This window comes from Paramormyrops kingsleyae, chromosome 21 (genome assembly GCF_048594095.1).
Source record: "Paramormyrops kingsleyae isolate MSU_618 chromosome 21, PKINGS_0.4, whole genome shotgun sequence".
Classification (NCBI taxonomy): Eukaryota; Metazoa; Chordata; class Actinopteri; order Osteoglossiformes; family Mormyridae; genus Paramormyrops; species Paramormyrops kingsleyae.
This window is the reverse complement of record NC_132817.1, coordinates 17,912,691-17,983,732: the sequence shown is the minus strand read 5'-3', so window position 1 is coordinate 17,983,732 and position 71,042 is coordinate 17,912,691. Positions and strand designations below refer to the sequence as shown.

At 42.9% G+C, this 71,042-nt stretch overlaps 4 protein-coding genes across 12 annotated transcripts; 1 reads left to right on the top strand and 3 right to left on the bottom strand.

Annotated features, from left to right (window-relative positions):
* Nucleotides 1-35,074: 35,074 nt before the first annotated feature.
* Nucleotides 35,075-43,479, bottom strand: LOC111853563 (major facilitator superfamily domain-containing protein 8-like). Its single transcript, XM_023830573.2, has 12 exons — nt 43,404-43,479; nt 41,960-42,145; nt 41,124-41,186; nt 40,906-41,025; nt 40,709-40,788; nt 39,976-40,173; nt 39,858-39,868; nt 38,727-38,871; nt 37,371-37,584; nt 36,852-36,974; nt 36,140-36,270; nt 35,075-35,327 (listed from the first exon to the last, which is right to left on the bottom strand). The coding sequence occupies exons 1-12, from the start codon at nt 43,477-43,479 to the stop codon at nt 35,118-35,120; spliced, it is 1,557 nt and encodes a 518-aa protein (XP_023686341.2). The 3' UTR covers nt 35,075-35,117.
* A 1,380-nt stretch (nt 43,480-44,859) lies between these two features.
* On the bottom strand, nt 44,860-48,101 carry polr2h (RNA polymerase II, I and III subunit H). Its single transcript, XM_023830574.2, has 6 exons — nt 47,918-48,101; nt 47,438-47,577; nt 47,137-47,220; nt 45,384-45,477; nt 45,216-45,299; nt 44,860-45,126 (listed from the first exon to the last, which is right to left on the bottom strand). Exons 2-6 carry the CDS (start codon nt 47,508-47,510, stop codon nt 45,009-45,011), a joined length of 453 nt encoding a protein of 150 aa, XP_023686342.1. The 5' UTR covers nt 47,511-47,577; nt 47,918-48,101; the 3' UTR covers nt 44,860-45,008.
* A 10-nt stretch (nt 48,102-48,111) lies between these two features.
* LOC111853567 (calcium-activated potassium channel subunit beta-3-like) lies at nt 48,112-52,102 on the top strand. 6 transcript variants are annotated; one of them, XM_072704548.1, is made up of 5 exons: nt 48,112-48,356; nt 48,996-49,733; nt 50,239-50,421; nt 51,022-51,196; nt 51,462-52,102. In XM_072704548.1, the coding sequence occupies exons 2-5, from the start codon at nt 49,648-49,650 to the stop codon at nt 51,834-51,836; spliced, it is 819 nt and encodes a 272-aa protein (XP_072560649.1). In that variant the 5' UTR covers nt 48,112-48,356; nt 48,996-49,647; the 3' UTR covers nt 51,837-52,102. The 6 variants fall into 6 exon arrangements, with proteins under 6 accessions (XP_072560649.1, XP_072560648.1, XP_023686352.2 ...); XM_072704547.1 differs by having other exon boundaries at nt 48,723-49,733; XM_023830584.2 differs by having other exon boundaries at nt 48,112-49,146; nt 49,614-49,733.
* Nucleotides 52,097-68,565, bottom strand: LOC111853566 (phosphatidylinositol 4,5-bisphosphate 3-kinase catalytic subunit alpha isoform). Of its 4 annotated transcripts, none has more exons than XM_023830577.2 (21): nt 68,236-68,565; nt 66,029-66,427; nt 65,648-65,857; nt 65,244-65,494; nt 63,813-64,058; nt 63,578-63,663; nt 63,118-63,223; nt 62,406-62,558; nt 62,186-62,320; nt 60,732-60,856; nt 60,526-60,607; nt 60,266-60,430; nt 60,049-60,152; nt 59,690-59,861; nt 58,619-58,725; nt 58,031-58,152; nt 57,831-57,909; nt 57,098-57,268; nt 56,761-56,878; nt 56,524-56,675; nt 52,097-56,034 (listed from the first exon to the last, which is right to left on the bottom strand). In XM_023830577.2, the coding sequence occupies exons 2-21, from the start codon at nt 66,378-66,380 to the stop codon at nt 55,764-55,766; spliced, it is 3,207 nt and encodes a 1,068-aa protein (XP_023686345.1). In that variant the 5' UTR covers nt 66,381-66,427; nt 68,236-68,565; the 3' UTR covers nt 52,097-55,763. The 4 variants fall into 4 exon arrangements, with proteins under 4 accessions (XP_023686345.1, XP_023686343.1, XP_023686344.1 ...); XM_023830575.2 differs by lacking the exon at nt 68,236-68,565 and adding an exon at nt 67,070-68,224; XM_023830576.2 differs by lacking the exon at nt 68,236-68,565 and adding an exon at nt 67,860-68,224.
* Between the last annotated feature and the right edge of the window lie 2,477 nt (nt 68,566-71,042).

Below are 71,042 nucleotides of genomic sequence, written 5' to 3'. Positions count from 1 at the left end.
CCTTCAGACCCTGCTACGGGTCATCTCGTTCCTCGGCTAATCTGCCGAACGCCGGCGTTGTTTACGGGGCGGAGAGCAGAGGGTCCCGTCCGGATTTAATTCCTCAGAGCGGTCGGCCCTGATCGTCCACGTACTGGGATATTCCCAGATGTGAGATGGGAGCCGGTTAACAGACAGAGCAGCCGTCCTTTAAGCTCCAAGGCAGGAGCCTTATTAGGATTCCATCCAGAGCTGGAGAACCTTTCACACGGCTACGGTAAAGGTCAATGTTTTTCTAACACGGCGGCCCGACGAGACACAAATGGCAAGTAAGAGCTGGCAGAGGTACTGGCCAGGGGGCAGGAGACAAGGAGACAAGAAGGGACAGACTGGGGTGGTTTATGCAGACATACTTAAAATCCCTGAGCCAAAACCATCAGAGCGGCAATGCAGTTAGTGAGGGGAAGGATAGAGAACAAGGGTGGTCTTTGGCTGTTTGGTTTGTAGTGGACTAAAGACATCTGAGCCTCCTTTCACTGTGTTGACTTTGCATGACCCAAGTAGGTCCACAATAACTTAATGGAAATATGTGTTGCTGCTTATCTGTGCTCCGAGCATGTGGTTTGACTCATTTCAAGGTTCCGCCTTTCATACCCGTTCCTGGGCTCTTCCTAAAAGGCAAGAGGAAGTTCAAATCGAAGCCGTGAGCTGACCTTCCACTTCCCTCCGATTTGTCACCTCGCGGGAAGTTTATCAGGGCGACGGTCTCATTGTAAATAGTGCTGGCTCCCACTGAGTCTTTCAAACATGCCATTACTGCTAATGCTTATACTTGGGGGTGGGGGTGGTGGGGGCTTTTAGTGGGGATCCACAGGACTTTAAAGACATCGGAGCCCTAAATGTTTGCAGGTTACTTAACTACACCAGTGTGTTCCGAAGAGCGACTCGTTACAAAGGACGGTCTGGTGTGAATCAGAACTGATTAACTCTTTAGCACAGCGGTAGCCAATCTTATCCAGAAGGGCCACTGTGTATGCGGGATTTAATTGGATTACTAATCAGTGAATTTATTGGGTGAGGAGTCCTCACACCTGGGTTTGAACAGCTGACCTGAAGGTTATCCCAGAAACCTGCACACACACCGGCCCTTTGCGCCGGTCATAACTAAGGTCAGATGTGCACCTAGATATTCCAGGGCCCTTGACAAAACGTCACCTTGGGCTCCGTGCCCAATCTTACATATGATTTTATATATTCAAGTGTAAAAGTCAAGTGCTGGGCGTCCTGAATCTGCCAGGGTATCCATGCCCCTCCGATGCCCCGGACTGAGGTAACGACTCTGCTTTAACTGAATTAATTTGGACCAGTATGTGTTACAGGATGGGAGGGGTAGCAGTTATCGGTGATGAGAAACCCAGCTCACGGCTGTCTGTCCCTGGGGCTGACTGCTGCACACTCGGGCTGCTGATGGTCGGCCGGGTTTTAGTCAAGCTGTGCCGGCATGCAGGTTGGGGGGATGGGGGGGGGGGGCTTAAGCTGTCTGCACTGGCTCAAGTGGATCTGACAGCCCCCTTAAGGGGGATGGGGGCAGGTCCAGGTGGGGAGCGGAGATGGACAGGTAGGGAGCTGATGGGAGGAACAAGAGAATGTCAAATATGCAGTGCTCTGAATGGTAGCAAAAACTTTATTCTTAAGTGCATATTTTGAAGTGTGTGTACGAATGTGCTTAAGTATTTAAGTTCTTTACGTACTTCATACGTGAGGAAGTGTGCTAACAATCATTTAATTTCATGAAAACTTTTATGTAAGCATAGTAGCTTGATAACTCTGGTTAATGACAATGCCCTTCACACTCCATCCATATACCACTCTCCATGGTATACTCTTTATAGTATATTTCCATATTACACAATGCCCTTCACCACTCTGACACTATACTCTCCTTAGTATACTCTCCATGGTATACTCTTTATAGTATATTTCCATATTACACTCTTTATAGTATACTCTCCATATTATACTCTCCATAGTATATTCTTTATCGTATACTCTCCACAGTATACTCTCCATGGTATACTCTTTATAGTATATTTTCCATATTATACTCTCCGTAGTATATTCTCCATATTATACTCTTTATAGTATACTCTCCATTTTATACTCTTTATAGTATACTCTTTATAGTAGTGTACTCTGGATGTTCTATCATTAGGGTGAAGTGAATATTAGGAGGTTCTAAAATGGAAATACAAAGCTTCATTACAGGCCCTGGAATCTGGTGCTTTGACAGGCGTGAGATATAATTCATCATGCATACCTACCTACAGGTCAGATGCCACTCTGTCTGACCATTATCGCTGGAGCGGTGGACAGACATGCTGTAGACATAGTCGATGCCTTTAAGGGAACGTCGAGCAGGGCTGTCTAGATCTGAAGCTTAATATTTAAAGGCCAAATGCCGATGGAAGACCTGATATGTTGAACATAAAACCAAAACATCCAGAGAGGACCTTAATTGGCTGCACCGTAGCATGACTTTGCTAACGTGGGAAAGTGAAGGGTGTGGTCTTTATTTTATGGTTCTCTGACCCAATATGCTGTCAACCATCCTGAAGCCCCTCTGATATCATGCCAAAAAATGTCTTTTCTCTCATTCTTCACATTCTTGCCTACCTCAGTGCTCCAATTCCCAAACATTAAGATGGATCCTCTCAGATAAGGCTATTCTGTTATGGTGGAACAGGTACTCTGACCTCCACGGCTTTTGTTTTCGAAACCTGTCACTCGTGAGTGAGTCTGCTAGGAGGAAAGGGCAGGGGAAGGCAAGCAGAGACGCCGCGTGGGTGTCCTTACGCGACCCAAACTTTGACGTGACATCCTACAGCTTTGCCGCCTCTTGCTTGAGGTGTATGTGCCTCTCACACAGATTTCCTGTCTAAGCACCTTTTCACGTGTCGTGAGTCGCTGCACATAGAACGGCCAGCCGAATAGAGACCGGCCTGCGTTCTAACCCTAACCCTAACCCTAACCTCATAATACAATTAGATGCACAGCTCAGTAAGACAATCAATCCACCTATGCGAGACATCGGCATGGCGCTTTGCTGCCTATCTATGTGTGACACACTATTCATCCATCCATTCATCCATCCATCCGTCTGTGGTGTCTCCGGGTTGCCCACACCGTGCAAATCTAGATGCCACAGCAGACTGGCATCCTGTGCTGGCTGCCCCCTGCCTCGGGCCCCATGTGGCAGGGAATAGGCCCCAGACTCACTCCCTGTGCTTACAGTATGTAGCACACGCTGGGTAATGAGAGGTTTCTCCAGAGAACGTTCAAACTCATTTATTGGTAGTTACCCTGCAACGTAAAACACAGTTGTTTGACCCATGTGCAGGCAGCTACTTTTTTACCGTTGTCTGTGCTAATTTCCTGTAACTCAGAGATCGCCGTGCCAACTATGTAACTGTGTAGCCGCTGCTACCCCCTCGCGGTGGGGGTGGGTCTCCTTTTAGATGTAACAGGGAAAAGCAGGTGAGTTTCCCGTCCCGCTCTCAAGTGTGCATGTCAACACCTCCTCTCTGTGTGCTGCTTAGCCGCCCAATACACCCAATACACCCAGGGTACTACACTTACGTGGGTTTCCTCCAGGTACTCAACTCTGCATGGACATCTTCTTTTTGCCCATACTGTATATGCTCCAGGCAAACTGCAATCCTGAACTAGAGAGGCAGGCAGACACTGGATGTAAAATATACTGGGAATCGTGTGGTTAAAATATGATGCAAGACGGAGCACAGGATGAAGAGTCTGAGAGGATATATTATAGGAACAGGTCCATTTATCCAGATTAACGTCTTTTGATATTTAAACATGTTTTAAGTTAAATATAATAAAAGTACTTTCGTTCCGTGCTGTTTTTATCATGTTAAACGGAGGTGACAGGAAAAATAAATGAATAGGAGACCTACAGAACAAAAAGGATGCAACAGAACATAATTAAGCCCAGACTAAAAGCATATTGTTATGCTTCCTCTATTATGTTAAATAAACGGAAATGTATTTACGTGTGTTTTGCCACCGCTGTCTGTTACTCATGTCAGGACCACACCTGATTTTAGTAGTTGCCAGTACACTATCCATGTCACCGAAGTAAATAGCTTCTCCGGAGGAAATCTTTCGCTTTTACAGTCCAACGTAACTAAACGGCTCCAGAAACCTTTACTGTCATTGGGGCCAAATCGATCGCACTCTGAATTCAATGGAGGGAGCCGGCTTGGTGAAGCGGAAATCCCCCTTTTCCCTTCAGTAGACGCAGCCACACCTGACCTGATTCCTGCATCGGTCGCCATAATCAGCCATAGGAATTTAATTAAAGTCAGAAATGACTTTTCCTCCATTGCGGCTGGAAATCACTTTCAGAGTCGCATCCAGCAGGAACCCATTTTGTTATTTGTTACTGTACATTTGCCACGCACTGTGCTCAGTTTTGACCCAAAGCGTACCACGTGTGTTTTTAATGACAATAATAATCAACAATAAAACACATACAAATTAGGTTTGCTTGCTATGGCTACAATTAACGGATTTGTGATTGTGTATTGATTTCGCTTCCCGTGAATGTTCCGGCAATGGGGATACAATGCCAGCAAGTGTTTTTAACTTTTGTTTTAATAACTTTCACTCTTCCACTAGTTCTCAGAAACTTATCAAAGGGCTGCGGAGAAAACGTAGACAGAAAACAGCATTGGTGGCACCGAAAAATACCAGCCGATGAGGCGGTGCTTCTTTTTACGGTGCATGGCGTTTCAACATCAGATCTGTCATCGTACGTCTCACAAGCTTCCGTGCAGCTTGGTGAAAATAAAATAAAATAAAAAAATAAAAAAAAAAACACCGTCCATAATCTGGGAGAGAATCACAGGGAGAGTTCGCAAACGACATCACCATAAATAACTCTGTCGCTTTAATGGCAGCCGGGTATAATGGAGCGATGATTTCCGGCCCACAATGGCGCAATTCATTGGCGCACACTAGTCAAGCAGCCGCTAAAGTGCAAAAATTCCTCCCGGGGAAAAAAGGCATCTTTGGAGCTGAATTCTGATTAACGACCCGCTGGAAAACTTCCAGTTCCACTTCTACCCTCAAGTGTTTATTTAAAGATTTTGCAATGGCCCATCCCTTCTTAGCACATCCACGTTTTCAGCCTACGTCTTTGTTTTGACAGGAAAAATCATTTTAATTATTTAATTAGTAAGGAATTCAATAATTGCATTGAATTAAAACCTGATCATGACGTGGGTGTTTAAACTTAGAAACATGATTAGCTACTGAATAAACATAGGTTTATAGCAAATATTGCCTTTATAATGACCTAATAGAATATGACAAGCTATATTAAAATGTTCTGTTTTAATTATAAAAGGAGTTTTAGAGCCCAGAGTTCTTTCCGAGCAATTCTTGTCCTTATTATTTTGCAATCACATGCATGGAAGATTTTAGAGATTGGGTAGTATACAGTCTTGATTTACATATCCTGATATACATTGTGAAAGACAGCATCAACCATTAAGTGGAGGAAACAGGAATGTATGTGTTACCCAGGGACTGTTAGCACACAAAGATAGCAACATGCTCTTCTTTTCCTTGCTCTGGAGATCTCTTTATGGATAAACACAAGGCCATTTGGGGTGTGTATGGGTAAACATATAGGTCAATGCTGTTTATGGACGTTTCTTTCTAAGTTGAATTAATAGGCCCTGATTTGAGCCAGCTGCTACAATGCAGATTTCTTTTACCGAAATAAAATTCTCGTTACAGTCTTTTTTCCGATAAAATTCGAATTGATAATAAAACAACTGTACAAGCAAGCATATGAATAAAAACGTAATGTAGACTAACACTTATTTTGAATGTCATATAGCTTCTGGAAGTATACGAAATTCTGAAAATTTACTTTTAGAGGCACAGGAAACCAGAACGACCCCTCCATTTACTCGCGGAATTTCTGTCAATGAGCCGAAGCAGACGTCGTCGTCGTTTCAGACGGGAAAGACAGAAGCAGACTTCTGTTGGCTACCGGATCGCACTTTGGTCGTGACGGAAGGCGTGAACAGGTATCGATTTAACGCATCCATTTTGTTGCCACTGAACAAGAAGAACTAGAGCCAAACAAAAGAAGATAAATGTCCTTCCTATTTGTTTTCTTATTCTCTAAGGCAGCTGCAAGTCATAAGGGCTAGAAATGACCTTGTCGTGCGAAATGAGATCTATTTTCTTGTCAAGCCCTGAAGTACAAGTCTATATTTTATCAGTTGTTCTGCTCTGATTCTCTCTCTCTCTCTCTATACCAGAATCCCAGATCACTTATTGACACGAGTAGTGTTCTTTCCTCTTTAATGTCTTTTAATCGATGTGGTAAAAATGGAACAAGAAGCATTGTTTTGTTTTGTTTTTGAACATGTGCATTTTACACCCTTGAGTTAATAGCCCATTGGCTATGATTTAAAAGCACTTTAATGGATTGTTTAGTAATCTTGGCTTTGCTTTTATTCGACATGTTAACGAACAAGTAACCATTTCTTTTCACTCTGTGTGATAAAACAATTTCAGCATTAAAACATGGTTTTGTCACTTTGAAATGAAAAATACTATCTTGATTTTATTTATTAGCCAGGGTCAAATATACAGCTTTACTCTACATAGAAATGCACTAAATAATAGAATGTGTGCTTAAAATACATGGTAGTACAAAGGGTTGTTTTACAGAGTCATTTCCTGCACTGGTTTGCATGTTTTCCCCTTGCCTTCAATAGCCTTGTTAATGTCCCCTAATTTGTGCCCTGAGTTTCCTATAATTTGGTTTGGACTGACCAAAACCCTGCCCTGGGTGAGTACTCAAAATCCCCCCCCCCCCCCCCCCCCTCCACCCCATGCAATTTGAAATGTCAGATGCCTGAATCTTTTGGGTCCATCGCATATGTCTTCTTACAGGGAGTGAGGAGCATATGGAGATGAAGGTGATGACAGAGGAAGAGGAGAACGGTGAAGCGGAACGAGAGGTCCGTCACACACCCTGAAGGAGGATGAGAGATGCGGAGGAGAGGAAAGTGTCATGGGAAGAAGTGGACATAGAGGAGGAAGGGAGAGAGGGATGAAGCTGGGGAGAGACGAGTGAAAGAAAGAGGTTCCTGAGAGAGAATGCAGATGAAGACAGCCTTGGACACTCCCAGTCGGAGGCTGGAAGCTGCATCTTTACTAGTTACCTTTTTACTTGTGAATTACCCTTAAAGATAAGCTCAGGGCTCTCATTCCTGTCCCCAAAATGCCCCATTTACACACTGTTACACAACCGTGCCTCTCCAGTACACCCAGTCACACTTTCCCTGGGCTGTGAGTCCCAGTTCCTCAGCTTTAATAAGCATTTTTACGAAGGCGTCCAATCCTGCTCCTTAAGGAGAGGACTCCTGCGTATTTAGAGGGTACGTTTTAATTAGCACCTTGCTGACACGCGGGGCTGCAAGTGAGGCCTCACAGTGTCCGAATAACAACTTCAGTAAAGCAATTAAGAGCTGAGGTTCAGCGATAGCCATCATCCCAGCTCTAGGCCGCGCCATCCTCTCTCAAACCCAGGCCCTGAATCATTTCACGGTTATCTGTAAAGGCAAAACTAGATAGCAAGGTTGCCGTTATAAGACGCATTATGCAAACTATGAGTAGATATTTGTGTTTATGAATTTAATATTGATTGAAAGTGAATGGAGGTAAATTTTTGAAAAATGAGAGACTGAATAAAACTAATCGTCAGCATTCATTCCTGACTGGAAGAATGAGCTCACTAGAAGTTCGCTTTGAAGTGAAATATTCCTCATCCCACATAAATATATAAACGAACGATGCTGGTTTGACTGTCCAGAAGGTCCTATGTGTGATTCCCCCCCCCCCTCTTTTTTGGTCACATCTGTTGAGTAATTTAGTCATGGTTAAACTTAAAATTAGTTATCCGACTTGCCAACCCTAACCCTTTGCAGATTTTTTGAATAATCGTGCAAAGACAAATCAGCTGGATTCCTGTTGACACAACTTTCATTAAATATTAAAGTTACAAGGGTAGTTGATCCATAAATTATCCAGAAATTTGCTTAATTGTTGTGGCCTCAGAGCCGGAGGAACGTGAGGACCAGGAGGAGGTCAAGTGTATCCAACGCAACATAAGTAATTTTCTACTTAAAGCGTTAGCTAATGCCTGGGCTTTAACTTGGCAGTAAAAACTGACGTAATTGAACATCTAAGGCAGTCATTATGCAAATGCCTGTTCAAAATGATTTTATAGCTACTTGTGCTCAGTCCCTTAAATTTGCCTTCATGTTTTCTTGGTGTATATATTAGAAAATCCTCACTGGATATTTAACTGCCCTTGATGTAGACTGTTTTGACTGTACACTATTAATGTGTCTCGTTTAAATCTCAGCTGTCACCAAGCCGGTGTTTTTATATTTCTCTGAAAGAATCTTCTATGTACAGACACATCTGAAGCAATCGCGCTGATACAGTCCATGTTCCTGAAGGTGCAAAGCTGTCCGTGCAAGATATATTCCCCTTTTAGGTATAAAGAGGTTACGTTCTCGGTAATAGACTCATTAAATCTTGCTGATACTTTAAATGCACTATTTGGCTGAGCTTCTAGTGATTTAAAACCGAAGTCAAAGAGTTTGTCTATTTTACGCTGGATATTTTTCAAAGGAAATCAATTTGGTTTGAGAATGAAGCATGTTTTCCCCCACTGGTTACGCGCAGAGTACGCGTGATCCTCTTATCCACTTACTGTCCCATTGCCTTGATAGCTGGGGAGGTCACAAAATAAAATCCCCTACTGAATAAATAAGTCAGTCCCTCGATAAAGTAAACAGTGTCGTCTCTCTAGCTGGTGATGTGAGCTCGCTAGTCTACAGTCAGGTTATTTAGCCACGCCCACCCCCCGACGTTTTCCCGTTTTGGTGTCTTTGGTTCGTCTCTCCCAGGTGCCATTAACATCGCTGGCTGGGCTTGTAGTGCCTGAACTGCTTTAATAAAAGGTAAAGCTTGAAGCTGACATTCACAGCTGGGCTATTGCTAGACAAACAGACGTACCGGATGAAATTATTCACACCCAGTACTTGAACCGAAAGTACTGGGAATCTGTAAACAAGTAATGCACTGGAATCAGAGTACATTTGCCAGACCCTGCAGTACTATCGATTTACCCGGTATTACGATGCCGTTAATCCAATATTAATAATGATAGCAAGTCATAACTTTGTCAAAGTGATGGTATATGCTTTTACAGCTGGCAGTAATACTACTGAATCATCTATGCAATTAAGCCAAACGATGGTAGGGATTCACACTCCATACATCAAATTGCTTAATGTGTCAGCCTGTAAACCCCAGATCCCAGAGCCCTAATCAATTACAAATGAGAATGCGTGCATAACCACACCCCCCCCCCTCCCCAACCAGCCTGCTCAACCACAGGCCCCAATATACCATGCAAGGCGTCTGTCACATTCTCTGCACTGCTACTCGGTGTAACATTCTGTACAGCTACTGTTTATTACTGTCTAAATACGTGTGTTGTGGTATTATTATTAACTTGCAGTTTCTTCAAGGATTAATGAAGCATGTCTATTTTAGTACAACCTGTACTTAATATATATGACGATAAATCTTGAATCTATCTATCTATCTATCTATCTATCTATCTATCTAATCGACATGGATGGTGACCGAGAGGACCCAGCACCAGCTTCCTGCGTTATTTATTTCGTACCCAAAGTCGTAACATTCACCCATGTACTGTATACGCATTTATTTCCCAGTTAGCCTTACATTTACGCTACATCAACTCTATATAATGTGACATAATAATCAATGATAGTAACTGTTGATATGATATAAACTGCTTTATCATGCATTCATGCGTAGTTTTGAATCAACGATCCATTTTCTTTCCACAGTACCATCCATCCATCATCTGCTTACCCTGGTCAGGGTCGGGGAGGGAGGAAGGTGGGGGGTGGTGACGCTCTTTCCCCAGTAGCATAAAAATCCTGACCTTTGTTTCCATGATATCCTGATGTCAGGGACAGGATGCATTAATGTTAGAAATCTCTCTCACCTTATACCTTCAGCTTATACCTGTCAAAAATGTTTGTGTATAAAGCTGTTAAAATTCCTGTTTAATATAGAGCCTAATAACGTGAGGTCTGAGTGGAAAGCAGGAACCATCGATTTATTTGTTTTTCTTACCAGCCAGACCAAGTAATAATTCAATATTTTGTTCATGTGAGAAGTTAAAATAAGAGCCAGTGAGCGTTTCTGTTCAAATTATGATTTTTCGTCGCTGTAAAAAAAGAAGGTTTTTCTCCTTCGTGCTGCTTGAAGCCAAATACTCTACACCATTTTAGCTGAGTATACGCTCCTATACTGTAATTTAATGACTCGACAGCAATTGTATTTTTCAGATGGGTTCGGTAACACGGCACAGACACGTGAAAAGATTACATCAGTCCATGGAAGAGGTGTCTAGGAGTCAGCGCTAAACATGTTACCTCCATGTTACAGGTGTCTCTACAAGGACTTTTACCTTGAATTATTTACCAGGTGCTTCCACCTTAAGAGAAGCGCAGCTGATCCATTATTGAAGGGGATTTTAACCACACTGTGAGGTGGTAAATTATTCAGAGGCAATCTTGGGTCTGGAAAAGGGTTAACGAAGATTTCGCTGGCTCAGACATATAGCGGAAGAAGGTCAGATCAATTCCACTAGGGTGGTGGTTTTGGGGGAGGGTAAAGGCTCTCCAGAGGAACAGATCTAGGAGATGGGTGGCTTTGTCGGATTTGGGACTCCCCGACGCCACGATCTCACTTTTCTCCCCAGGTGGGTTGGCTTCTGAGCGCCTCATTGCTTTTCCCACCAGCCGCCATCTCTACCCATCATCCAGCCCGAAGGGGTCACCATGTGTCTCTGTTTTTCTGTTTATTTTTACGTATTTCCTCCACAGATGCTCACAAGCCTTGCAGCGGACTAAGGCAGTTTGCCATTTTTTTCCCCCTCTCCCTGTAGCTCACCAACAATGCAGACAGAAGTTGTGAGTTCGAATCCCAAGGAGCACACAGAAATTGTATCCTTTCACTCTATACTGTAAGCTGCCTGGGAAAAAGCACTAGATAAATTGATAAAATGAATACACACTGCTGAATGTGAGCTCTATCCCTCCAAACTTCTGTTTAGTCCATTGCACAATTACATCACCTACTTCTTTAACTAGCTACCTAAACCCCAACTGTATAACCATAAATAACATTATTTGTTAGGCAGAACCTAGAAATACTTGTGAAGCTACATCATTATATACAGGGGCGGATTAAGGTGCACAGAGGCCCCTAGGCTACAGTAGTCTGTGGGCCCCCCAACCCCGCCCCCCTCCGCGCCAATGGGGGCCCCCTTGCAGGCAGGCACACGTGGGGCCCCTAGGCTTAAGCCATATCTAGCCTGTGCGTTAATCCGCCCCTGATTATATAGTATATATAACAAAACACAATGAATAGATTAATGATAACCAAAGGACAATTATCAGCGTGACATATTCTGAATAGAATTTTTTATTATGGAAAATAACTCCAATTAGCTCCTTTTTTTATTAAGAATATTCATGAATATTCATGAAGTTCACAGCTTACTTTAAATATCGGACATCTCTATATTTACTGAGTGACAGTTTCTTTAAAAATGTTATCAAAGTTTCATCTTTACGTTTAACAAGCTCTGCTTTACACTCGATCTTTACAGGGAGAGCAAATGGCTTGGATCTGCCAATTTTTTTCTTTTTTTTTTTTAAAGTAGCGTAGTAACGTTTCTCTGTTAAAGACATTTTAAACCACTAGGGCAGATCAATAAATAGAGATGTGTAGTGCGTGTCTTCTTCATGGTTGATAGTTAATACTCTCCCTTTCGGAGAAAAATCGCTAAGGTGGCTGTTTACTTTGGGTCCGCTGTCTCGGATCTGGCAGAATGTCTTACCGCTACGTCACACCGCGGGCGAAACGCACTGTGTCAAATGTTCGTTCTTTCTCTGTTTTTCCTTTCTGCCTTCTTTTTTTTTTTAAAGAAAACCCAAGTTGTAAAGTCATGTCAGTCAGACAGCTGGAGAGAATCAATCCTCCTTGGGATGTTTTTTTTTTTTTTTCCAAATTGCCATATTTTTGGTCCAGGTGATGAATTCAGCCGTCTTCTGGAATACACTCGCTATAAGGACTGAACACATTGCTGTTAATTGGGAGATTTTTTCTGGCTAAAAAAAAATTAAGACCTTGGACATCATTTGAAAGTTACAATATGTTTCATTAATTCAGTTTAAGATAAATACGATCTAGTTTTGGGTTAATGAATTGTTCCAATTATTCTACTTCCTGGGGTCTTTCATTTGCCTACGGTCATGCCTTTTCAGCTATACTGCATGCTGCATGCTTCAATAATTTTATTTCAAGAAGTGCAATAGTTTTTCAACCGATGTAGTTAGATGCAGTGTAGATTGTTTTTAAGTGCAGTCCATTAGTTTAACATGTTTAATGCATTACCTGTCGATAATGGTAGGTTAAACACTTATATACTTGACATTCATATATATTTCATAGAACGTAATTGGACATGTTTTGATTGATACATCCTGTAGATGTTGTAGAGATAAGAAAGGACCTTATGTTTGATGGGTGTTTGGAGCGTGGAATCAGTACAGGGGCGGGCCCCAGCTGAAATTTCTGATTGGCCGCCAGAGTACCCTAGGCCCTGTCACTCACATTTCAAAACATTTCATTGGCTAATGATAAGGTTGGGCCCTTTGTATGAATCATGGCCCCCTCTTATATCTCCCACGGTAAAAACTCTTACAGTCAGCCCTGAAGCAGTGCAACTGTCAGAAGGGAAGCAGTGAAATCACTGCACGTATTTTATAATCAACGTCAGCCTGCAAAGATCTGTGGACCGATGTGTGTGTTCGGACTCACTGTGCCTTACGTCCTTCCTTGAGCTGATCTAGATTTTCATGGGTGGGGCACCTGGGCAATATGGACCAAAAACCATATCTCAATATTTTTAAGAAGAATAGCCATACGCAACATATTCCGGTATTTTCTGCAAAGTGGGATAAATGTTCAGTTTTCAGACAAAACCACATGTTTGATGTCATGAACACTTTTATTAAACAATGTGGTCAAAACTCAGCTTCCTGCCCTGTGTGCAAATGACAACTATGGCAATTCAGTACAGACGTTTTCATTTGCGCAAACAGAAGTCTCAAAATAACGACAAAAATAAATTATGCCTATGTTGCATGGGTCCAATAAAGCGCCTCGACGTAAAACCGTTTCGCTCCACTGTCCACCAACGGACTCTTTTTTTCTTAAGTTTATGACACTGCTCTTAAAACAGAAGGTTAATGTTTATGAACAAAAAAATCTAAATCTAAAACCTATTTCTGAAATGGCTCTAAAAGCCTGGCAGCTATCAAATGTTAGCTTAATAACTGGAATTAAAAGATACGAGCCAAGTAACAGTGATTCTTCACCTCTGTCGACTTCCCCGTGCGACTCTTACTGAGCGATTTGATTTTGGCTGTGAATTCTGGGATTCTGTGCAGCGTTATGACAGGAAGGTCTCTTGTTGTTTACAAGCAGGATGTGATGCTGCCGGTTTCAATTAACGATCTTTAATAGAGCCCAAATTTTAACACACGATAAAAGGTGTATTGAAATACACGATACTGTGTCATACTGTATCTCATTTTGAAAATATATCAGTATAGTGTAAAAATTCGATACACTGCCCAGTCTCAGGCGAGGATAAAAGTTGTTGATGGGTGGATGGCAAAGCGACGGCTATGCAGACGGTCTGCAGCCACGCCCCATTGAGAGATCGGCTTGTTTTAGGATGAACACTTTGGTCCGTAAAGATAAAAGATTTACAGTAAGAAGGGACAAGGAGCCTGGTTCAGGAAGTGACTGAGAAACACTCACTCTGGTTTATCAGTGCTAGACACTGCAAATGTCAGACCTATTTAAAGCACAATAAAGGTGTAATTGATCTACCATGGTTTAATAGTTTTCCCGAAGAAATCTCCACGGCACTGAGATTTTAGTATGAGAGAACAAAGGAAAGAAAGAACAATATCAGAGCCTAACGTATCCACATTAAATGGGGAGTGATTTTAAATTATGAATATATTTTCGGTTTATATGGCTTGAAACCTTTGGCTTCAGCACAGGGCCCCATGTCCATCCAGTGGCGTTTTACACATGGCTGAGGCATTGATAGTGCGTCCTCCTGTCCAAAGGGTAAACCGCGACACTGAGAACTCCATCAGGCCTAGCTACTCGGACTAGCTACTCGGACTAGCTACTCGGAGTCACACAGTGTTATCCGCCAACTTTACTGACACAGCTGTGTAAGACTAGCTAAAAGGAAAAACTGACAATTGGAGAAATTGCAGGGATGTACAACCGGCCAAGCCGAAGTGATGAACAATCCAACAGAAGGTCATAGAAAGTTCTAGTTGGTTTCCTTTATTGTCCTTCCCCCCCCCCCCCCAGCACAGCATATCCATGTCCGTTTTAACCTCAAAGGTCTCGTACAACCACCAGACGGACAACGACATCGCCAAGTGGAACAATCCCCGCATGCCGGGCCACGAGACAGAGCTTATAGACCTTCTGGATCGGGGGCTGGTTTCAGTGGGACCTTTAATGCCACGGCTGAACATGTGCAGCAGATTGGCCGTGGGATTCGCTCCGGGCCCGAGTGTGATCCAACGGGGCTTGTGGGAAGGCGAACACTTCAGCACGGCGCTGGAGCGGAAGCAGACTGGGTTTTTTGTTAATTTCTTTTTTACTATTCTGCCCGCGGAGGCGAAAAAAACCAAAGCCCACCCACCTGATGTCTACAGTAGAGATAATGTGCGAACGAGATTGGAATGTTGAAAGCGGTCTTGGGAAAACAGCGACGCAAGAAGCCACAGGCAGAGAGCACTGTCTTCCAAATGGCCATTTGTATTTCTAACTTCCTTGGAAGGGTGTTCTTGAGAGCTCGGCGCTGGAGATGGATGGGTTTGGCCTGTTTACTGTAAAAACTAGCACTTAAAAAAAAATAAAAAGCGCTCTTCTGTAAACATACTCTAGAGGACAGTTGAAGGCAAGGAGATGAGGCTGAGAATCCAGAGTGTTTTTGAACGCCTGATACTTCCTTGACAGTGCATATTTCACTCTGTTTTCTCACAAATGCTAAACAGGCGGCGGGTGGGGAGACTGGCTGTTTGTTTTTCCCAGCTCGAGTACTTAGTCAATGGTTTGTTTTTCTTCTTTTCTTCCTTCACTTATTGGTTATGAATTCCATTTGGCAGCTTTGCCTCTTCCAAAGGTTCCATGTAAAAAAAAATTTAATAAAATGAAAGTGAATTAATCAATCAGATTAACTCCATACTCAGGTTAATTGGTCTTTCTCTTATGTTATTTTCTCTTTAGGTTGGCCATGACTTTTCTTTCTCACATATTCCACTTTTATAGTTTTTGTATAAGATGTTATAAAAATCTATAGATAGATAGATAGATAGATAGATAGATACTTTTTCAAGGACTCATAGAAAAATACGTATTTCCTATTTCAATGTCATTGTTTTTAATAATGTTAACACTTTAATGCTGTTCCAATTAAAAATCTGTCTATTGCTTTGAGTCAATTTTTTTGTAAATGGTGCTATTGAAGAATTACTGAATTGCATGAAAATTCAATAAAACATGCACTTATGTTGATGAGATTCGAGATTATGTATTTATTTTTACAAAGGTATTCATATTAAAATGTAAAGGTATTAAAAGAATATATCTTCTAAATACGTTTTTGTTTCATTCATTCTCTTTGCCCTGTTGGTGTTTAGTTACAATTTAGGTTGAACGTAAAGAAATCTGAACACCTGGTTTTTACCGTGGTGTTACAGCTGCTGTTTTCTGTCGAGCATGAAGACAATCAGCGTAACCGTCGTAGGTGAAAGCGGAGGTGTGAGGACCTCGGCGAGCTCTCGTCCCGGATACGGCTCTCACGTGAGCGGTTATCCATCCATCAAGCATCGCAGCTGGGCCCTCGCCATGCCGTTGAGTTATTTTTACAGCACCGAGGTTATTTGCAGTCCTGTGACATTAGACCTCGAGGTTACAGAGAACAACTATAAATTATTGATTACATGGAAATTCTTCATTACGGAAAGATTAAAACTGATTGAAATTCACGTGCTGTTCTTGCACAGACATTAGTAGGGAGGTGTCTTATGGGGGTAGAGGAAAAAAAAAATATGATATACAAGATTTATTATTTTGAAGCGCATGTGGGAGATGGACTGAGGTGATCATGTGACCCACGTGAGGAAGATTCCATCTGTAGATTCTTGCCGAAAGGTTTGGACCCCCTGTCACCCTACATAGATAGAAACTCAGAGTGAACGAATCAGTCATGGTTCGTCTTCCTCCCCTTCGCTCGCTTGGGTGGTCAGCTGTTGAGAGTATTCTAAATATTTCAGAAAGACACTTTCCTTAACAGGTTGTTCCCTTTGGTAGAATCAACTGCCTTATTCTATGTTGAATATGTATACTGTCATTGTTTCCAAGCCAAAGATTATTTCGTTCTCCTGCACCAGGGGTGCCCAAATCCAGTCCTGGGGGGCTGGAGCCCTGCACATTTTTGGGTTTCCCCTCATTTAACACACCAGATTCAGCTTGTAATTAACACACAGCTCTTGAGCTGAATCATTTAAGGTGGAGCAGGGAAAGAACTAAGCTATACAGAGCTCTGCCCCCCGCCCCCCCCCCCCCAGGACTGGATTTGGGCACCCCTGTCCTACACATTATGAATAGTCAAGTCTCCCGCTAGCTTTGGCTGGTAATTGGTTACTTCCTGTCATGTGACAATGTCCTTGGCCTTGTCATTACCTGCGTTGTATCTACGCTGCTTTGTGGTATAACTGAATCAGGTATGTGTGGTACACTTAGTTTACAAGAGGTTGCATCATAGCCTTTCCATGTTGGGTACTCTTTGTTAGATCAAGCTGAGGCAGACCTTTAAGCAGATGGTATGTGCCGGTAAACTGGAGATATCATTGACTTTGTAGGGATTATTTACTAAGAACTGCCCAAAAACATAAAGCCTTTCAGAACTTCACAACTGCTCTTCAGCTGGTGAGATCTTCTTCACCAGAACTTGCCCGAAGGGTGCATCAGCCTTGCAGTCCGGCCTTACAGGAATAAGATGGGCAGAATCCACCAAAAGATCGTAGGGGGGGGTGGAATCTGCTGCTTGACGGCCTAGAGGTAAGGAGGAGTAGAAGGGGCACAAGGCCCAGCCAGATGCCTGATTGCTGCCAGACCCTGAATCTCCCCATGACCCACACAGCTGCACATCAGCGGGCTGAGACAGTTGAAGGTCACGCATCCACAGGCAAGAGAGCGACGCGGCTAATGAAAGCGGCCCCTTGGCCGAGAACGCGGATGCTTTGTGTTACGAAATATGCCACATGATAAGCTAGAAAACCTTTCATGTCAAACCTCTTCGTATTAATACTTCATAGCAGCGTTGGCACAAAAAAAAAAAAACGGGGAAAGTTAACCATTTTCCATTTATAACAGCTCTCTAAATTATTTCCAGCAGAGTGCTTTACCAGATGAGTCCGAAATTAAGTTTGCTGCCATGTGTTTATGCATAGCGAAGCCCTCATCTGGATAAGCTGTAAAAAATGCAGGGATGTGTGTCTATTACATAGTGGCAGGGAATGAGTTTCACAGTTAGTTCCCTATTAGTCAGGTCAGTGTGAGTGGGCAAAGTGCCCTTATCATCTTAATGGCCATATCTGTCCATAACTCTTGAGTATCTCTGCATTGCCGCCACAGAATAGGTTAGGTGCCCTTGTGTGCGGAACCGGCTGTCGTATGAATTGCAGATACGGGGAGCTTTGTTTGGAAAGGTGTAATCCCCCCTTTTTGGGGGGAACCGTCTGTGCCCTTTACTCACCTCTGTCAGCCATGCTGATCACCGCCTGGTGGAGTGGTTCAAAGAAAACCACAGCTGACCCCGCCCCCCTCCCCCCCAACCCCAACCCCGCTAGCCACCACAACCACCAGCGCCTGCCTAAAACACAAAACAGACCCTGCCGTTCTCCTCCGGGGGTGGGGGGGGGGGGATCATCATCCAATCAGCCAGCCTTGAAGGGTCAGAGGTCAAAGGTCAGCTTGCCATGCGTCTAAGAGCTGTCCCTTCCATGCCCGAACAGAAGCTGTACAAGGGGTCCAGTGTGTTCATAGGTGAGCTACAGCGCTTCGCTTAGCTGGAATGATATTACATAATGTTTCAGCCACACGTTCTTAGCAATTAAAATTAATGGAGAGTTTTGTCAGTGTGTGGGTTTAGCTTTATTCATCTCAAAAGACCTTGAAAATACCAGAAAGTAGAGTTTAAAGCGTTGTTTTTATTATTTATTTTAGACTAATGCAGTATTTCTAGCAGATATTCAGATCTTTTTTGCCACAGAATAGAATGTTGGTTAAATGCATATATTCTGACACATGAGAAATAATTATTAATATTTTAATTTATAACTACTTTACACCAGAGATGCTCTCTAAGTCCTGGGTTAACTAAAATTAAAACTAGATTATCAAGTTTCTCTAGAATGCCTCTCAATTAAAGATTGTGTTGCTCATGTGTAACCCATCATCTGGTTAAAAGCTTTGCGATGGTTTCTTTTGAAGATTGCGATCATAATTTGAGGTTTTGAGGATTAATTAAAAATGCTGTTTCGTGTGGGCGGACGGTCTCTTTTTTTCTGTCCTGCGAGAGCCAGTCGTGCCGCGCTGGCAGCCCCCGCAGATGGAGGTGCCCGTCTCGCGGCCCGAGCGAGGCGAGAGAGTCTCACCCTGAGGCCCCTATCCAGCTTCCATCTCCTCCGCTTCGCCAGAGAGGGAGCACAGCCAACAGATCAGGGGCAACTGAAAAAGATCCTGTCACATACACATTGCCGTTTAGGAAATGCGGAATCTTCCGGAACATTGGCTGGGGTATTTACAAAAGCTGCCCCATCAGTCTGATAAGTTCTTCCATGACACCATAGCCCAAATCTTTGCAACCTCCCTGCCCACCTCCCACCATTTCCTTTCTACCTACCAAACGGGACTCCATTTGGGTTCCACGCACCAAATCTGCAACCACACCCAATTTATTGGTTTCACTCAAAGCTTAGCACCACGCCATAGATCTGTCTCTGCCTGCACCTTTTCTATTCTTCTCCATACATACAAGGATGGGAAGTAAATACATACCCTTACCTTTCCATTATGTAACATATTGTAATTAATGTCAGTAAATATACATGGATGCAATTTGCCTGTTTTGAGGTTACGTATATTACCACAAGACGCGTTAAACAGCATAAGGCACTGAATTCAAAAATGTCTCCAGTCCACTGAAATTAAACTTGTTTTTAAATTAATGGTATATGATAATTAAAGGTTGTTTTTTAGTATTTTATAATATTTATTTTGGCACCATCTGGTTATGATTAATACTAATAATGAGACATTCGCCGAGATGCTAAATTTAAAGTCCTCACATGGTCGCTGCCAAAAAGGAGAAGCTCGCTCTTTCCAAGTATAGAGAGACAGTGCGGCGGTGTCCGCCTGCACCGACGCTCCGAGGGACACCTGAGGGCGCAGCCGCGTCTTTCGGCGACCCCCGCTGTGTCAGACCCTCCGTCTCCAGCCGGATTTAGCTGCTGCTGATGCAGCCCCATCTCGCCCCACCGCCACCCGTCCCGAACCCCGTCGTCTCGGACAGTTGCGAATTCTTCCAGGCGCCTTGATGTGACAGGTTAACTCTTCTCCCGGCTCATAACCCCGGCGTTATGGCAGATCCCTGAGCGGCTCGGGCAGCAGACGGAGCCCGCCGGTATGATCGCCGGGAGCTGTCGGCGATCGGTGCATCCTACCGCCCCATACCGTGTTTTATACTTTCCGGGCACCGTGCAAAAAAACAACGGCAGTGAAATCAATTTGGAGCCGCAGAAATTAATAGCGTCTCCTCCCTCTTAATCTGGATCCCTCGGCCGGGTAAATAAAACACCGCAGTAGACAACTTCCGTGACAGCAAAGTGTCATAAAGTATTCAGGCACCCCGGCTTTTGCGGTATTGTGCAGCATCAATCCATGAAACGGGCGGTTTCCTTTGGTGGAAAATAAAACAGCGGTTTAATTAGGAGAATCTATCCTGTGTTGTATCAGGACATAATATGTATATGTAGCCTACAGTATGTAAAATTTAAGATGGTATGATGTAATAAAAATTAAATAAATAAAAATTTAAAATGTAGCCTAATGGACTTTGGATAAACTGGTCATATAAGTTTTGTTTTCTCATCTAGCCTACATAACCAGTAACCTAATAGGTTAGATTTGTTACCGTTATGAGTTATTGCACATTGATGCCAAATGTTATGACAGATACAATGAAATGTATTTCTGATGGGAGATTCTTCTGTCCATATATATATGTGTGTGCGTGTGGGTGGGGGGGGGGGTGTATATTTATTAAAAGATCGATCACACCTCTCTAAACCGAGAGGGGGCACTATTTGTTGTTCTCGGCTTTATACTTTCAGCTTCGTACTCAGAATAAAGTGAAAATGTAAAAAAGAGAAAGAAATTTTAAAAATGCTATTTTAAGACTTAAATACCTGAATCCTTTCAGAATGAGAAGTGCGCACCTGAGATGCGGGGATTTTTACATTAATCCATCGTTACTCACTTTCAGTGGTCAGTTCACTTCAGTTAAATACCAGATCATATTAGTAAACTGGCCTTTCTCTTACACAAAAGACTCTATTTATTAATGCATATAATAAATTACGCTTAAAAATGCTACACAGACACCAATCCCAAATAGAAACCACCTGCTTAAAATAATTCTAAAGCAAATCAGCAATGTCCAGAATTGCAACATATCATATAATATGATACTACAATTTCATTACTTTACAATAACTTTAATTAACTAGCTTATCATTAAAAACATACAGATGCTTCACCGCCTGTGAACAGACACCAGTCATCTGAAGTATAACACTTTTTAAAAATGATCTAAACCTTTCAAAGCCAGACAATCTGGCCTTTTTATATAACTGGGACTCCACATTCAGCTGAATAAACAGGCACCTGCTATATGTATGGAGTTTGCACGCGCTCCCTGTTTTTCACTGGTGTCTCATGGGTACAGTGCATTCCTCTTGTATGTCTAAAGCCATGCAGATAGTGTGTGATTGTGCATCTGCATGATGGACAGGCATCCTGCCACCAGCAGCTACCTCACATGCCTCACTACCTAGTACTGCCCACTCATCTTCTCATGGATGGATGGATGGATGAAAAAATAAAAATAATTCTTTAAATTGCTGGCATTTGTTGTTATAATAGGTATTTTGGTATCACTGTGCTTTAAGGGTTAATGAATAATAGAATAGAATAGAATAGAATAGCTATTTTTATTGTCATTCAGAACATACACCGGTTACGGCACATCAGAGCAAAATTACGTTGCATTGACTCACCATCGGCCCAGCAGAGTTTATTAATACAAAAAATCTTAAACTTAAATCATTAGTCAATCGTGATGCATGCTTTATCCCAAGCAGTTACTATATTTGTTACTATATCTGTCAATTCTGTAAACCTTTGTGAACGACTGAAGAAACAAGTAATGAATAACACGTGTGAAATACTGATCATGTTTGTTCATCAATAATGAATCGTGACGCATCTTATCTCAGGTAGCAACTATTTTTGTTCACGATTTGTCCACGATTTGCGCTTCAGTAGTAACTGAGTTATTGCTAAGTATTTGTACCTGGTCAAGTAAAGTGTTACCGATATTTCTTATGAAGTGACAAACTCCAGCTCATAAATTACTGTTTAAAGAACAAAATAATTGTTTGACAAGTTTAATATAATTTCATTATTCTCCCTTTGGGACAGCTGCACCTTGTCGTTCGGCGTTCCCGTGCTCCTCTTCTACCCGAGCCTCAACCCCCTATGGCCCGGTGTACAAAACGCCGGTAAGTGGCTGTGCTTTGTACCGCATCTCAGGTACCCAGGTCAGCACGGGGACCTCCCGTAGCAGAGACCATGTGCGTCAGTGAGGACCCGGGAGAGGACAGACGCTGGCTGGCCGAGGTCCCTGATTCAAGCCAGAATCACACAGATCCTCCTAATCCCTCATAAGACACTGTGTCTCTAAACACCTGATCACAACTCTCCATTCTGACATCGCTCCGGGCTCCGTTTCCTGGCAGGTGTGTCTATTCCTCAGTGTTGGCTGTTGCGTCGCCGGCTGGATCTCTTCCCAAACCCCCCCCCCACCCCACCCCAATGGAACATTCTGGACTATTCCAGACCCCTGCCATCGGTACGTCGCATGACGTGTCAGCTGATGACTTGCCTAGCCTATGACTCAGAGCACCTCTGGGTGTGCCGTGACGACCCATCGGGAAAGCTGAAGATGGCCTGCCTCGAATTCACACACCCCCGCGCTGCTTAAAAGACCCGCCCCTCGGCTCCAGAACTTCCCTGAGAAAATCAACAGCCAGTTTGTTATATTCACTTTTAAGCGTCTCTGAATTGATGTGCATTTCAGTCGCTATGGCTCTTATCAAAATATTATGTTTAGATCAAAACTAAAGTATTCAGAAACTAAGGCAAATATATCTAGTCTGCATTTATCTACAAATATGGGTTTCTTTCATTATCAATAATTTAGCTGGTCTGTATTTTTTCACATCGGTTAAGAGCAGCTACCTTAAAATAGACCAAATCAAATTATCTCTTCATTATTCAGCAGCAGTCACTCATGCAGATTCGGATTCCAGTGATATTATAACTTATGCCGTTTGGGAACACATGCCGAAGTGCGTTTGGACGTTTCCCATTGATACTTGCAGAACTGTGAATGGAATGCATTCATGTCTTAATCACATGTGGGGTTCTGGCTGAAGAGTTTCAGTATTAAGCTTCTGTGTGTGCCATGACTGTGATGTCTAAGAATGCGTACGTCCTGGTGATCCCAGCCTGCGATAAGGCTCCATCTGTCCCTAGTCCTCCGAAGTGTCTATAACTGGGAGCCAACCAGTGGCAGTGTCTGTCCCAGGATATATAGCACCAGTCAGATTAGGCTTCCTTTATGGATTTTCCAGTTGTTATTGTAGCTTTCGCATGTGTGGACAAAGGTTGAGGCCCTTTTCTTCCTCTCTCCGGTTTCATCGCAGGATTAGGGTGGCCTGGGTTCTCGGACTGCTATCAGTACATCTCCCAGAATCCTTTGCTGAACCCCCCCTACACCCCACTCTCAACAGCATCCCTCCCTAAGATGGCTCACCATCTTTATATATATATATATATAGTTTTTTTAAACTAGCTTTCGCTTTAATGTGATTAGACGGTGGGGAAGGATCTGGTCTAGTCTGGATCGGGTCGGTGTTGTCCTTGGCCAAGGAAGCAAGGGTCTTGGTTTCAGGGTGGAGGTGCTCCAGTCGGTGCCCCCAAACTCCTATAACGTCAGGTCCAAAATGGAACGGTGCACGTGAAAATTCAGTTCACTGCAGCCTAAATGAAATACTGTAAGAACTGCGTGGCAGTCCAGTAAAATATCTTCGAGACGTAATATTTATAATTTATTATATTTTGGAGGGTGATTGCAGGTTGCCATTCCGTTCATTTATTTATGTTACGTTATTTATTTATTTCCTAAGACTGGGAGATGCATCTCCGAGCAGATGTCTCAGTAAATTCCACACCCCCCCCGGGATGTTAAGGGAAAGTCTCTCGCAAACTGTAAATCTGACACATTATTTCACGGCGATGAATCAGTGCGTTCACCGGTAAACTGAAAGTGTCATTTCGGGCCAAGTTTTCTAAGGAGCGCGCACACACACACACACACACACACACACACACACACCCAGCATGCTGTGCTGACGGAGCACAGTGACAGCCCCGTATCCCACTCCGATATCCTGATCGCCACCACCAGCCCTGACCATCTATTCCCTGCCCTTTACTTTTTGACCTGTCTTCACCTTGCCAGGGGGTCAGATGGGCTGCAGCAGGGATGTTTATTTGACACCCGTCATGCTGGGGGGGGGGGGGGGGTATGCATTGAGATACTCTTCTCTGCTTTCGCCTCTCAGCTTCCAAGTCCAAACAGCCAATCTGAGTCCAATTAGCTGCGTCTTCACGGTGTGCCCTGCAGTCCTGGTTGGGTGTGCAGGAAGAGGGCCAGAATGAGAGCAAAAATGGGGGAGGGGGGGGGGTGCGCAGAGAAGCTGCATGGGAGAATGTTTTGAGAAGCCATACTGCTGGTGAGGGTTAAACGCACCTAATTGAATCTGGAAAGAAAACACTCAGTGCTCCTTTTATTACAGCTTGTAAAGGAGTGTTTTTATTGTCTATCTGTGTGTGTGTGTTGCTGCAGTGTCTACCAATGGGTGGGATGTGAATCAGGGGCTGTTGGCATCCACTTAGTCTGACGTTCTTAGGTTCCTGTGAAAATCTCTGTCACACAGTTACAATTCGATGGGGAATCTTGCATCTCACCCAATGCACACACATACACACACACACTGCCACGTTCACATCCTTTGCCCCCCTACCATTCCAATACATTTTTTAGTTATCTATTCCGAGCTATAATCGCTCTCTTCTTTTTTCCTTCCGACGCCCACTGTCTTCTGTTTACGGTCCAGGCAGATCCACAGTTCATCAGAGGGTCATCGTTGGCTTGCGCCATCTCTTGCTGCCCTGCTTCGTCGTTCCATCCTCTAGCTGCAACAAAACCCTTTGTCTCGAGCAGCCAGCCTAGGTGACACACTGCCACCAAGTGGACGACACGCGCAGGGACACCGCATATTGCCCCGGACATAGGTGCCCGTGGTATGCGAGCTGCCGTCGTTTGTGTTTGATGGGATATTTCATTATTTTATTTTTTTTTGCTGGTGGTAACAATTTGTCTTCCACTGATGGATTGAAAATGTCGAGAGGCTAAATCGATACAGCGGCCTCTGCTTACGTCGTGTCGCGCTCTGTCCAGTTGCTCCGGCCATGCTAACGATGAGGAGCAGAAACGCATTCCAGCTAAGACCCACGGTCCCTCTGGGCCTGGAGGAGTCTGCTTGCTCATTTTTTCAGTCTCCTGCGAGCACTGATCCGCAAACCTGTTCCAGACTCTACCAGTTCACAATTAGTCTCCGTCCTCATACACAAACATACCTAACCTTACGCATTCGGCTACCAGGAGTAACCCAGGGACATTGTAAGACAGAACATCAAGCCACTGTAACATCATTTTTATACTGAAAGACTCATGGGGACAGCGTGCCCGTGATTAGGATTCGGCAGCACACGTCCTAGCAGGGGTGGTGAAGTTAGCCGCATCGCACACGCGCACCGTAGGCTAAAGGGCTGCTCACCATGACAGTAAACAGCTTTTCAATCGTGGGGGAGGGGGAGTGACCGTTAGGGCCGGAGAGGAAGTTGCGTTCAAAGCTGAACGATGGCTTGTACCACCCAAATAGGCCCTCCTCCAACTTGCAACTTGTGGGGAGGGGGTGATAGGAGCGTGTAGCCAGTGTGTGGCTAACACATTCAGGCCCACCTGAGAGAGCCTCGTGTGCGTTTATGCCCTCAGCGTCTTACCACTTCCCTTCGCACGTGACTCGCTGAGCCGGTCACGCGTCCAGCCGGTAAGGCAGGGGGAACACGGGGACGACTATTCAGCCTGACAGCCGTTTTTATCCTCAAGATGTTACGTAAATGAGAGTGACAGAAAAGAACGACATGGAGGCTGCTGTGGTATTTATCAACTTACCGACAAGCTTTGATGTGATGTAAGTGATCCACAAAATAGATTATGTGGTTTTAGGAGTAGTTATGGAGTGCAGTAGTTATGGAGAACAGAAAAGAAACTCTTAGAACATTCCAGACTGCTATGTGACGCAGTTTGTGATAAAATTAGTACATGTTCATATTGCGTATACAACATATATATATATATATATATATATATATATATATATATATATATATATATATATATATATATATATATATATATATATATATATATATATATTAACACACACAGACTCGTTCTTACACATTATTACATATATTAGTTATTAATATTGAATTACAAGTAACCAATTTGAGAAATGAATTAATGGGTCTTTGTTACGACAATGTTTTGTTCCTATAATGTGATCCATGCATAAATGCGGCAGAAATCCTGCCTGATGCTATTTTTCATTCATAAACAGAAAATCCTGTGGAAAATTGTTCTAAGGCAAGAAAGTCAAAAAGGAGAGTAAAGCTTTCTTTAGTTTGAATGGAATGTCATCGTTTCAGTCACAAAGAGATTTTGTCTGATCTGTCATGACGCATTACTTCTGATTTCCTTCCATTTTTTTATTTTCGTTTTCTTTTATGCTGGAATAAAAGAAATTTGTTTATATGGACCATGCAGCTGGATTTCATACTGTGTATATATATATATATTTACTGATAAAAACAAAACAAAAAGGTGAACGAAACAATGTATAATGCTTGCCCTGGAAGGAATATATATATATATATATATATATATATATATATATATATATATATATATATATATATATATATAAGATATAGAATGTTGTTAAAGTGGATCAAACACATGTATACTAAAGGAATTCTCCGTTTATCTTCAATAATCTTTTGTGTCTGCTGTAAGGATTTTCTGCGCCCTGCTACAAAAAAAATTCCCTACTACAAATTCTCAAAATTTTCTCGTTCATCTAACCTTATTTGTGTTACTGCCGAGTTTCTCACAAGCGTCGTATTAATATGACAGCCTTTGTTGCCGCTCCAGGACGCACGATACCAATCTTGTAGAACAAATTTCTTATGTTGTGGCTTTTCTTGCGTCCTGCTATTTACCCTCATTTGCGCCGTCAGTTACTCTGGCTGACAGCGTCTGCTAAACTCATTTTGCAGCCTTTTATAAGGGGAGTCTTGTAAACTCCTCCGGTCAGTTCCTCTGTGGTACGAGAAGAAGATTTCATGAGACTATTATGAGTTCACTCTGGAAACAAAGGGCACATCCATGCGTGTCCATTTTTGGACAAAACTGCAACTGTTAACAAGATGGGTTGTCATGGCAGAGACAATGGCACAGAGAGAATTTGATATTGGGAAAGGGGAACAACTTAATCATTTAAATATAAAGGTCTGTTTTTTGGCGGGACAAATTAAGTCAAATTAAATATTTGGGGGTACACCTCCCCTGGTTCCCAACGGCCCTGGACACAAATGTGAAATGTGTTTTTGAATATTATTTGTAAGTGTAAGTGCGACCTTTGAAAATGACTGAGGACACTTTGCTAGAATCTCTCCATTTTGCATATTTTCTCACATTTCAAAGAAAACATCTATGGATTATTCATAAGATAATAAGGAGATCGACCCGACTGTCCATATTATTCTCCAGAAGCCCCTGTAAATAGACTCAGCAATCTATGGTACTGTGCTGAAAACAAAATATTTAAAGGTCACATTTAGGTCGACATTGAGCACAATAATGAGGAATTTTATATACTTAATAATTTAATTTGAGTCATTTTTAAATATGTGATGGGTTAGTGACCATCTCAGGTTAACCCCTCCCTGGGGAGGCTCCTGACCCCTACAACCCTGCATAGGACAAATGGGTGTAGATAATGGATGGATGGATGGATGGATTGATGATTTTACAATACTGGTATTATAAAATAGTTTATTATGTTTACAGTAATAATATAAATAATTTTGGCTACAAGAAAACGGAACCACCTTCTCATTGCAGTACATATGGAATGTAACCATTTAGCCAGCTACTTTGAAACACTCATTAGAACCAGCTCACATCATTTATCAGCAGACGTTGAAGAAATTCTGAATGCTGGTATAATTAAGGTTGACAGCAGGAGGAGACGCCATTATATATTTCTGGAATGCACCGATACAGACTCATGCCTTTCGGACTCTACGGCGTTCCAGGGGCTTGATCTCCCACAGGAAGTTCGGCTGGGCAGAGACGAGAAGGGTGTGCTCCCTGAGGGTAAGCCAGCAGTGGAAGGCCTTCAGCCTCCGGGGTCACAGATCCAACCACAGCTTAATAAGTGTGCCACCAAGCACAACTAATACCAGGGTAAAAAGTTCAGCCTTGGACTTCAGTGTTTTTGTGCATCACCTTGCTGAATTTTTGACAGGAGAGAAAAAGAATCATTCCCCCTGAACAAAGTGCAGAGGGCCACTGGCCTTATTGTCTATGGCAGCTTTCAAGAATAATATAAACCCAAATGACAAAGGGCAGCAGGTGGCATAGTGGGGAGGAAACGTTCAGTCAGCCCCTATGACCTTGTTCTTGTCCTTTATACTCAAGTATTCGTCATACATAGGGTCTGTAAAATGTTAACCAGTATAAAACTTGTCAGATGATCTGGATAAAAGCATTCACAACTATTCACTTGATTTATGTGTAGTGAAAATACAACAAAATTCATATAATTGTTTGTTATTCCCAAAAATTACAAAAATACTTGCGTGGGTAGATAATTTAATTATGAAGCTTACAGTATTTTCAGATAATTTTTAAACATTTTAGTCAAGGTGCTGAAATTCCCAGTACAATGCATGTTCCTGAGAGACTAGATACAGTTATTGCTCCATTACCATACTTTGGAAAAGTGTCCCTGGGGATTTTCTCCTATTCAATTTAATTATGTTTTACTAATGTCTCATAATGAGAAGAATACTGGTAATGATTTGTATACAAAAATGTAAAAATAATACTGATCTGATAACAGAATGAATGGTCCCACCTTCTCGTCTTACATGCATAGTTTAAATAAAAGCTTAAATACTATGATGTTAGTGGTCCCCTATTTATATTTAAAATGTTTTAATATATTTAACAAGTTAGTAATACACCCATGCTTTGTTCATTGAGTATTAGAGAAATGTACATACAAGGTAAACAAAGATGTTATAGCAGAACTCTTTTCACATAATAATGGCGCTGCCAGAGGGGATATTGGCTTTCATTCTGAGCTTGCGAGTTGCCGCATGTACACTCGGAAAATGTTCATGATTTCACACCAAACGCCCTTTTTAATTTCCAGAGAGTCAAGTGTTGGATACAAAAAAAATCTCCTGTTTCATTAACAGCACTTGCCACCATAAAGTACTCAGATTTAAAATGGTATTTAACACATAACTAAACTGATAAAATAACAGCGGCACAATTTTACGGACAAGTATGCCTAAAAAATGTTGACGAAAAATGTCCATTCTCAGGTTTTTATATGGGCAGATTATATAGCTGTGTATATATATATATATATATTATTTTTATTTTCCAAGGAAAAAAACAGCATGTCATTTTTATCAGGAAATTTCTTTTTTTTAGATTTACTTTTATTTTTCTTTAACCTCAAAAGCTTGATAGAAAATAAAATAAAAGTCTATTTAGTATTCTAACTGTTTTACTGTTACACAAAAGTCATCATCATTATCTGTAAAAGAGCTATATTTATCATGATGTTATTTTATAAATTTTTATTCCATTTTCATTAGCCATCAATCTATAATTAATTGTTTTTTGTACAAAATGTGCATAGTATAGGTCTTTGTAAGAACCTTGAATTCTGTCTTTAAATTACCAACTATTACAGATAGTTAACCTCTAACTTTCTTAATATACCGATAATATCACTAAGAGAGGTAACTGACCTGTACTATAAGACAGTTAAGAAATAACATCCACATACCCTTCCTCCTTTTTCTTATGGGGTTAGTAGTTTACCATAGCTGGACAGCCAAACGCTGGACCCCAGATTAAAACGTCGCCTAATTGGATTTATTGAGCGATTTTACGACACAGCCCAGCTCGAACAAATCAAACTGCTGCTGTCTGAGGCCTTTAGTCCCAGGTCACTGCTTTGCATCCCTGGAACCGCCCTGGAACAGTTCCCAAAATTCCCTTGATGTTTCATCTCTCTCTTTTTCTCCCCCTCTGATCTCGCTATTCCACGCTCACCCTTCTCTTGGATGGGAAATGTATCCCAATCCGTCCATCGCTGTCAGCCTTTGCGTGACCTTCCAGATAACCTTGCATCTCCTCTCCTTCCTCCTGGGTTTCCTTGACTCCCTTCAAATGAACTCGGAAAATGATTCATTGTGCAGATCCAGCATTCACACCTCGAAGCTCATAAACATGCAGCGTACACTGTAACTCTACTCCTCAGCGAGTTGTTGGCGGTTATTTTTGGGATTTAATAAGGGCCACACACAAGACCGGGATGCAAGGAAGACAAAAGGAACTACTTTTCTATTTTCATATTAATAGGTCCTGCTATGTTATTCGTTCCATTAAAAAATGATGAGGTGATTTGACTAATAAGTCAAGAGCCATCGGCCCATAAGAAACAGGAACACTATTAATTGTACGTAAATTCTCATCCCTGATTAACAGTTTTATTTAAAGTAAACACAAAAGCCAGAAAACACATTATTTAACTGATTGGATGGAGTCAATGATGTTTTCAGATGCAAGGCTTCTGGAAGTGGATGTGTGTGTCTTGGTGGGGGGGGATTGTTCTTCTTTCAACAGATTGCCCCAAACAAGAGAGATGACATTATGTGCCATGGACTTCCAGTAGGGGTGATGTTTCTCCTCAATTTTCTAACAGGAACCAAACACAGTGACCTGGCTTGGCCTTCAGACAGCCTCGGAGGATGGTAAAGGTCCCTTTGCTGTTTGCCTCCCTGCCTCCATCGTATGGGTTTGCAGCAAACTATCGCTCACTTCTCAGATTCATGCTCAGTTCACCGGCGGGGCAGTGGGTCATGCCATGTACTTGATTTTCACACTGTTCCTCGGCTGAACAACACGTCAAGTTAATCAGGGTTAACAATGGAGGGCAGGCGCATTGGGAAGGCGGGGGGCACAGATGGGGCGACAATCCAGGCACCTTCAAGAGGCACTGGGGGTGTCGTGCAGAGAGGCGGCCTCGACAGGACAGGGTGTGATCAGCAGCTCCCACTGAATACTGGAATACTGGAATACTGGAATGAAGTAACATGGCCGGCCTGTCTGTCGGTGTCTTCAAAGTCTGCCACGTGCAAGGCAACATCGTCTTGTTTCTGGACAAGGAGGTCGGCCATCTTGGACAAATGGCTGGATGGGGAATGAGGCAGCTGAGAAAGGCAGGAGCGAGGAATCTTGCAGATACCATTAGCTTTACTGGATTTTCACGTGGCTGTTTACTTCGAAATGTGTCCTACTTTTTTGATGATGGTGGTGCCTTCAGTTGGAGAGCATTATGGGTAAGCACCATTTTGGGCACATCCCTATGTTACGTTTGTCACAAAATGTGTTACCTTGTCATGGCAGATTATCAATGGGACACGTCGCGTGTCACAGAGGAAACATGACACCGTCGCTTAAAAAGAACTGACAATCGAGCAGAGACAGGAACACAGACACTGACGAAAAATATATAAATTCCACTGCGCCCGTCACTTAATCTTTTGATTAAGCTACTGCTTAACATGTCTACCATCTTACATGTCATTCCTAGCATAAGGTAACTGGCAATTCTGTCTATTCACTTAACGGGATTACGGAGTGGTATTAAAATGGGCTTTTACAAGCGATTCCAAGGTTACTTCCAAAACACTGTTCCAAAACTATTACTTCAAAAGGCTATAACATTTCAGCAGCTCATAAAAGCGAGCTGCTAGTAATTTTGCTAGGTATTATTGAAAGATTTGTTTTTAAAGTTGTATTTTGTGCAGCGGAAGGCATATGAAAAATGAATGCATTGGCCAACAGGGTTTAGAATTTGTAGCTTCCCAACTCCATAGCTACTTGAGAGCTGCTTCTTGAAAATGGCCATAATACTGGAACAGCAGCAAGGAGAAAATGATTTAAATTATTGTGTTTGCTTCACATTTGGTGCTTATGCCCAACGTTACCATCCATCACATGGCGCATGTACCAGTAGCTGAGTTCATCAAAAGTTCAGTTATATATACTCACACTATTGCCGCCACTGTCATGAGCATATGACCCCCCCCCCCTTAAGCAAATCTTCCTGCCCTTCCCTGTCAGGTGACACCCTGCCTTCATCGCAAATACCCACCCGTCGCTCATGGCCAATGAAACACAACACAAAGATCAGCTGGCAGCCCCCGTCCCAGCCATGGGCCTGGAGCAAAGTTCAAAGCAGGGGCACGGAAAAATGAGCCATCTTACGCACGTGTCTCTCGTAGTAGATGAGCGAAGATCACGTTCCGGTCTTTGTGAAAATTCTATGGATACGTGACTTATGCTGCTGGATCATTACAGCCAATCTATCCAAAATTTATAATGTCGTTCTTAAAAAAAATTATCTACTTGGATGCTTGTGAAAGTCAAAATATTATTACCTTAATTTTATAAGATAAATGATTTGTCTGTATGTCTAGTGAAAAAAAGTACATGATATTTTTCAGTTTCTGACAGAATCCGCTAATGGATAAGGCAAATTGTAGCCCAATATTGTTAAGGCTGACAGTCTTCACTGGCGTGATTTTGGCATGATGATAAGGAGTAATTACATAACTGATGAATTCATTGAATTATGTGACGTCCAGAATAAAGTTACTTTCAGCTTAAAACAGCATAATTTTCATGCTGAAATGACCTTCCTTGCAAGACTTTTTCACTGACAGATCTTCTCTCAGTTTTGTTTATTTCATTACTTCATACAAAAAAGTTAAACTCCTTTGTCACAATTATAGCTGTTTAAAAAAAATTTCCCCCTGTAACTATGTCCCACATACATTTTAACGTAGAGATAACCGTTCAATTTTCGTTCAATTCATTCCATGATAAAAATCTAATTTACGTTATTTTTTCTATTTTGCATATTAATTCATATTTGCATATAAATTGCATATAAAAAAGCTTAACATATTTCCATGACCTACCCTAACAGTGATTAGGACAAGCGTTTTTATCATGAAAGAGTTTTTGACTTTTCAGCCATCTCAGACTTCCATTTCCGCAGCTACTAATCGGCATGCGGCTCCTCACTAGCACGTAATTAGAGTAGCGAGGCCTTGTCGACAATCTCCGATAAATGAGTCTGAAATGCGAAGAAATAATAAAGACTGGTGATAACTGCCATTTTATTTTGGGATATAAAAAATTACAAGACTGATTTACTCTATTCTCACCTCTAGCAAAACCAAAGTGAGGTATTGAACAAAATATATTCTATTATTTCCCTTGTTGTAATATATAAATTTATAAATTATATGCTACTTCTATGACACACACACACACATACAATTTTCACAGATGTATTTTATAGAAAAAACAATATATCATATTACATATACAATGTTTATCTAGACATTACATATTTATGTCTATATTATACACATGCATTAAAAATATTAATTTTGTGTAATGTTATATAATATATATATAATAAGTATATGAGTAAATAACTAGTACATATTTAAGCACTTGTGCATAAAATAAGAAAAACATTACATTACACCTGAATCCTCTTTATTAAAGAATATTGTTTTTGTTTGTTTTTTCATATGCATGAAATACAGTGAAAATACACATGTATATAATAACAATATCAACTATTACATGGATATGATATTTTCATAACAGTATATTAATCTGAACAACCAAATCCTGTATATAAAGCTTTATTGAAGAGCTTTATTCCATGCATCCCAATGTCTTTCATGAGACATTAGTCAAACCCTTAAATATAGCTTCGAAAGCAGGTCTTGCTTACAGATAAAATAATACTATTCAGAAATGTCAAGTGTGGAAAAATATTAATTTGATCTATTTGCTAGTAGTAAAAAAAATACAATGACAGTATGTATAAATCTTTTATTTGTAATTCTACTAATATTTTACTGTTTTTGTTAATTAACATTAGTTAACTGAAATATCTTTTAATTACATAAAGATACCACTAGCATATTAAATGCCCCTATATATTATTGAATGAGTACTAAATATACGAGTACTAATCAGAGTATTGTGTTGTTTGCATGACATTAGCTGATTTGTAAGAAGCACAGTCTTGTGCTAAACACAGTGCAACCATAAAGTTTCCACTTTTAATCCTAGAAGTGTCACAAAATTTACAACTGGATGCACTGGATTTACATGATAAATAAAACTGTAAGTGCCTCAGTAAAAAAAAAACAAAGGTAAAATAAAAAACAAAGCTAAGCAACTTAATATAATATTCTTCGAAAAAGAGGAAACGTCAGTGCATAGTGAAACAGATGGGATATGTCTATATACCTGAAGTCTACTGCCATCTAGTGCTGAAACCAGAAATAGCAAGCTGGCAAAACGCTATTGGTCCGTGGTTGGTTGTCGTGTTATTCGTGTTCATCTAGCTTTTAAAATGACTATCATTAAATATATTTATTTATACATTTATTATTTGGTTGTCATAGGGTTTTGCTCACCTGGGAATGTGAGATGTTCTGCAGACTTTGTGTTATAAACCACGTTGCACTCGACTACACTCACGGTGTCTGGGCTCGTAAGTAGGGCTAGTCAGTCAAATCTGGGAGGGCCTACCCAGGACAGGGGGGTGTAGGGAATCAGTGCAGACTGCATGCTGATCCAAAGCAAGTCCCACTGCTTTGCCGGTCCTGCTTGCATCCACAGGGTCCCCCCCCCACCAAGCACATGTGCAGCCCACTTTAGAGGAGACAAAGGCAGAGCCGTGCCCTTAAATGGGGGGTTACTTTTCATCCCTGCAGCGAGAGAGCGACGGGGTCACTCATTACTATTTGCTGGAGTTACTTGTTCATTAACAGTGTGTACTGAAGCAGAACACCATAAGACAATATAAACAATTTATCGGGACACAAAACAAAACACTCATTAGCTAACAACAGAGCGCCATTATCATTTAAAAGTTTAACAAGTTTCTTTTGTTTTGTTTAAATGTATCTGTATAAGCTGATAAACAGTGATTCTCATTCTGCCAATGTAGCCACTCCTTCTTTCCACGGCGACTGGATGGGTGCCCCCACCTGCTCGTTCTGATGACCTCAGAGCTGCGGGGGGGCCGTGCAGCACACGGCTCCACCAGACGATCGTAGGAGAGTGCGGTCACAACCTGAGTGTGACAAATTCGGCCCATGTCAATTCAATTATACTCCACGGAGTGCCCCTCCCAGACACGGCTAGCCCAGGGCATCTGACAAAGGCTCCGTGACCGTTCTGATTTAAACCAAATTAAGAACAGACAGAAAACTAAGGACAGACAGTGTCACTAGCATATGTCACTGATCTCTGACATCTGTTACAAAGTGAGGGAAGGATAATTTGTAAAGTGGGTTCGTCTTTGACCCTGACATGTTTTTCATAATCTAAAATAAGGCGTCATCTACAAAGTTTAAAAACGCTGCCTTCGAGAAGGACCATTGTGCTGTAGCCGGGAGTGAAGGTAGTTATCCTGAACAGCTCCAGTAATAAATGCAGGCGTACAAACAAGTGAAAACGACTTTGGACAAAACTGTCAGCCATACAAGCAGCTGCAGCATAATTAAAGGACACATGATTACAGTGGAATCAGCAACCATCCATCCATCCACCAATTTTCCATACCCACTTGTCCTATGTGAGGCTGAGGGAGCCTGGAGCCTATTCAGCTCAATTTTCAATAAAATTTTATATCTATAGCGCATTGTCACCACATTACATTGTCTCAAAGCACTTTACATTATCCAAACCCAAGTCAGAGGCAACAGTTGCAAGGAAGAACTCCCATTTTCCAGAAACCACGGGTGCGCGGGCGGGAAATAACCCAGGAAGGGGTGCCGACCCAATGCAGGGCTGAATTCTCCAGCAAAACAAGTATAAGGGAGCAGGGTATTCTGGGACACACACACACACACACACACACACACACACAATGAGCACACTCACCGAGACCATGACCAGCAAGGCCATCATCAGCCCCAGCATCAAATGCAGGTTCTCCGTCAGGCCCCCGGCCCACAGGGGGCCCAAAATGGTGGCCAGTCCCCCCACTGAGCGCCGCACGCCCTGGCTGAACCCTGGTGACACACGCGCACACACACGCACACACACACACACACACACACAGTCAGGCTGGGATTTGGTTACATTCATTAACAATGACACCTCCCTCTTGCTTCCTTCAGCAAACTGCTGTCACAGACTTACTTAGCACTAATGTGGAAAATAACCCTCACAGAGCAAAGACTGTTTATTTAATGCCAGCCTTTCTGCCCTATTTACAGACTGATATGTTACCGCTGAGTAATAAGTAAAAGGTTAACGCAGAGTAAGTCTCATTAGCTGCGTATCTGGAATGCTTTCTTGTGCTGCCTCCCAGTTCCTAAACTGAGCAGAAGGCATTATATATAAGACATTTGTTAATAGCTGAACAAATCTTAGGAATTTTATGTCTCACAGTAGTGGTCTATAGCTACATTAACGACCTGGAAGGAAGTACTGCCATTGTTAAATAATATGGATAGTAATAATATGAAAATACTGTTCTCATTTTTAAATTTCATTTTATTAGTCTGTTTTCAATTTCCAGCGTAATTTTTCAGCCCTGCGTGACGCTCCGCGGTGATTGTGCCAGCCAGCAGAGGGCAGCGCTGCTCACCTTGCGTCTTCGCCGAGGTAACTTTAGAAAAAAGTGACACCTGGGATACAGTAAGAAAGGGGAGGCCCAGAAGCTGCAGGAAGACCCCCATGATGAACTTCGCCAACTGCCAGGGGTACCCACCTGCGGGAGGGCGGGGGGCGGGGGCAAAGAAAGACAGCGGCAGGAGGTGTACAGCATTAAAGGGACCGCTTTTGTTAGTTAGTTTATCCAAAGTACTCAGCCCTTCCAGGGTCTGGAAGCCATTAGGGTACAAGGCCGTATCCGTAACTAGCATGTGTTACCTAGCATAGCAGAAAAATATAAACATTTATTCAACCAAGGGTTGTGAATAAAGTAATAGTGTTCCAGACCTGCAATGGAAAAAATTTTACTTGAATTATTTCAAAAATAAAAGGTCAAATCTGACATGCTTCACATGGGTACTGGCAGGCATATAAGTCTTCTTGTATTGCAGTGTTTCCCAATCCGTGGGCCGTCTGGGGACCGGATTGGGAAACACTGCTCTATCGGGCTGACCTCGGGGATCAGTGAGGAAGACGAGGCACCAGGCGCAGGAGATGCTGCAGACGGCCAATCCCAGGGCGAGCACCAGGCGGTCAGCCAGGCAGCGGCTGAGACCGCGCACCAGCAGGAAGCCAGCGATGACCTCCACGCCGCACAGGAAGTACATCATGCTGTTCTGCAGCTCGCCAAAGCCAAAGTACTTCTGTGTCAGGGGGGTCACCATGGTCTGTAAGACAACCACATGGGCTCAACAAAGCCCGACTAGAGCTTAAGCTCCAGTGTCAGCTGCAAACTGAGCCTGATTTCTCAGTATAGTGCCTGTGTATATTAAGCAAGTTAATTCAGTACACTTTGTGTCCATTTTATCGTTTATGTAATTATATTATTTACTATTTATTTATATATATATATATATATATATATATATATATATATATATATATATATATATATATATATACTGTATAACAGTGCTCAGAGAAAGTCTTGGGACACTTGTAGAGTTCTGTAAAAATGTTGCTAATTTATTGGTTTCATAAAACAATGCAATGATTAACATATCTGCACGTACCTACTGAATAGACATTTGTTTTTTTAAGTGTCATTTTTGTTTGACTGACTCATTCAGTTTTGTTCTTGCCATTTTGCTATTACTGTAATTGAAATTGTTGTTACTGGCTCCCAAAGGGATACTAAACGTCAATGTTTGATGTTTGTTGTTGTTGTTGCAAAGGTGTTACTAATTAAAAAGCACCCAATAAGAATACATATGATTTTTTTTTTACTCTCAGCTCTTTTAGAACTATAATTTGAGTTTCTATTTATTACTACTTGAATGTTTTACTTAAAAATTACTGGTTGTTTTTAATATGATGTATTGCTTAGTTTTAAAAAACAATAGAGTAACGATTTTTGTTATTAAACCCATAAAATTGCAATATTGTTACTGAATTAAGTCTCCTGAGACTTTCTGTGAGCGTTATGTACGCAAATTTAAAATTTACATATCAACATATGATCTCTACTGACTATTTCATAAACATTGACTTATGACCAAAGTCAGGTCTCTTAGACTTAAACAGAAAACTCTATCAGTTGCCTGCATATTACACATATAGGTGGACAGTCAAAAAACTTCAAAGCCCATTTTCTCAGTTGCAGTGTCAATGTAGTTACTATATTTAATTTTTGTAGGGCAGGATTCTTTGCATCATTTTAAACTCCCCAACGATGTAGTTATGTGGCATGAATCACGATGACCAGTGTGATAATCTGTGTTTTTGTCCCACTGGTGTAGCGTAAACAGGGTGAAAGGGTTGCTTGTATGGGTGTCGGCACGAGCGACAGGAACGAGCTTCAGGCTCCCACCTCCAGCGCCGTCTGATTAAACAGCGTGACGAACTGGGCAGCCAGCAGCAGCAACACCTCCTCCCTCAGGAATTCTACGGGGACGGAGGAAGGGACCAAAGCATCATTATTGTGACAATCAATCCATCTTCCATAAATGCTTCTTCTGAAATGCGGACAGGGCAGACCTGCTACAGGCAATTTTTTTTTTAACAAAAACACGTTCGGGATGGTGAGAGGAAACTGGAGCACCAGGGGGGAGCCCAAAAGAACAAGGGGGGTGTGCAACCTCACACACAGAGCCAGGGGTAGGAATTTACCCCCATCCCTGCAGACAGGGAGTCACTATGCATTCAGACAGGGAGTCACTATGCATTCAGACAGGGAGTCACTATGCATTCAGATAGGGAGTCACTATGCATTCAGGCAGGGAGTCACTATGCATTCAGATAGGGAGTCACTATGCATTCAGACAGGGAGTCACTATGCATTCAGGCAGGGAGTCACTATGCATTCAGACAGGGAGTCACTATGCATTCAGACAGGGAGTCACTATGCATTCAGACAGGGAGTCACTATGCATTCAGACAGGGAGTCACTATGCATTCAGACAGGGAGTCACTATGCATTCAGACAGGGAGTCACTATGCATTCAGACAGGGAGTCACTATGCATCCTTAGTGTGTTTATTTTTAGCAGACAAACTGTTGATAGACAGTCGACCCTACTGCATGGCAACCTTCCCCAGCGAGGTTTCGACATTTTGCGAGGTCGCCATAAGAAATTCAATGGGCATTTTTTGGGAGTTTTACGAAAGCCGCAGACGACGCGCAAAAAGTTCAGTAACTCGTTAATGCGTTAAATATATGTACAGTGCTGGTTTGGAGGATGTCAAGTGTATTTATGACAGCCTCTTATGCGATATCTCACAGGGATCTGCAGGGAGCCTGTGCCCCTAACCCCCACAATGTGGAAGGGTCAATTGTAGTTTATTTTTAATCAGTTTAAGGGTTTTGGCCACATGATTCTTCTCTCATACCAATGACAGCTGTCAAATTGATGCTAAAATTCATGCAAGATATCAACATGCAAGAGAGACCATTTTCAAAACCCACACACACTGTCACTCCTATAGCCAGATCTATGGGGCACCTTTCCTGGCACTGAAATCCAGGAAGGGGTTAGGGAGCTCATCCTTTAGAAGGAGAGAGCGGGCAGGTGATGAAGGAGGTGATGGAGGAGGTGATGGGCCACCGGCAACACCCTGAACTTCCAGCTGTTCGGTACTGATGAAGGTCCTGAACTCAGAGTCTTCTGCTTCTTCATTGGTCACCAGGGGTTGTGCCTCCTCTTCCACCTCCACCTCCTCCATGTTCATCCCCTGGCCCCCATGGTCGAGAGGTGGTAGGTCCCAGTACATGAACAGAACCACCAACTCCAGCAGGCCCCACACGATGCTCATGAAGAGCTAGCAGGAGGAGAATGAAGTCAGACAAGCAACAAGGTTGTGTGAAGAAGGTGAACTATGCACAGAGTACACCATACCTCCAACCCTGCATCAGGGGTGATTAGTAGTGATGCAGGAGTGCATAGGGAAATGCGCGCGAAGACAGTAGGTGGCGTAGCAGTTATTGAGTTGGACTTATGACCAGAATGAGGCAAGTTTAAGTCTCAAGAGATCCAGCACACTTGTTCCCTTCGACAAAGTGCTTGTTCATGGGAGTTTTATTTACATAAAATGTTCTGAGGACAGAAGGGAAAATGATTGGGTTGGAGAGACAGCCAATCAGACTGTAGAAGAGGTGGGTCTAAGCAACTAGAGAAGGTGGGACCAAGACATCTGACTCTATAATCTGATTGGTTATCTCTCTGAACCAATCATTTTCCCTTCTGCCCTAAGAATGTATTTGTGTAAGCAACTCCCCTGAGTGTGGTACCTGTATAAATTATCTTGGGCAGACTTACTAATGTTTGGTAATTTATCAGTTTGTATTATATCTTACCCCAGGGGATGTGTACTTGTTCACGATGAAGGGACCCAGCTGGAAATCGCAGAGCCTCAAAAAGATATTGAACGCTGGACCTACAGAGATGAGGAAACAGGCGTGAAGAGCACTGATCAACGTGGGAAAACGGGAGTGAGAAGACAGACCTAAAAGCAAAGCGATTCCCATCTGGACACAGAGCAGGGGAAACTGACCAATCAGGAGTCCGGCTTGGCGGCAGGCCATGACGGTTGCGAAGACTGTGGCGCGATTCTCTAACGACGTGATCCGTGTGAGGAGCCCGAATATGGAGGAACCAGCCCCGGCTCCGATCCCTGTGCGGTGAGATTAAGCAGAGATCCCCATATCTGGGCCCCGAAGCTAATGCTAATGGCAGCATATGGCTGTTATGGGCAATTCTAGAAATGCGTACCTGCTACGAGCCGGCTCGATAGGAGCAGCCACTTGGAATAGCCCATGAAATACATGAAGTTACCTGGGAAGGAGAAAGGAGCAGAGTCTGAGCTTATACGATTATAAGAGTTACCATACAGTTTATTTATATAGGCCAAATAGAAGAAGTCTATTGTTTACCATCATGGTTCCACCTAAGAAAGACGAGCGACCAGCTGAGGACCATAGCAATCTCATGCCCGCGTTTGTATTGTCATTTTTAAATGAAACACTATTAAGTCCCCGACTCAGAGCAGTCCCAACTAAATTGTGCAGCCATGATAAGGCACATTGTTTCAATATAAACAAAATATTAATTCTGGTTTATCGTGCATTTTTTTTTCTGTGTGAAGGAAGAAAATTTGCAGTGGGGTTGAGATCAAATTATAGCTTTTCAGAAACTCTGAATAGTTTCACACAAAGACCATTGAATACTCTGCATTCTCATTATCCTATTGATCCATTTTGAATTAGTGCCTATCCATCTTGTTCGTAGATATTTGGGGTCTATTGGGGACTTTGGGACATAAAATGGCGATTTACTCTGGTTGGAACACGAGGTTATGGTAGGACAAACACAAAGTTACATATTTAACTTGGAAAGGATGTCATTGGATTGTGTGGAAACAAAAAAAAACTGATTTTCCAAAGAAAACCCACATAAACTTGGGGAGCCAGGGGAGGATTTAAAAGCCACAACACTAGAGTAACAGCATGCTATACTCTAAAACATTGCACCAATGTTACGATAAAATTAGGGGCCAGTGACTATAGCTTTGATGAAAGATTTGCTCTTTAAGATAGATGGGAACTTACCGACGATCTCGAAGACGTTGGCCAGGAGGATGATATTCTTGGTGGTACGGGTCCGATCAGACCAGTGGCCAAACAGAGGTCCGAACAGCAGCCCGCTGAAACTGAACGCGGACAGGCCGAGACCCAGGAAGTACGGCGGTGCCTCAAGGATCTGCAGGTACCTCCATATGGTGGGTAGGATCACAGCTGCAAGTCAGAAGAATTATGAGATATTATTATTCCAGCCTCAGTTTAGCAAGAGCTCTTGTGAGCTACAGGGGTGCCAACGTTTGTTAGCTGGATGGAGTGAGATTTTCGATTTGAGACGAGTCTGCACACACATGCACACGCATTTACATGTATGTGACAGTTTTATTACTTTGTTAATAGTCTGTAGGATTTGCAAACTACCCCAGTGCTTCTGATGTAGCTAATTTTAGGTTTATAATAGAATAATATAGATTTGCTGTAAGATTTCTTGCCTGAGCGTGAGAGTCTGAAAGTGTGAGTGTTCCGCCGGATGCGTTGGAGTTGGCAGCCCAGGATCTACGCTAACCCACTGTTACAATGAGACTGCCCACTGATGTCAACCTGAGTGTTATTGGGTAATTGAAATTTTGTGACTGAGCATTACACTGTAGGTCCTTGGAAAGAACGAAAAATCTATCAAACCCAGTAACGAGTAACATCACAAGCTGAAGATTCGGATCTTAAACTTGAAAGTACAGTGAATTCCCCTAGATGTGCTGACAATTGTCTGCCCAGTGCAGCTTAGCGCAAAGCTAATTACGTGGAGGTGACAGTGCAGAGTGACAGGGGGCCCACTGCACTTCTGGCAGGTTTTTAGGGCAGCGAGCAGGCTTTGATCAGCAGCTGGGCAAACGTGTCACTTATGATCTGTCCCAGGTGATAAACTTATCTGAGACCGATTTAAGGCAACTTAAACTTAAAATATCAAGGAAGATAAAATATAATGAGCGAGAATCTTTCAGTGAGGCTGTTAAATATCAGTTAAGCAAAAATAACTAGCTAGAACGGACAGAGGAGAAGCCCAAACGGTGTTATGGGTGAAGCTCTGCTGATTTCACACAAAGAGAAAACGGGAATGGAAGCAGAAGTGTTTTACAACCTTTACTTCAGCAGTTTCCTGCATCATTAGATGCGACTAAAATTTAATAAAATTTTCTATGCCAAGTGCCACCCCACTAATTTCGCGTTTATAAGCTACATAAAACCTGCTTCAACATTTTCACTACCTTGAACTTGACAATAACCATATGCTATTTTCCCCTGTGGATTTACATATAGGTTTTAGGGATCTCAATGACAAACGAAGTGACATTTTTTTAATTAAAGGTATATAAATAACATATTATTCTATGTATGAGAATTATACTCCTCGTCAAATTCTTTGAAATATGGGATAGCTTAGAAAAAAGATATTAAGTGCGATGTTAAAACGTACCGTACTCGATACCGCTCATAAGAAAAATTAATCCAACTGTCACGAAGGTGAGCTGTCGTTTTTGTCGGTACTCCATACTCAAGAAATCATCTCCAGCCCTAATCGCCTGGAAAGCCTTTTGTATGAATTAAATGCAGCGTACAGGAATTATGGAAAAGCAACGCGACCCTATACCGCATGCAGTAAGGGACGCGACCCTATGCCGCATGCAGTAAGGGACGCGATCCTACCGCACGTCCTGCAACTGAATCACTTAGTTAATGATGCAGATGCTGCGTCCTGTTACGATCTGCAGGTGTGCATGAGCTTTCTCCATCGGGGGGGGGGGGGGGTGGTTGCGAGAGAAATTTAGCAGTACTTGCCACAAGACTAAGAAAAAAAATTATGCTTAAAGTAACATAACCATCCTCGTGCGGACTGACGGCGATATCAAGGGATATAGATTCATTAGATTGGTTTGTTGTTCAACTTAGAACTGAAGTTATGCATTTAAGAGCAAGGAATGAAAAGAGTCTATTGAATAAGAGCCAACATAACGTATAATCGAAAGTTTTTTCTTTTATAGATTCACACCTCACAGAACAACTTTTAACATTTTTTCCGTTGCTAGTATTTTGTCCTACCGAATAGCAGCACCTGATAGAGCTATTCTGAGTTCAATCTATAATTCACCATCGGTATGGGTAACCATCTCATATTTCATTCTCACCTCCAGTCGTAGTCTCATTTCTGAGTCACGGTATCGGGTAATCAGTGCTGCACTCCAGTTTCACTGTTTCACTGTCGGTACAGCCATAGTCTTTAAGTCCCTCACCCACTACACAGAAATAAGTGACTCCGATAAAGTTAAACTAAGATGATCTCCAATCAGCCATGGTCGGCCATGTCTCAAAGATACTGGAATTCCCAGACTATTTAGAATATCAGGCTAATTTTATGCACAAATTCACCTTTTCACTTCTTACCGAGTTCCTTTTATTGACTTCAAGTTTATAAACTCACACGTTTGTGCAGCATTTTTTACTTAAGACCATAGATGACGTCGGAGCAAATCGTCAGCATAACTTGCCCATAAACTCGCCACTGATTTCTTGTTACACGTAAAACAAGAACAGTTACAGAAAAGTGATATGACATTATCAGAAGCATAATTAAGAGTGATCCACCTTTGTGTGATATTCATACACAACTCAGAGGCCGGCATGAGGCTCAGGGAGCTAAGCCTCCTGGCCCGTGACCAGAAGGTCATTGGTTCAAGCCCAGCCTTGGCATGTCTCTGGGCCCTTGAGCAAGGCCGTGAACCCCAGCTCCATGCCGACCACTACATGTGGCTGCCGTTCACTGCTAAGCGTGTTCTCACCTACATATGTGTGTCATGGAGAGCAAGATGGGGTAGACAAGAAAATTTCCCCACGGGGATTAATAAAATATCATCATACAATAAACAGACCCCTACTTATATATATATATAAAACATATTTATTTACATGGTTTAACAAACAGCCCTGAGCACCAGCAGCATTTCTTGCACGTCGGTGTGAAACACTTGAATGTTCTCAGCAATTTTCGCTTCTCAGTGATGTAGCTGCCTAATCGCTGGTGCTCTCAGAAGGCCAGCTTCTTCATAAGAAGATACACCCGGGAGTCGACTTCGAAGCCGTGCAGGTTGTTGGCGTCTCCCTGCAGCCTCATCAGCAGGCCTCCGTAGGATACGTACGCCGATCTGGGGGGGGGGGGGGAACAGAGGCACGGGGGAAGACATGAACTACGGACCAACAGCCTGAAAAAGAAAAGGGGTGGCAGGGTACTTACAGACGCGTCGCCGCCTCCGTGGACGTCTCGTCTCCCTCGATTTTGTACACTTTGCCGTACATCACGTAATCGAACTGGTCCGCCCTACCCAAAACACAGATGCAAAGCGTGCTACCAAATGCAGAGGAAGACGGGCAGTCTTAAGCGGGTCGAGAAAGAAGAACCTACCGCGAGGGGCGGTCATCCTGGGGGTTATACTCCCCATCGTCCGGAGTGCCATCTTCATAGAGAGTACTCGCTATGACCAACCGGAACTTGTCTCCTGCAAGGTAACGGCAGTTTGGTCATACGAGTAATGCTTTACATTAACTGTACCCTCATAATGCCTTTATAATGCATTCATAGAACACTCATAAGAAGCATGTAAATATACCACAACATCCTAACACATCTTAACAGTTTTAATATACATTAGTAACATTAAACAACAATAACAAACTTAATAATCGCATAATGTTCATCGTTAATGAATATTGAAGTTGTTGAGGTATGTTAGGATAAGGTATACTTACATGCTGCCTATGAATGTCATATGAATGCATTATAAATGCATGATGAAGGTACACTGAATGTTGTATGAATGGGTGCAGTTAATGTAAAGCATTACCGAGTAATGACATGCTTTTACAGAAAGGAAGAAATATCATCTCTCAATTTAGGCCTCACATCTTGTATCATTTATTCACTACATGGATGAAAGTATTGGGACACACTTCTTAATCATTGAACTCAGGTGTTTCATTCAAACTCATTGCCACAGGTGTATAAAATCAAGCCCCCAGGCACGTGGTTATTTTTACAAACATTTGTGAAAGAATGGGTCGTTCTGAAGAGCTCGATGAATTCACGCGTGGTACTGTCAAAGGATGCCAACTTTACAATGTCAGTTCATGAAATTTCTTCCCTGCTAGATATTCCACATCAACTGTAAGTGCTATTATTAAAAGGTGGAGCTTTTACGAACAAGAACATGTAACAGAGCAGGGTCACCAAGTGCTGGGGCACATATTGTGTAAAAGTCGTCAGCACTCTGTTGAATCAAAAACTGCAGAGTTCCAAACTTCCTCTGGCATTAACTCCAGCACAAAACGGTGCACCAGGAGCTTCATGGAATGGGCTTCCATGGCTGAGCAGCTACATGCAAGTCTCATATAACCAAGGGCGATGCCAAGCGTCAGATGGAGTGGTGTAAAGCACACCGCCAATGGAGCAGTGGAAACGTTCTGTGGAGTGATGAAGCACACTTCTCTGTCTGTCAGTCTGATGGATGAATCTGGCTTTGGCAGATATCAGGAAAACGTTACCTGCCTGACTGCATTGGGCCAACTGTAAAGTTTGGTGGAGGAGGGATAATGGTATGAGGTTGTTATTCAGGGGTGGGGCTGGGCTCCTTAGTTCCAGTGAAGGGAACTCTTAATGCTTCAGCATACCAAGATATTTCAGACAATCCTATGCTTCCAACTTTGTGGGAACAGTTTGGGGAAGGCCCTTTTCTGTTCCAGCATGACTGAACCCCAGTGCACAAAGTAAGGCCCATAAAGACAAGGTTCGTTGAGTTTGGTGTGGAAGAACTTGACTGGCCCACACAGAGCCCTGACCTCAACCCCAGCGAACACCTTTGGGATGAACTAGAACACATATCGTGAGCCAATCCTTCATGTCCAACATCAGTGCCTGACCTCACAAACACTCTTCTGGATGAATGGGCAAAAATTCACACAGACATACTCCAAAGTCTCGTGGAAAGCCTCCCCTGAAGAGTGGCAGCTGTTATAGCTGCAAAGTGGGGACCAACCTCATATTGATGCCTATGGATGTAGAATGGGACGTCATAAAAATTCCTGTAGGTGCAATGGCCAGGTGTCCCAATACTTTTGTCCATATAGTGTATGTGCTACCTCTTATGTACATTAGGTCTTACCAAGGTCCACAGGATATATCTGAATGTTGACATCAAGAATGAGGTCCATTTTGAAAGACTCACTCTCACAATGTAGACGAGACACTGCAAAGATAAAATCAGTGGTCAATACTCTGATGCTTCCCATGGACATAGTATTTAAAAACGTAGTCTACATAGTTCTCTTTTTTTCTCAATCAAAACATCGCCACGGACACGTTTGGCTGCATATGAACAAGCTGCGGACTGCTGATAAAACACGTCAGTGGGCAGGCGTTTCCAGCACATTTCTGTAATTCAGTTAAACTCTAGAATTCCCTACCTCTGTCAAATTTCTTTCCATCAGGGTCAATGTCCTTCACATCGAATATGTCTTCAAACAAAATCCCTGCCATTTCGTTTCAGTCCTTAACTTGTCACCCAGAACAAGATAGGCGTTCCGTTCGACACTTATTATATTGCCTGAGGGGAAAAACAAATAGAGATGTTTATCGTCCTGTACTTTTTGAAAATACATACTATGCAAATATCATCATGAGCACGTCAGAATGTCGAATCATTCATCAAAGACTACCTCTGCATCAATTTCGATCAATGGTATTAATCAAACGACACATAAAACAAAGAATAGATAGCAAACGAAAATTATGAGATTACTACCAAAGTTTGTGCTATACGAAATTACTTTGTATTAATCCAAATTAAAACACGCATAGAAGAATGTAAATAATTTGCCAAATGAAATGCAATTCAATCATTCCCATCACACAATTTGCACAATACAATGATTAAGTTAACTTACGCTTTCGCTAAATTAGCTGTCCAGTGGCTACCTTCCTTCTTTATGCTAATTTTGCGTTCCTTCAAAATGTTGTATATACTTTAAATGAATTCCAAAATGAGATTATACATGTACAGCAGCACCATTCATTGCTTGCGCGCCGACATGTGTTTAACCCCTGAACTTTGAACCGGAAGAACTTTGGGACCTTCACTTCCGGAAGATGTGGTTTTTCTTATAGCAAATATTTAGATTTGACACTGACTAAAATGACATAAGATTTTTCTTCGAAAATGATACGTAGTTTAATTTTCGTCGTGCTATTTAAATGTGTTTATTTCTTGGTGTTTTTACGAGTACTATTGATAATCGAAAAGTACATTTACGCTGTTTCATGACATTCATCCGCTTGATTTAGTGTTTCGCGGTTATACTGGCAGTCTGCCTGACTAATGCAAATGTATGTTTTTGATCCAACCTTGTTTTTGATTGTTTTTAGGAAGCCTTAATACTGCTTCGTGCTCAACTGTGTATGTAATTAAAGTATTACGGCAATGTCTATGCAATGTTTCCCCAATAGACGGCACTGTTTCTGCTTTTTTCTACATTTCTTTACGCTGTCTTGGCGGGGGAGTTGTACTGGGTAAATAGTGTATGCTTGTGTGTATCTGGGATGGACTGGCATCCTGTACAGGGTGTACCCCAATATTGTGAGGCTCCAACTGAGCCCACCCTGCTGAGTGGAATATTATTTTTATTATTATTGTCAGTATTATTAATATGAATATGAATAATTATATATTTATTTATATGTGCGCATCCACAGGCTGAACCCAGTGGTTACAGAAAATGCATGGATGGATGGAGATGGGGCATAAAACCTATTTATAACTGCTATTTATTGTCATCATTTATCAATAATTGAAATACCAAAACTATCACAAGCATTTGGAAGAATTAGATAATTTGAGTCATGATTTCATGGAAGCTGTGTTTTGCTTGTAATTTGCCTGTATGTTTATGATGCCATAAAATATGTATAATCATTTATAAAGCACCAAGCCTTCCTTTTTACTTTCTGCCTATTCTGTCTGTGCAGAGAATACAGAAAACGAAAGGGATGTTTTGATTAGAAAGTTATGCATAATTGATATGTTGATGTAGCTGCAATGTACATCTGAGTTGGTGTCACTGGAGCAAATCATTAAAGCGATTGGAGGTTATGGAGAGCAGAAGGACTTCAGTGACCAGTAAGACCATGCAGAGGCATGTGGCTTTTTGCATCCTTTGTGGTAACATCTATTTCAATTATTTTTAATTATTATCTTGATAATATTACTGATGTTGATGTACGGCAAAGTGTACAAAAGTTAATATTTTGAAGGATTTAATTAACAGTTATTGGAATGGTTTGTGGGGAAAGAAATCAAACTCATTGGGTTAAATTTTCAGTTTCACTCATTACGTTATCTGGAAGGGCAATGAGAAGTGTTATGAAAACAGACTTCTTAAGATGTTGTGCACAGGAGGGAGTCCCAGGGATCTAGGGAGATCCTTTGGGAGTTTACCTTCCTTTCCTGTGGCAGCATCGTTGCCCAGGCGATGGCAGCACGCCACTCCCTATAGTGCCCTTGGCCTCTGGCTCTGGGTCACACCAGAACACCCTACCTGTAAAGGGAGTGCTGGGAAGACTGGAACTGTCTGTCGTCTCTATTAGAAGGAGTCGGGCTAAGCTGGGCGAGCGGCACGGAATGGTGCAGGACTCTGTCTCTCACCGTGGATCTTTCAGCGTTCCCGTTTATATCAACCTCCTGAACGCTCGCCGAAACAAGGCTAGGTAAGATGGAGCCTCTAACTTTACTCTGTATGATCTCACTACTTTTATCTGAAGTTAGCTACTTTCTCCTTCCTGGTGTACGCTTTGTGTATGTGCAGCTAGATATTGTTACTTTTCAAGGTTATCTAGAGTAGCCAAACCACGCAATTTAACTGGGGATCAGGGGTATAAGCCTGCATCCATCCATATCTAACCTTCTTTATCTGTGCCACATCTTTCTGCGGATCTGGAATTTGTGGCTGAAATTGAACCTTTTCACCCTTTATGCCCATCGGGGACAGTGACTCTAAATGCGATTGTTTTTAATGGTTAGTTCTTGCACTAAAAAATAATTGCAAGGAAACTTGCATAGCCGAAGGATTTACAATTTCCCATTTTTCAGCTGGACATCTTCAGAATTAATTCACTTAAAGTTCATTTCTTGAGTCAAACAGCAGTTGCCTCTTCACCAATCTTCTGGTTGTATGTACAGTAGACTCTCTTAACCTATACACTACCTGCACAGACAGAGCATCTACTCGATGGCAGAGACCAATGTCCCGAACAGGCGACGGGAGTGGACATCACAGACACCCACGTCGAGCGTGGGCGAGGACAGGGCCGTCATCCTGGGCTTCACCATGATTGGCTTCTCCGTGCTCATGTACTTCTTAATCGGATTCACCATCGTGAGACCCCACCTGAACAGGTCGAGCTCCGATCAGCTGAAATACGCCACAGGAATATGTCTGTTTAAAATGAACTTTGTAAGGCCAGCCTGCGTGCATCTGTGCATTTTCATCTAAGTGCGAGAAGGAAGATGGACTCTCAGAATCACAAAGGCGCTCTCAGTAGAGCTTGCTTTAATGTTCCATCGTAGGGTATACCCAGAACCAAAAGCCCATATATGGCAGGTCACAATTAGCTTCCGAAAGGCCTTTTGTTTTCCTCATTGGAAAAATTGCTGAATTAGAAAAGCAGCTTACTTTGAGGGAACCATTGTTCAAATTCTTATGAATCCTCCCATTCTGAAGTTCTAATTTATTTCTGCAGACAGGGGTTGTAGCTAATAACAAAATACAAATCCCTAACAAAATGTAATGTTTAGGCGCGGGGGGTGGTGGGGGCTTGTACTGTCCGCGTATTATTTTTGTGTTCAGGGGTCCCTATAAAGTTCCTGGCCCCCTGAATCTGCCAGAGTACCCAAGCCTTGTCTGCGGGACACAGATTTGCACAACAACAACAGAAAATGGAGAATGATGAGACGAAACTGCTTATGAGAACAATCTCTCGCCCTGTGATGGTTCAGCCCCTGGACCAAGCAGTCCACATGCAAGCTGATGCAGGTGGATCTCCTGAGTGATCAGGTGGACTGCAGAGACCAGTGCAGTTACCCATGCCTGAAGGTGCTGGTGAACTTCTCTCACTCTGGACGTGAGGTTGTGCTACGCTACAAGGAAGCAGCTTTTGACCTTGCCCACAAGGTGCGCTACGGCTTACATCTTCATATACTGTGTTTTGATGTGCGACATCCATCCATGACCATTTATCCAGGACAGAACACGAGTCAGGAACCCTGGATGAAATGGCAGTGCATCACAGGGTAGATACTCACAGATTAAGGGTAATTTAGAGATACCAATCATAAATCACATATGCAAGCATGGGAATGGAATGCAAACTACATCCACGTTTTATTTGATGTACTTACTTGTTCTATACTAGTGATGCCTCCTGTTTTCTGTTTAGTGTTTCTTTGTACCCAAATGCCAGAGAAATAAAAAAGAAGTATTAGAGGAGACTCAGAGAATTCAGAGCTGGCTGTTGAAGCAAGAGGACGGACTTTTCAGCTGCTACTCTCGCGTGGAGGACCACCCGAAGGAGGCCGTCTTGAGCAGGAGGTACGACGGCTGGCTGGTGCTGCAGTGCATGTGCTGGTCCACGCTGATGCTGCTGGGTGGGGTTAGCATCGTGTGCCTGGTGAAGCTGACTCAGAGGCTGGCACACATGTGTCTAAGGCTGGAGGCCATGGAGGGTCCAGGCAGGTACCGGCCGGCGCCAACAGAGAGCGAGGAACGACGGCGAATGCCTGCGGCTAGCGTGCTGGGTAATGACATGGACTAGTGACCCTGAAAGTTCTAGGTTCCAGGAGAGGCTTTGCTGTGAGTTGCTTTGAGCAAAGGCCCTGAAAGTGACTGTAGCCATTTAGACCAACACTGTAAATTTTCTTGGAAAATCCATCAAACTGTTTATACTATAAGTGGCTGTGGCAGGCTGCTGGGGTCTAATCTATTTATGGCACTCAATTTTAGCAGTTTTTACCCAAACTCAACCAGTGTAGCCTTATTCACGCTTTGCCAGGAAGGGATACTTAGGAAGTACTCTGCATTTGAAATAAAATTTATTTGTACATTTATATAACATACAATATTTGAGAAACTGGGTACAAAGCAATCGTTTTATTAAATAGCAATGAATAACAGACAGGAATGAAAAAGCTGTTTAAGGTAGTAGTTAGTGTTTTACTACATAATGCTGCCTTAGGCCAAATATCATCCACAGCTCTATATTAGAATAGACTGAAATTGTGCTGCTATTTCGCTCTCATGCAAAGGGGTTTCATAAGTTGTTTTGTTTGTTTCTGGCCTGTTGTTAGCAGTACAATCATGTTTAAAAATGATTAACATTACTTAGGGGCATTCTGGACATCTGCTGTAAACAATTCATAAAGCCTGTTCAAACGATATTCTTCAAACGATGTCCTGTGTGGCTGGTTAAGGTTTCCTGAAGTGTTCATGGGAGATTATGCTTATTCCACTTACAGAGTCTGGCCTAAGTTTGGCATTAAAGAAGTAAAAGTTCTCACACTGTCCCTCTGCTTTGGGACACTTGATTACTCATTCATTTCTTTTTTCCTCAAACATTCACAATCGGTATGAAATAGCATTTTAAACAAACGTTCAATATGTCACCACAAGGTTACAACATTTATTCATGTGACAAGCGGGGAAAGGTGGTTTACAGTCAAATTCAAGTAAGAGTATCTTCTCAGAACTAGCAGGGTATTTTACTGTTTTCTCTTCAGTGAGTTGTCTTGGGAACTTGGGGGTCTGATAGTTTGAGGCAGTCTGGACCTTTGAAACAAGTTCAGTCCAATGCTGAGACCCAAACAGACAGACACCCACTACTTTGACTCATGGACTGGGGAACAATGAGAGTACAATGACCTCTTGCCACGTGTCTGACCCATGACATGGCGTATGACGATTGATGTCGCTTAAGCAAACATGCAAATAACTAGCTACAGGATCCCTTTAGATAGAATGCATTTTAGAAAAGACGGGGGAAACGTTACAAAGTGCAAAAACACCTATACACTTCAGTTTCAACTGAATAGCTATTAAATGATTTACTAAATAAGAGCACATTTGTAATTTAAAAAAAATGCAAAATTGCAAGAATCTCGCATGAATGCATAAGAAGTAGGGAATAATTGTATATTTTAACCACATGACTAGTATTGTTGGGAAAAAAATTCACAGTTCAAATAGTTCCGGGTCCTCTTTTCTGACGCATTTATAATGCAATTTTACATTATTATTTTTTTTTACTCATTAGTTCATTGAAATACATCTTCTGGAATTGATTAGTAGGCCTACACTTATGAATATTGGCAAGTCCAGGCAAAGGCTGGTCTGTCCTGGCTGAGTAAAGACACTTAATTTCATCATAGCAGAGCACGAAAACAATGCTGACATCAGCATCACGCATCGACACAAGCACTGCATTTATACACGGATTGCCCCAGAGCCTCTGTGTGTGTGTGTGTGTGTGTGTGTGTGTCGGCATTCTAAAAAATCTATGGTCTCATTCCCTTTGACTATATTGCAGTTGGTCTTAAGTTTAACTTCATTTAAAAAAATGCCTAAATGTAACTGCACTCCACATCATATTAACATGCACTTTCTCCAAGACACTACATAGCAAACAACATTTCTATACAAACCCATTATGATGAAAACTGCACTTTTAAATACTGCAAGTGAACAGTAACCCTCCATGAAGTCAATTTCTTGTTAAAAACAACAAAACACAATCTCACTAAATATAAATAATGCGTTTGCTTCACAAGGGTTTTTTCAGAGATAGAACAGTTGTACCTTGTGCAAGTTAGGATATGGGAAAACATTTGATATGGATAATCCATCATTAAACTTTGGCTCAGTAAACACAGGTAAATTCAGAGATTTATGTACAGAGTAAGTACTTCATGTTTTTAATTACGTATGACAAATACAATAAAAGTCTTCTCAGAGACATGGAAGGTAGTCTACTGGTAACCAAGGAAACAGCAGGTGTTGCCCATTCATAACATGCTTCTGATGTAGAGGCCTATGTAATAACAACAATGTCGATTCTTCTCAACTTGGCTTCAAACGGTCACTCCTGACTTTCAAGAACCATCGAAAAGTAACACCACCAATTACAACAAGCGTGTTCACAGGACAGAATCGAGTAGCACAGAGCTGCTGAGTTGGTCCTTCTCCAGCGGAAAAACATCCCCACCCATCCACCTGGGATTCAATGTCCAGTTATACTTCGCTCTGGTCGACAAAACTGAACTGAAATGTATCTTTTTGCGAATAGCCTAGACATTTCTGAACTTCTGTTGAACGGGACATGTGGACGTCCAGCCAAGTTACTTCTCGGAGTTTGCTGATAGCCACATGACACTACATCTTAAGTGCAGTGGGAGGTAAATGGCTGGGACTTTCAAAGCAGAGTGCAGATACTTCATTTAGGGGGAGTCCTGTTTGAGGAGATGAGCTTTCATGTTAGGTCAGCACTCACTCAACTTCCTGTAGCCATGATTCACAGCACATCGGCTCTGCACACCACCCACAACCATTTACATAACATTAGACTAGATTCTGAACAAATGGGGGGAGTCACTAGGCAGTATAAGCTATTTGAGGAGGGGGGTTAGGTCTAGTCAGTTATATAAACCATGAATTGTATTAGCAAAATGAAAAGTAAACAAACATACTTGCCTATCAACGGCATATTTGCAAATGTATTTAGGCCCATTTTACAGTCTTTTCTATCTTACAGCATAATTAAGTCTCGATTTGGTTTAGCCAAATCTTTTAAAAGAACGACATTCCCGGACTTCGAGAAATGGACCAGACTCAGCTTCGGAAGGGACTGGTCCTGTCTGTTCGGATCGGCATCCTGATCGCATCACACGCATCTCACGCGTCCGACATTCCATAGTCGGAGGAGATGGAGGAAGACCGCCGGCGATCTCGTGAGCCGTGCTCGCCTGCTCAGCTCCTCTCCAGAACCGGCGCCGCACGGAACCAGTCGTCTCCTATTGCACGTTAGCCTTCCGTGAGGCTCTGCACTGCATTCACCACGGAACGTTCCGTTTTTTTTCTTCCCCGCATTGCGCTCTCATGCACAAGCGACTGAAATCGATAGCTACCCAACATCCTCTCAGGAGGGGCGGGGTAGGGAGTGGGGGGGGGGGTATGATTTCTCATATTCGACATCGTGTCGTTCATACGCTGCTTTCGATGACTGACACAGCCGATTCTCTTTCGTGACATAAAAACAAGCTGTCTAAAGAAAAGTTGAGAACTTCAATTACGCAAAGGAAATACCCTGTTTTGCTCAGGACTCTTGACACATTCTCTGCATATATAAAGGCATAGAAGTTAGAGGAAGACGTATACCTCCGCAAGTAAAACAAATGAAAAAGGAAGGGGGGAAAAAGGTACGTTTTTATACGAAGGCCATAAAGAACACTTTTTCCCGTCACACATAGACACAGGGGGACAAGGAGATACAGAAGAGGGAAACGAAAACATTGGCCATCCCAGCAAATGTTTCCTAGGGGCAAGAATTGAGTGTGGAGACGACAGCAGGTTGGGAGCGATGCTGAGGTCGACCCAAAGTCTTCCTGGGTTGTTTAGAAGGCTACATGGATGGCTTGTTCATCATCCGCCATTCCTCGAGGCTCGAGTCTGCCACTCGTGGCCACGTCCCCCCTCAGTTCAAAGCGTGCTGCCGGATGGTGTGGAAGATCCAGTCCATCTTGGTGGTCCAGCCGCCGTGGTGGGCGTCGTTCATCTGCTTCATGAAGTAGTCCAGGGCCTCTTGCTCGGTCTTGTCCAGCGCCAGCGTCTTACGGATGTAGGCGATGTCGTCGAAGGACTGCAGCTCCGGCATCCCGGAGCCCAGCATCATGGAGAACAGGTTGATGAACAGGTTGGCGTGCTGCCGGATTGCCAGGTAGGCTTTGTAACACATCTCCTGGAACCTGCCGGAAGCATGGAAGGGGTGAGGGGAAGCCCTGAGGTCTGAGAAACAGCCTATACCCTTTCGCGTGTATCGCATTACCTGCGTATTCATCCATGCTTGTCTATAACCTCAATAACCACTAATCCAATTAGACTGGTGACCCAGGGATCAATCACAGGAAACTCAGGGCGTGAGGCAGGGTAGATATGTTACACATTATATTGTAATCTATGTACTGAGAGGAAATCAGTAGCCTTTTAAAAACCTCTAAGTGCTGACGGACAGGATGCCGTCCATCGGGTTTTTATCTCTACCTAAGCAGTACAGAAGGGAGGTGGGATGCTTCCTGGAATAAGCACTGCGAATGCGTTGTTATGGGATCAGGGAAGGATGTGTTCATTCCGTAGTACAAGTTGCTGCAAATAATCATAATATTGAAACCCCACAAGATCCTCATCAAGTGAAAAGGACAGGCTGTACTGGAAGGGAGAAGGCGGGGGGGGGATACCTCTCAAACTCTCTGGTCTTCGTGCACTCCTGCGTTCCTTTACTTATCACTATTAGAAAGTCCTGCGTCAACACAAACGGCACCCGCTCTCTCTTGTAGCCGAATTTCTTCTTCTTGTGATCAAGGAAGTGGCCAAAATCTATATGGAACAGCTTCAAAGAGAGAGAATTACACCACAGTGTAAATTAACAAAGGTTAACAAACCGGTTATCTGGCGAATGACACACACACCCTTACCTGCCCGTCGTCCTTGACCATGATGTTACTATTGTGCCTGTCTCCGATTCCCAAGATGAATGTAGCCACGCAGTAGCCAGCACACGACCGCGTGAACAAATCGATGGCCAGGTCATACCTGTGTGGATTCAGCCAATGAACGTGCAGCAATCACTGATGTACTTCAATCTGATACAAACAACAGTTTCCAGTATAAAAAGACAAATGTGTTGGGAAACGCTAATACAAAACGAAGTGAAACACAGAATAAAAAAATAATAAAATATGTCGCTGATATTCAGATACGTAAAATGAATGTCTTCACTAGTGAAATCTACTCATTAATATCTTGACTCACATTTCTCCCTTGTTCTTGTCCTTGAGCCACTGGTGAAGAGTGTGACTGTTAAACTGCAGCGCCCCCTTCAGGCCGCCCTTGCACTGGATCTGCATGATGGTGTGGGAGTTTCTCACGGCCTCTATGAGACCCACACAGTCGCCGATGGACAGGCAGCCGTAGGGCAACATTCTTCCCCAAAACAGAGCGGAGAGATGAAAAAAATAAATAAATGAAGCCAAGGAAAACAAAGGAGGGACATGTAGTGGGCGAAGAGCTGCAGATGGAGAACCCAAAACTCTACTGCCGTAAGCTGGATGGTTTTTAGAACATACCTGCTAAGGAACTAGGATTCAGTCGGCCAAAACAAAATCAGGTTCTCAGTATTACAGTGTAAACTGCACTGATTGCAAAAGGATTCCTTTAAAGCAAGTTTTCGCACATATGACGTTACCTTAATTCTTTTTAATTATTAATTAGCTGGGACAAATATGGCAGGAAGGTAGTACAGCATGCAGTCTCACACCATCTGGGTTTGCGTTTTGACTCCGTGAAGTTTGGGATTCTTCCTACAGTCTAAAGATCAGCAGATTGGTTCACTAGTGTCTCGAAATTTCCCCATAGTGTGCGTATGACGCCTTGTTTCCGGTACCACCTTGGACAGTCTTCAGGTACGTCACCGTGACCCTGCACTGGATCATCGGTGTGAAGATGGACAGTCGGGACAGATTAGTGATTGAGATATGAAGAGTACCTGAGATCGAGGCCTTGGTTCTGCCATATGTTCTCCATAATCCGAATGATCTGCAGGGTCAGCATGTCTTGCCGTAAATCTATGAGACAGTTGAGAGTGGACTAAGCGATGGAGACAGGTGCAGTGGGGTCCTCTGAGGCTGCGCGCCTGGCCGACGGCGGCGTAACGCGTCACTACGCCCCGATCACTGTGAAACTCACCGTCGCCGTTCTTGAAGATGATCTCATTGTTCTGGAAGAGGAGCTCCGACATGATATCCGGATTTTCCCAGTTTAGCCAAAGCGGTCGCTTGGCGGAAGACATTATCCTGCACTCCTCGAGTCTGGAGAAGTTCAAAGAGCAACTCTGAGCATCTCGGAAGTGCAACCGAGATTCTGCTAAACATCCCTTCCCATTCATTCTGTATTTTTCCTAATTTCTAAGTGAATTCGATGAACAGAATAACCTTTTCCCCTTCCTTTAGAAAAACACAAATTGTTCGTTTATAATTTATGGCTTTTCATTTCAATCTATATCAATTTATTTAAATGAATAGTTTGTAAAATTACATCTTTCTACTGGAAAAACGGCAGAACTATACTTTTGCTTAAATGTTTTAAAGCAGTAATATATTTCTGGGCATACTTGAGGTGGTTTTATACTAAACATTTCCCAAGAAAACCAGGATGCAGCTGGAATTTCTCCTTATATATTCCTACAGAACAATCTCACGTATATCCTTTGAAGCCTGATACATATTTGTTGTTTATCTGAAAATCAGGCAGTCAACAAGAGTGCATTCCACAGACCGGAGATTGCCCAGCTGGTGGGCGGGGTTTAGCGGAGATGTGAAGTTCTGCAAGGCGTCCATGTAGTCTGGCCTTCTCATCTGCTCCACCAAGAACTTCATCTGCACCTGGGGAGGAACAGCCGCGAAAAAGAGTCCAAGTTAGAGAAGGCCGATGGAGAAAGCGCTGCCCCCTGGTCTTGGGCTTATATCACGTGGCGTTTTATAAACATGGGAAAACAGTGTCGACTCCACTGGTATTATGACTTAAGCAAACGTCTGGGGTCCTGGTGAACTTACATATTTACTTAGTTTTCTAAGGGAAATAAATTTAACACCTCTGCAGGGTGCATGAATTAAATTCAGAGACCTCACAAGAAATAACACTAGAGGAGTTTCGCACATGCCACGTTTTGTTAAATTACTTTCCCAATCTGTTATTTTCAGCAAAGAAACAATATTCGTGCATTAAAACTAAGAAATATGTCATGTTCTCTGCAGAAACTCCTTTTCACTTAGAGAAGGACGACAGCCCCCGTTGCATGGCGGGTCCCCCACCAGGGCTAGGGATCTCGGCCAGGCCCCAGCTCTGACTTCACACGAGCTTCCTCCCACAGCCCACAGGTTTACGGCTCACTGGTGACTAGTTCACTCCCTACAGCTAATTCAATCTATGTGTTAATATCCGCAAATGTAGCAGCATACGGGCGAGGGTGTGCCTTGCTTACACCCAGTGTTTCCTGGGATAGGCTATGCATCATCCACAACCAGACAACCAGCTATTAAAAATAGACAGATTACAAACACCAGCTTCTTATGGTTCAGTCTTTCAGCAAAACTATTTAAACTCAAGTAGAATAACGACTCTTCTTGGGAAAAAATTAAATCACACCATCTACAAAAGAGATCATGAAAGCGACTTAAAACATGGGTGAATTATGTTTGTAAGGGGAACTCAAAAGTCACTTTAGGGCCCTCCGGTGTAGTGACGGTTTGTGGTCAACAGGGGACCCCCAAACCTCTGGGGCCCCAAGCAGATGCACGGTTTGTGTGACGGTAAACTGCGCCACGTGGGCGGCCACTGGCGAGTTACCTTCTGCGTCTCATCTTTCTTCTCCTGCTTCAGGATGTCCGTCAGGTTGATGAGCTTCTCCATGGCCTCCACCTGTCTGCTCAGGTGCTTCAGGTACATCCCACAGGCCCGGCAGTACGACTCCAGCAGCAGCCCGAAGCGCTGGCTCACCGTCTTGTTATGCATCTCGGACCTGGAGAGCGAAAGTCAGACGCTCGGATTACGCAAAATCCTGCCGTCACGGGCTCCCCTTTCCGGACGTCAATCTGGCTTCCGCAGGCCGGTCGGCACCGGGAAGCAAAACTCATCGATCTGCAGCCTGCAGCCTGAATTCAGTGTGTCTTTTCATCGCACTCCAAGAAAAATAAAAATCAACTTACTTCAGGTGCCAGAAGAAGAAGTGTCCGATCCTCTGGTTCGTTAACGCTTTTTTCAGCAGAAATCGCACCAAAGGATTATCAAGGTACTGTTCATACTTCAGGACCTGACATTGAGATAGCGTCAAGTTTTACGGAGGAGAAAAAGCAGCGCCGTTACGATTTACGATTCAACGGGAGTACGCAGGGCATCCCAAACACACCCTCAGACCTACTGTACCTGCACCAACTGAATGAGGTACTGCGAGAGTTTGTCATCTGTCAGATATTTCTCAAGGCACCGAACTGCGAAGTCACGGATCATGGGGTCGGGGAAGTTGCAGTCGAGCAGCTCCATGGCCTGTTCCGGCTTTATAGCCGGCCAGTCCTTCAGAAGGCAGTACATCTTCGAAAGGGGGAAAAAAAACATAAGATTTGGCCAGATTCTGAGGACCGCAGGAGAGGAACGTGAGAGATCATGCTAAACAAGCTTCTGCATACCTGGGCCACTTCGTCTCTGGAGTTCCATTTCACTGCAAGGAGAATCTTGGGCAAAATTTCAGGTATATTTACACAATAGTGTCTGGAGGGGGGGGAAAAAAACACACTAAAGTGAATGTCTAATTCTTAAGGGTTTGGCCGGGTGATCTCACATGTCCTTCTCCCACCCTCTCCCTCTCCATCTCCCCACCGCGAGTGCGTTCTACCTGTGCCTCCACAGGAAGTCCTTCTCCTGCTCAGTGATCTCAGACAGGGGATCTCTGTTGCAGACCAGGCGGAGCTGCTCATTGTCACTCTCTGTCAGGGCGTTGTCCCGGGCGAGCCGGTTGCTCTGCGGGCCCAACAGGACACACGGTCACACACAGCTGCGTGTTACACCGCTACGCTACGGCGCTCGCCACTGACAGGTTCCAGGCCAGAAACACCCCGTAATACAAAGCAGACCTTCCTCGGAACAAAGGGGCCCTTATACGAGCCTGTCCCTAACTATTTTCATTAAAGTGCAATGTGCCGAGGATAACAGGCTTTCAGGCCCTTGAGCTCGTAACTGAAGCCATACTGATTTGGAGTGGGCTGTTTACCGGGGGGAGGGGGGCAGAAAAGGGATTTGCGTAGGAAGGACTTAACGTTTTGGGTGGCCAAAACAAATGACAAGCCTTGCTGAGAAAAAGCTTTACTTCATATTTCAAAATCTAGCTAAAAACCTCGTTCTTTGCTCAAGCGTATAACCTCCCCTACCCATAATATGTTTAGTCATTTTTGTTTTACTTGTTTACTTCATTCAATGTAAACGTCAGATATCTTGTAAAAGCGCTATGTAAATAAAATGTATTATTATTATTATTATTATTTTATTTTATTTTATTTTATTTTAAACCCGCTGCACATTAGCTGGCAGAGCTCAGCTGACTACAGAGGATGCGACTGAAGAGCCCGGAAAGAGCTACTGGCTTCAGCTTATCATTGATCAGATTCGAACTCGTTCACCTCGCCGTACGGGACCCGAGATGCAATTAGAGGCAGGAGCTGTCAGCTGCACTGGGAGAGATAAATGGCTGAACGGCGCAAAACGCTCTCCTGAGATTTCGTTTCATGCGTCTCCAGATACACAAGCGCAGCTCAGACTCAGTGGCTGTTTACTGGGAGTCGTGTAGATTTTCTTTTTTGTCTAAAACAACATCGCAAACAAAATATTTACAAGCCCACTCAAGCAGGGTATATGTTTTCACATTCCGCCAGATAGCCTTAATACCGACACGAGTGTCACCATAAAAACAAAGATAACCAAACTGAGGACTATGTTTTCTCTGCAACAGAAATCCCCACCTGCATTCAGGTAGATTATTCCTATTTTTTAACAATGTTCCATCATCACCAGCTGATGTCCCCATAAAACACAACTTACAACCACTGATGCAGTACAGATATCCACAGAAAAATACATACTTCCTCAAGTGAATCTCATCACCACCCAAGAACGGAAATTCAATTAAATTAAATATGACCGCTAATTCCATAAAGTCCAGTCTTCAAAATTGCTATTATGAAACAATTCAAATCTTTCTTCCACAGGGAGATGCAAAACCGATTATATGCATCTTTAGCTGCAAAGCAGGAACATGAGATACTCAGAGTGGAAAAAAAAAATCCATGACTTTACCAAGCCAGCGTGGCAGTAATTAAAGCCCAGCTCTCTGGAAATGGTCCAGTTTGCGTGCTCCTCAACTGTGGCCATGTCTGGGAACTTCACCGGACTGCTGAAATAATCAAACTCCAACTCCAAGCAGGGTGTTTCCTGAAAGCACAGTTAAGCCACAGGCCATGTAGTGAGCGAAGCTTCAGCTGAACAACAGGGGATCTTCTCGCGAGGTTATTCTGACCTTGTTGGGGTTGGAGCCAGTCACCCCGATGGGGTTGAGCAGGTCTTCCAGTCCATGGGGCACAGGCCACAGGTTGAGTGCCATTTTCCCCGAGACGAGGGTGTGGGTATAGTCAAAAAGGTTCACATTGCCCCAAGCCAGTGGACAGTGTTCCTGACAAAAAAAATCACACCAAAGGTGAGCTCAGTTTACAGCTGAGCCTGCCTGCTGCTCAACTAATTGGTGAATTTTACATTTTAAGGTGTTGTTTTTAGAGTCCAATGGAGACCAATACCTTCACAACATTAGCATAAGTACATAGAACAAAGCCAAACACAACAGGACCCATAAAAGCCTTCCTTATTGAACTTGGAAAAAATAAAAGCTTTGAAAATGAGTATTTTTAAACTGAATTACAAAACAGTATTCCCAACCATGTCTTTAATTGTATTTTCATACAAAAAAAAGTCTCATCCCTAAATTCTGCTTCCAAGGTCACCTCGGAGTCAGCAGAATTACACTTGGATGGTTACACGCCCGTGACCACAACAGAGAAACAGGGCCAAAACAGACCCATGCCCACGCTATTGGCTTGGAGATCCCGCTGCGGGTTATCGCCGCGTGTTATCCGCACGCATATGGGGGGCTTTGGAAAACAGGCAGGCGGTGAAGGACAGAAACCGAGCTGCCCCTGCGCTGCCCGCGGGACCCTGGCGGTCAGTGAGAGCCTCACCTCCTTCGCCCCCTTCCGGCCTTTCACGGAGCAGATGGACAGACAGAGGCGGGCCGCCCGGGGAATGTCACAGATGTAAATGTCGTAGTTGAGCCACTCGTTCCACCTGTGAAGGAACACGACCGCATCACGCCCGGCTTTCCTAAGAACGCGACGGCGCCCATCTTGCGCTCGGCGAGGACGCGGCGTGAAATGTTTCTGCGCCAGTGCGGATGGCTGCACACAGATAGTGGCACGAAGACCACCCTATCTGCAGCCAGCACCTTGTAATCGCCCCTCTGTTACAATAATGCCTCAAGATGTCTATGCAGAATGTTCCTACACACCAACAATGCACAGGCACATTTTGAGATAAGAAATACCGAGTAAGAAATGCAGGGAGACGACTGTCAGCAGCCCTTGATTCCCTTAGCATTGAAATGCATTCTTCATCTTAGCTATATCTTTCATTACACAGTACCTGGGATTGGAGCACGGTACTCGCTGGGTATTCACATTGTCGCACAACTGCTCTCCTCCGTGGTATATCCCTGTCCGAACATAGATCTAGAGCAAAACAGAAAAAGAAGTCACGCCCCACGCTCTGAAGAATTGCCATCTTCTAAAAATCACTACTTGTTTTTTTTTTAATTCATAAGTAGTAGACACTGGCCATATAAAAATGGTTCCACTTCATTACGGGTAGAGTTGGGCACCTTATCGATGTCCCGGATGTTCACATTGACGTATGTGGCGCACAGAACCCTGATCCGCAAGGTGCTGTTGATGGTCCACAGGCATTTGGCGGAGGCCTCGCCGTTCATGTAGCCCGTGGCGGTGGAGATGCGGCGGGCGTAGGACGGCATGGTGAAGGTGTCCATGGGCAGCTGAGAGTACAGGCTCTCTTTGGCCATCAGCATCAGGTTTGGCATCCGTCCCAACATGATGCAGCTCCTGATGTACTGAAGGGGACACATGACGGATTCAGGAATACATTTACATGGCCGCCACGTGCAGGGTGGGACACATACCAGATCACGAGGATCACGTGCCGAAAGCAGCATGAGGTTCATTACAGTCATGTTAGGGACTTTACTGTTGACCAGTAAAATCCAGCAACGTCTGCAGCAAGGCACTGTCGGGTAGTGCAGGTTGCCAGATAGTAGAATGTTACTCTTGGAAACAGATTAAAATCAGAATGTTTTTGTTATTCCGCAGGTAAGGTGTTTGTTAGACTGGACGCTACACAACCATGCAACAAGAACTAGACAGTATACAGAACCACATACAACGATTTCTGTATAAGAATAAATAAGTATGACATCAAGAGATGCTAAGGAGCTATTATTGCAGTAAGTATGGTAAATATTGTAAGATAACTGTACAAGATCTTACGGTTGAAGACCCCGATATCAAAATGAATTGTAAAACATTACTTACACATTTTTATACTGATATGTATACTTAAGCGTGTTGGTTACTTGAATGCGGGACACAAAAGCTTTTACTGTGTTATCAAGATTGCTGAAAAGGCCACATTAAGACTGCCATCTTTACAAACCTGAAGTCCCTACAGTTTGATTTAGGAAACGCTATTTCTCTGCACTGCAGACTACTGACCGACCACAGTGAAAAGTACGGAGAACTGGTCAAGCTTTACTCTATAACTGACCCGCAGTGTCCTTATACATATCATATTTGCTTTGTTTTCCCTTAAGGGCTACCAAGTACTGTCTTCCCCATAACGAAGAGCAGTATACATGTAGCACGATGCATTCCTGTCACAGTGCTTGTCCTTAAATACAGGTGAAATTGAACTTCAGTCTAACCATCATGCCTGAAGGCCCGGAGGTGACTGCAACCTTCACAGTCTCACAAGGCTGCATTAGGAGAAGGATTACCAGCCAGCCACCACAATGGTGGCACTGCCTTGTTTAATTATGAATAAGTCCCTTCAGAACATGTAAGCAAGCTCTGTAGGGTGGTATGTCAACGGCGATGACACACTACCTACCAGAGGCATGTGGACAAGCGTTTAATGATGCCACGGCTCAATAACGCACACGGTGTTGGGGAAGAGGACCTGGTGGACTTTAGTTACATACACGCACATTCATGTGCTAAAAAGCAGCACTTACAGGACGTACCTTGTACTGGCTGAGAGGATATTTTTCCAGGAGGTATTCATCGCAGCCACAGACTTTGAGGATATACTTTCCCTGGTACTCCTGCACGCACATCTTGAGCTGCTCAGGTGATAGCAACATACTTCTGGTCTTCTTACGGATGGCTTCAGCTATCACGTGCTCAGGGACGCAATCGTGGTTGATTTTAAGTGTGTACTTTTGTTTGTCGTTGTTGGGTGACACAATGACCCAGATCACCACAATTATTTGACCTGAAAAATTGATCATAGCAACATGTTAAGACAGGCAGTGTTCAGATGGGTGCAATTTGCGCACCTGGGGTATTTCTGTGTCTTTGAACGTACTGCAAAGGCATCATTATTTCGAGGGAAATGTAACTTGGCGTACTTATTCGATCAACCGACCTTTGTCAAGTTTGTTGTATATGTGCTTTGGAAGTTCTGGCGATGATTCCACATTGGGAGGGTAAACATATAATGCCCGACTGTGGGCTCCATTGGCATCCCTGAGGTCTACAGATTCTTTACAGACGTTCAGGATGTTTCTCCTGAAGTCCTGCACCTCGGGGTCCTTCACCAGATCAAACTCACAGATGGGCATGCCGATGGCAAAGCCTACAACAATGAAGACAGTCTTTAGGAACGGTTTGAAACTGCAGTGAAAACACATATATGAAAACAAAGATCATGAATGTCGAGGGAGACAAGTCTGAAAGCTCACGGTGTGACAGACTCAAGCACTGCAGACTCCATAAACCAAAAAAAGAAAAGAGAAGTGAAGCTTACCAATTTCTCTGTTCAGAATTTTCTCTTCCCTATTGCCAACTGGTTCGATGACTTTTAGGAATGGCTGAAAAAGTCTGAGATCACATAGCCTCCGCGTCTCATCATAAAACTCTTCTCTTTCAGCTTCTTGGGTAACGCTAACGAAGATGTAGGACGTCTCTTCTTGCAGGAGCTGATTGAGAGGGTACTTCCTTGCCTCCTTGAAGAGTTCGTGTTTAATTGTAATGAGAGTAGCCTCACGGAGGCACTCCAGTGTCAATATCATGCCGTTTGGTAGAAGACAGTCCACCAAAATCCTTGGGGGCATCAAATGTATACCCCATAGCTCTCCCGATGATGGTCGTGGTGGCATCCTTCCCACCTAGTCAAAAGTCTGCCAGTTTAGCTGAAACACCTCTCCTGGGAAAACACAATACAACACTAGTTCCAAAGGCACAAAAAATGAATGTGCATATATATATATATATATATATATATATATATCCTCGCAGAAGACAAACTATCCATGCAACTTCAAAAAGAACAACAAAGCCAAGGTCAAAATGAGAAGAAAGTTTCACAAAAGCTCCAAGTCAAGCTTCTTCACTGATTACTTGATTTAAAATGTGGAAAAACATCGATGACCGCACATCTCCTGGGCTGAAATGACCTCATGCGTATTACTCTTAATTCCCCAAGAGCGGATACAAGACGTATTCAGTTCATGAGTCACACCTCTTCAAGCTGTCCCCAACAGAAGCAAGATAACCAACAGAAGGATTGTTAGATATCTTCTCTTCCAACAATATTGTTGTATCACCCTAAGACTGAAAGCTCTCCTCGGATTGTCTTTTTACAAGGCAACAGCAGATGTGAAAATGTACACAATTCGATTTACCAATGTTGTATACACAACAAGGTGCTGGGTGACCAATCTTGTATCACTTTAAATGACCCTCAATGTGTAGCATCTCTCTTTAACAACAGACAATGAAAATCACACTTGACAAGGTCAAAAATTGCAATTAAATTTAGTAAGAGCACTGTTCCTGAATGGCTTACCAACATATAGGAAACACAATGCCATTTTTATCAGCTGACTTTAATACACAGCTCACTTAGGTCAGACACCAAACCAGAATCCAGTATGTTTCCAATTATTTTTAAAAACACATGCTGTTTGTGTAAATGTAAATATAAAAAGTTGGCATCTGTGAACTAATTACTACAAAAATTCAGAAAAAAATACAGTGGTCATGTACTGCTTACAAAAATAAATTAAAGCCTTGACAACGCGAGGTACTGGGAAAAAAATAATTAAGTACTTTAAAAGCCCTAATACCGAGACTGACAGTTAGTGGTTTCTGGTTATTCTAAAACGGAGAAAAATCCTTTTTTAGAAAAAAATAGATTTGCAGCATGCGTTGCCGCTTATAACAGAAAATTTTATTTGAATTACTTTTATGTTTATTAACGGGAGCGTTTTCTTGAATTTAACATTCGGAATATGTAATATAATAATATTCAAAATGGGGCACAGTACTGGCCGGCTGTAGCGGCTAGTAATCAGGTCTCGTTCGCACACTAGCATAATATCTAATTAGTTACGACGCATTTCACCTGTTAAACGATTAGCCGGTTTAACCGTCACGCTATAAATCTAGACGGGAGTCGAATCGTTAACTAGCTAGTTAGTTGCGAACGGTAGACATACAGTATTACGGCTCGGTTCAGAACCCTGCTCAGCTCATACCAGTAATTTCGTACAGGGTGGCATTAAGAAATGTAAAGTATTATTAAGAGTAACAATCAGTGTATCGTGTTGTCTGGTTTATCTCTGTTACCACGTTACCTCTCGAGCTGGTCTGCGGCTTTAAATCATGTTGCCAATGTGGTTCCATGTACTATAGTATCGCTAATTTAACGTACAAAATTACGATTGAAATATTTGGTTTTAAAAAGCCTAATTGTATATTTTAAAAGGCAAACCGGTACACTTTTCCAGCGTAATTCAGCTTTGAAAGAGCGGCGCTGCCGAGCTCGTCGTCCCCGTTTCCCACGCTCCGTCCGCCCGGATAACCGCCTGGGATCCCGCCGATACTGCCGGCAGCTCGCTTTTTAATTATGACAGCTTCAGCTGCAGCTAAAAATAATTAGAAACCCATAACCGTATGAGATATTTAACATCCTGCCCGCGTTGGTCGCCGCTATCCCGCGTTGCTACTCACCCCGCCGCCTTTCCCCCCCCCCCTTTTCCGGGGCTTTTCCAATGTATCCAGCCCGAGGCTCAGGCCTACCCCCGGCCTGACCGCCGCAGCCTCTCCATGGCAGCCGCCGCCGCTGCCGCTCCGCTGTTCGCCGTAGCGTAGCCCGGTGTGGGGAGAGGGAAGCAAGTGACAGCCGGGGAAAACAAAGGCGTGTGGCAGGCAGTATTTATTTAAATGTCCTGGGAATACGCGCCGTTTCCACTCATCCAGCTAGGAGGGAAGCCGCGGTGTCCCACGGCGCGCTGGGTGCCGAGCGGCTAGCTGGCTAGCAGGCATGCTACACGCCCTCCCCTCCCCTGTCCTCCCACCCCAACGTTTGTTTTGTAAACGCTAGCCTGCTAGCCGCGCATACGGAGAGCCGCTTCGGCAGAGTCCCCATCCCTGCGGATATTATATTTTATTTATTTATATATATATATATATATATATATATATATATATATATATATATATATACACATACACACACACACACACGCCGAGAGATGACCATTCATTCCAATATGTTTTGCCTATTATAAATAAATACTAGCAGCGCAAACAATTGAGATTATTTACTCATTTACCTCAATACGCTTAGCCGACGGAGCGCCCTAGGCGAGCGCCAGTGTCAGCGCCCGCCTCCGAGACAAAGTGAAATTGGGCGGCACGTCGGCGCCCTAGGCGGCCGCCTATGCCGCCCGTAGGATTTACCAGCTCCTTTAGGAATGCTAGATTACTTAACGTAATATCTCACTTGAATTACTCGCAGACTAGATCGATTGCTGTGATAACTCTTTGATGGATGTTAATAATGATCGTGGTATTAGCCTAATACGACAAATATTGAGTAACATTTCATGATGGGGACATAGAAACGGCACTACTTTATACGTTACTTAATGTCAGTCATTGACGCTGCGGTATTGATGGATAAGCCACACGCGTATGTTATACAGTAGGCAGTCTTGTGTGGTGCCATTTCTAGCTTAGATCAGCTTTAGAAATAATTTACAATAATGTACAATTGTTAGGCTTGATCTGTCTCGCTACCCGAATTAGCGATTCATGTCCCGTATCCCCACACCAGTCGCTAGTTCATTAGTAAAAGTAGACTACCCTGTGGTTGGGTTTTAGTGTCTTAACACAGGGGAGTTTCTGGCTATTGAAGAGATCAGGGGCTAATTCAAGTTTTCCTGGGCTTTGAGTTTGCTTGCTTGCTTATTTATTTTGAATACTGGCATACTATAGGGCTAGGCTTAAAATACTTGGCACTATAGCCCCGAGTAATCGGACGTCCCTAATGACCTTGTAAAATGCTGTTTACTCCTTGGCATGACAAAAACAACAGCATATAATCCACTGTGTAATTACAAAGGCAATACCCAAAAATTAAAATCTATTGAAGCCAGATGATCTTATAAATATCTCCAGTTGATACAAAGTTATCTTTTGGTTTATTGTCATCTTGCAGTCGAGACAGTATTTTTAAGTGCATCTCAAAAAAGCTTAGTATATTTAGAAAAATAGGGTACCTAAACGGAAGGTAATCAGTGTTTTAAAGATTTAAATTGTCTTTAAGTTGCCCTGAGTTATATTATAGATGTATAATTTATAAGAACTCTTAATTGCTTAATATCTTATTTTACAATAAAACTATTATGATGAATGACTATAATAATAATAATGTAAGTGACAGTTTGGTTTGTCATATGATGTTCACGGAAATGTCATACCACCCTGTAGTACACTGAGTGTGGGGATACGCTGTTTTAACGGGATGCATTAAGAAGAAAAGACACATTTCAAAATAGCTGTAAAAGAATATGCTTGGAGGATTAAATGGCAAAGCACGATCTGATTTTCAGTTTTTCCCAATTTTTTCCTTCGACATTTTATTCAAGTTGTATGGTAAGGGGGGTGCAGGAGATATTACATAGTTCGTTAAAGGTCTCGTTTTTTTCTTTCATGATGCCGTTATCAAATAAATTACCGGAAACAGACAATTTCACAGCTTTTTGTTTTTTTGTGGTTCATGAAAGTATATGCATGCATGTAGTAATATGCAAAATACTACTGTTTACATTAAGTTCTAGCTGGATATGGAATTTCTGAAAATGTGAACATGCATGAATTTTATTATTGAATTTATATACTGTCAATGTGAAGGAAAGGAGTGAAAATGAAGATTAAAGAGCATTAAAAGGTGGCTGGAGATAAACTCATTAAATTGCATGCATTTAGAATAGGGTATAAAAAATATCGAAGAGTTTGGGCCTGTCGGTAAGCACTGTTGGATCAATATTGAGAGAGAGGTTAACTACGGGAAACCTGCCATCCCTCAAACTCTGCAACGACACAAAGAGAAGACTGGGGAGTGAAGCCAAAATGAGATCAACAATCATTCTGAAGGAGCTGCAGGATTTAGAGAGTGAAGTGAAGATGCCATGTCAAGCGCATACTGCATACGGCAGCAGTGCATACTGCCGGCCTGCATGGGAGGGAGGCTAGAATGAAGACCTCAGTCAGAAGAGGTACATGAAAGCGTGTCTACAGTATGCCAGGAAGTATGAGAGTGACCCAACTGACGTATTGGTCAAGGCTTTGCGGTCTGCAGAGACCAAGACAGAGATTTTTGGCCAAAATTCAAAGTGCTGTGTGTGGCACAAATGTCATACGGACTGTGCCTCAGTTAACACCTTACAGTGAAGTACGTTGGGGGGGGGGGGTCTTGCATTGGGGATGCCTTTCATCTTTGGGCGCTGGGCATTTTGTCAAAATTGAAGCCA

Excerpts from the sequence above, each read along its gene's own strand:
- polr2h (XM_023830574.2), bottom strand. The coding sequence starts at position 47,510 with ATGGCAGGGATTTTGTTTGAAGACATATTCGATGTGAAGGACATTGAC. Across the intron at positions 45,478-47,136 it reads GATATATCCTGTGGACCTTG|GAGACAAGTTCCGGTTGGTC; the intron begins GTAAGACCTAAT and ends GTTACCTTGCAG. Across the intron at positions 45,127-45,215 it reads ACGGAGGCGGCGACGCGTCT|ATCGGCGTACGTATCCTACG; the intron begins GTAAGTACCCTG and ends CCCCCCCCCCAG.
- LOC111853566 (XM_023830577.2), bottom strand. The coding sequence starts at position 66,380 with ATGCCACCACGACCATCATCGGGAGAGCTATGGGGTATACATTTGATG. Across the intron at positions 65,858-66,028 it reads AATTCTGAACAGAGAAATTG|GCTTTGCCATCGGCATGCCC; the intron begins GTAAGCTTCACT and ends TCATTGTTGTAG. Across the intron at positions 59,862-60,048 it reads TTCTTCTTCTGGCACCTGAA|GTCCGAGATGCATAACAAGA; the intron begins GTAAGTTGATTT and ends TTCGCTCTCCAG.
- LOC111853567 (XM_072704548.1), top strand. The coding sequence starts at position 49,648 with ATGGTGCAGGACTCTGTCTCTCACCGTGGATCTTTCAGCGTTCCCGTT. Across the intron at positions 49,734-50,238 it reads GCTCGCCGAAACAAGGCTAG|ACAGAGCATCTACTCGATGG; the intron begins GTAAGATGGAGC and ends CTACCTGCACAG. Across the intron at positions 51,197-51,461 it reads CTTTTGACCTTGCCCACAAG|TGTTTCTTTGTACCCAAATG; the intron begins GTGCGCTACGGC and ends TTTTCTGTTTAG.
- LOC111853563 (XM_023830573.2), bottom strand. The coding sequence starts at position 43,479 with ATGGAGTACCGACAAAAACGACAGCTCACCTTCGTGACAGTTGGATTA. Across the intron at positions 36,975-37,370 it reads CTTCCTCACTGATCCCCGAG|GTGGGTACCCCTGGCAGTTG; the intron begins GTCAGCCCGATA and ends GCCCTCCCGCAG. Across the intron at positions 36,271-36,851 it reads TACCTCGGCGAAGACGCAAG|GGTTCAGCCAGGGCGTGCGG; the intron begins GTGAGCAGCGCT and ends GTGTGTCACCAG.